The following is a 72089-nucleotide window of genomic DNA, read 5'->3' as shown; positions in this document are numbered from 1 at the left end:
CGTGGGTGGCAAATAAAGGGCTCGGCAGCAGCATTGCATGAAAGTGTGCCAAAGCAAAAGGGTCAGCAAGTGACCATGAGCACGGTTAAAAAGGCTATCGGGACAAGAAGTCACCAGCATTGTCACCTGAAGGAATTGATCCCACCCACCTTCACCAGATAACCCAGGCATTGCAGACGCAGTGAGATGAAGAGGTGGGGAGTCACAAGGTTTAACAATAAATATCCTTACACAAGGACGTAAAAAGGGCAATTGCCCAAACAAGGTCTTTATGACGCCCTTTGGCAGTGACACTTGTAAACTCATACTTGTATAGCGCACTAGTCACCCGCAAGGGTCTCAAGGCGCTTGTACGAATACCGCTGTGGAACCCATCCTGGCTTTCCCTGTGAGGTGTCCACTCCTGGGCACCCCCAAGGTGGAGGCCAGGCATCCTTAGCGTTGTGGGGGCCGTTGTGGAGATTAAGCAAGCTATTGCCCAGAGTTGCAGAGTGGGACTCCATGATTGGAATAGGCACGAGGCGAGAATTGTCACGTCCGTGGAATTTTGAGCCCAAGACCCGCCGAGGCGTGGAATTGAGCCCTGGTCCCAGGCCAGACCTCTGCATCAGGGTCTGCCGCTCTAACCATTGAGCCACACTTCTCCACTTGAAACAATTGCCCGAACAAGGTCCTACGGATACATCAAGGCAGGGACACTTGAAGGCGTACAAAAAGGGTAAGAAATAGTCAGCACTGGGCGGACACGACACTCGCAGGCCAGGCATGGGTGTAGGGCCATGAACGCCAGATATTCGGTAGCAAGTGAAGCCGTGACCTGCTGCACCAAGTAAGCGACAGAAGTAGAGCTGTCACGACAGTTGGGAAAGTGATTTATGAAAATCATTAAAGAGGCATTAAGACTGCAAGGATGATGCATTGAAGGCAGGATAAAGCAAGTTATGGTTATTAATATGCAATAATGAGATGTACACTGTATAACCGGTTAGAAGCAGAATGCGATACATAGTAGTGCTAGATAAGCAGGAACTGAGCATGTTAATGACTAATGCCATCATGAAGAATATGTACCAACGTATGATGTGAATAAAACTGAGGCCGTTCTTAGGCCATGAAAAGTCTTGGTGTCCATAATTGATGGGAAAGTAAGGACTGGCGAGAGGGTCCGTGAGATGCTTGCACAGCTGGTCGAGGGGGGGGAACAACCTTTACAACGCAACTTTTACAACGCACTACACTTACAACACATTTTTTACAACGCAAAATCCATTACAACGCACTACACTTACAACGCATGACACTACAACGCATTTTTAAAAACTACCTTTACAACGCATTCCATTACAACGCCTACCATTACAACGCATAATATTACACTAGACTATCCAACACTTACCCTACTGTTGCACCCCCTGGAGTTAGAATAGTAATTTTTACCCCTATACTATCCAACACTTACCCTACTGTTGCACTCCCTGGAGTTAGAATAGTAATTTTTACCCCTATACTATCCAACACTTACCCTACTGTTGCACCCCCTGGAGTTAGAATAGTAATTTTTACCCCTATACTATCCAACACTTACCCTACTGTTGCACCCCCTGGAGTTAGAATAGTAATTTTTACCCCTATACTATCCAACACTTACCCTACTGTTGCACCCCCTGGAGTTAGAATAGTAATTTTTACCCCTATACTATCCAACACTTACCCTACTGTTGCACCCCCTGGAGTTAGAATAGTAATTTTTACCCCTATACTATCCAACACTTACCCTACTGTTGCACCCCCTGGAGTTAGAATAGTAATTTTTACCCCTATACTATCCAACACTTACCCTACTGTTGCACCCCCTGGAGTTAGAATAGTAATTTTTACCCCTATACTATCCAACACTTACCCTACTGTTGCACCCCCTGGAGTTAGAATAGCAATTTTTACCCCTATACTATCCAACACTTACTCTACTGTTGCACCCCCTGGAGATAGAATAGCAATTTTTACCCCTATACTATCCAACACTTTCCCTACTGTTGCACCCCCTGGAGTTAGAATAGCAATTTTTACCCCTATACTATCCAACACTTACCCTACTGTTGCACCCCCTGGAGTTAGAATAGTAATTTTTACCCCTATACTATCCAACACTTACCCTACTGTTGCACCCCCTGGAGTTAGAAAAGTAATTTTTACCCCTATACTATCTAATACTTACCTTAAATGCAATTTACTATTATGCGTTGTAATGGTATGCGTTGTAAAGGTAGTTTTTAAAAATGCGTTGTAGTGTCATGCGTTGTAAGTGTAGTGCGTTGTAATGGATTTTGTGTTGTAAAAAATGCGTTGTAAGTGCATGCATTGTAAAAGTGTGCGTTGTAACGACATACATCCGTCGAGGGGTGATGGGCGGGGGGGGTTAGTATTCTCCCAGTTCTGCCTGCCTCTGTTATGAGTAGCACCATGATGCCTCTGGAGGTTGTAAGTGTAATCAATAAAAGCCACATCACATGACACACACAAAACCATTCTGCTCACAGTCGCTCATGTCGGAGATTTTCCTGCTGTAGTAACGTTCTGTGTAAAGAGCTCGCTTCATTGGAGCTAGCTGCACGCCAGTGCAGATACTTAAAATAGTACATTGGGCAGTATTATCGGGGCATAAAACCCAACTATCAAGAAGCAACCTGGTACAAGGAGGAATGATATGTAGGCTGAGTGATGTAGAACAGGATAGTAGATTTATTCATACGATTACTTCCTTGTTGGTTGGTTACAGGAAATAAGTTAGATCCATATTAGGCCCCACCAGGAGCAGCCTCATTGCTGCTCAGCCCATCCACTCCAACTGATTCTCTCTACAACTCAAACACTCCAAACATTCCGATGACATCACCATTGGCTGAGCAGCAAGGCAGAGGACATCAATAGGAAGGATGCATTAATCAAGTAATATATTACAACACATCTTCCCCCTTATAATGATTATATAAAAACGAATGTATGCAAGTTCATAGCACACACTACGACATGTTTAACAGATGTTGAATGTATGCAAGATGAAACACACACACTACACATGTCTACAAATTCATAAAAATCACATGCCCAATCCCACCTAGAAAAGATAAGTAAAGGACAAGAAAAACATTCAATTTTCTAAACAGTGAGTACACACCCACATTAACTCACACTCGGGTGAAGGTAACCCACAACCACCAAATGGTGGTAAACCAAAGAAGCTTTGCAAAAAGGAGTCTTTTCACATGAGTACCCACAACACACAGTCCAAGCACCTCACACGAGGCAACAACCATACACAAGGTATAACCAAAACCGGTAAGTCAGAGAAGCTACATAAGAAGGAGTTTTCTCACGTGCGCACCCACACGCACAGTCCAAGCACCTCACACGAGGCAAAAACAATTTACAGGATATAACCAAAACCGGTAAGTCAGAGAAGCTACACAAGAAGGAGTCTTCTTACGTGCGCACACACACGCACAGTCAAAGCACCTCACACGAGGCAACAACCATTCACATGATATAACCAAAACCGGTAAGTCAGAGAGGCTACACAAGAAGGAGTATTCTCACATGCGCACCCGCAACGCATAGTCCAAGCACCTCACACAAGGCTACAACCACTCACAGGGTATCATCAAAACCCATAAGTCAGAGAAGCCTCATAAGAAGGGGTCTTCTCACGTCCGCACCCACAAGGCACAGTCAAAGCACCTCACACGAGGCAAAACTTACTCAAAAGGCGAACACCAACATGACCAGGGACACTCCCTCTATTCCACACAGATTCAAAACAAGGACACAACACTCTCTCACCCCTCTTGTAGGAAATGGCATAGTAGGAAAACAGAGCAAACATAAGAACATGCAAAAATATCGAGCACATGCTCCCAAGAACACCCAAAATGTCCCCTATTGCCACCAGTGAGCGAAATCTCACTCGAGATGACCGTCGCGAACAGCTTGAGAAAGTCCTCACTGACGAAATTTCCCTCCACAGAACCAGAACCTTGCCTTGGATGGATAGCAACAGGGACCACAGGTTTATTGAAGAAAAGAATAGCGGTGCTCCTACTCACGAAGACCGCTCATTTTCGATGCAAGCTGCTTTTAACCACGTTGCTCATTTTCCAATAAGAGTTCATTACTTTATTTCTCTTCCTCATTACTAACAGCGTTATTGACCCGAAGTCACCATTCAGATTCCAGTTGTGGTTGGCAACGTGAAAGTAATGTAGGCAGGAACCTGGGTAATGCAGACCCGCCAACCCTAAAATGGCGGTACGCTGCATGAAGAGTGCCGCCTGGCTCACCGCCCGTTCTTACAACAGAGTGTCCTTTGTCAGCATAGGAGATTGGAAACCAAGATGTCACAGACGACACCGACAGGCAACTTCAACAATCGTGTCAGAATGGGTTGCGCGTGCAGGAGCTCGCTTCACGTAACTGCCGCCGGCAATTCAAAGGATGCGGTAGAAAGCACTATTTTCATATTACATATTTTCATATTGCTCCGCAAATGTCACAGACAATCACAAATAGCTGGGCAGATTTTGTCGGCACATACTTTGCATAACTGTGACAGATTTAGTCCGGGGCTCGATCTTTGCCCCCGATTAACAGCTTTAACGGTCCGGTCACACTGAGGTAGTTTAACACCAACACAGATAACACCGGGGCTCTTCATATGCCCCCCCGATCGCTGAATATCTCCAAGATAAGCTCAGACGCTGTGCTCGAGTCTCTGGCTCCCTTCTTCAGTTTTGCCATTGTAAACAATAAAGATTACTTCCAGTTCAAAAGATCTTGCTAGCGGTAGTGTGAAAGCCAAATTATCCTCAGATTCCGAGGTTGTAGGCTGTCCAGTTAGCAGGAAATTGATATCCAGGTCACAGACAATGCAGGTTACAGCCAGTTACTGCAGGCCAATACAGGGACAATGCAGCAGGAACTGGCAACTTGAGTTGTGGGCGACCGATGACAGGGTCACTAGTGGGGCTTGGGTGGGGGTGCCAGTTTGCTTGAGATACGTAGCTTTCACTCATAAAATAAATTATTTTACCTTAGAGTCCTTAAAGTCTCCACCTTAGTCCTTGCGTAGGTTCTTCCAGATCGTCGCCAGTGTTACAAGGAGGAATGATACATAGGCTGAGTGATGTAGAACAGGATAGTAGATTTATTCATAAGATTACTTCCTTGTTGGTTGGTTAAAGGAAACAAGTTAGATCCATATTAGGCCCCACCAGGAGCAGCCTCCTTGCTGCTCAGCCCATCCACTCCCAACTGACTCTCTCCACAACTCCAACACTCCAAACATTCTGATGACATCACCATTGGCTGAGCAGCAAGGCAGAGGACATCAATAGGAAGGATGCATTAATCAAGTAATATATTGCAACACAACCCTTCAATCGGAACACTGTAAGTAAGGAAAACATGAGGTGGCCTAAATGTTCAGTGTAGTACCATGGAGTAGTTGTTTCGCTTTACCTCATCTGCAACTCTTGCACACATCACAGTTTTGTTCCTTAACCTCTTCTGTGCCCATGACGAGATAGTCTCGTCATGGAGCACGGTCGCGCTGTGCCCATGACGAGACTATCTCGTCATGAAACCCGCCCACTAAGGAAACGCCCGGCACAGGAGGGGGAAAGGGCGTGGCACCGAAGGGGTTAACAACTGCTGACTGTAGCACAGTAACTGATCTTGGTTTTGGCTAGAGGGGACGAGGCAAAAGGATGGTCAGCTGGCTTGCATCACTCACAAGGCCCTTTACTCTAAGTCCCCTGCATTTCTCGCCCAGAAACTCGTGATATCCGGAGGAGCCATAAACTCCCAGTCCGCCAGAGACCTTTTGCTCCAATCCGCACGCTTCAGAAAAAAAACGTACAATCGGGCCTTCTCTGGGGCTGCCCCAAGGATATGGAACGCACTCCCGCCCATCATCAGAAGACTATCGTCTTTGGCACGCTTCAAAAAGGAGGCCAAAACTTTCCTAATGGGCAAATTCCTCTCCTAACGCTCATATTACAATCACCTCCGCGACCTGGTTCCACCTACCACTACAGCATTACCCGGCTCTTCCACGCATCCCACCCGGGATTTGAGACTGCTTTTTTTTTCTTGTTCAGTGTATCGACTTGATCTTATCCCAAATGCATCCGGGTACTGAGACTGCTTGTTTTCCCTCTATATAATGTTTCTACCTGTCTTTATCCCAATGGCTCCCTCCCCTCCTAAGTCTTTTGTATACCACCAGTCAATCCTGTAAAGCGCTCTGATACCTTCACGGGCCTGGTTCGCGCTCTATAAAACACTAAAATAAATACATAAATGGAGGACGTGTCATCCACTAGAAGACAGTGGAATTTACAAAGGGTGGGACTGATGTTCACGCCAAACACTCTAGGCTCAAAACGTGCAAAAAAAAGTGTTGATTTTTTTCACTAGACAAACTACAAGCTTTTTTTGGTAGAGCAGACAAAAAAGGTGCCGCAATAATCCAACCTGGTATCCATAATGTCTCTGATTATTGTTGCTCTCTTGTTATGGCGGGTAAGGCTTTTACCTAGACTGACCTTTGGTGGGCTCTATTTATAAACTGCAATTATCGACTTCAAAATAGCCCCTGGAGCTAAATTGCATAACTTTTCAAGTTGATGTCAGTACACTTTATAGTACCTAAGAGTGAACAGTTTACATATTTCTGTTGTTTGACTCAGTAATTACATCACCGTTCTCAAGACTTTTGGTTTCACAAAATTAATAATTTTCTTCTATTTTTAAGCCATATGTAATAGTTTATTAAGCCTCCAGAAACTGTATTTAATGAACATGGCATCTATGCATTTAAAACTGTCTTGGTTCTCCAGCAGGAGAAACAAATCTGTCTTCTTTATAGCAGAGAAAATAAATACAAACTCAGTTGAAATATCAAAGTAAAAAGTTAAAACCAACTTAATATTCTGCTGTATTACCAGAAATGATCAGAAGCCAGTATAATTTGTTTCTGATATCATCATGGCCCTCATACCCAATGTCAGCTGAATCTGCACCCAATTTGACTCATGTCTTATGGAGGTCACAGACTGGATGATTGGAAGCAGTCTGAAACTTAACGACAACAAGACAGAGGTACTGGTGGTAGGTTACATTAGCTCAAGGTGGTGGGAATTGTTCTGGCCACACCAGCTAGGCGAACTGCCAGAGCCAGCCAAAGCAGTAAAAAGTTTAGGTGTCTGGATAGACAACAAGCTCATGCTGGGGACTCAGGCCATAAAACTGGCCGGCTCCTGAGATCTCTCAGGAAAGTCTTACAGATGTTGCCAATTTCCACAAGGAGGATAGTGGCACACAGTCTAATAAATTCACGGCCAGACTATGGTAACTCCCTCTATTTTAGGGAGTCCTAAATACATGATAAAAAGGCTCCAAGTGGTGCACAACACCGCTGCTAGAATCCTGTTTAAAATACCCAAGCTCTATTCTGTAAGACCACCACTTTCTGCTCTTCACTGAGTGGCAGTCCAAAGGACTATTCTGTGTATCGGGCCATCCATGGAAAAAGTCCACACTCATCACCAGGAACATACTCACCCCGTACATTCCAGGGAGGACCATGCGATCTAGTAATTAGGGACTCCTGTCGGTCCCCAAGATCAGAAGAATGAGAAGCGGTGGCTGCTCTTTTCTGTACCTTTGTATCCAAGCTGTGCAATACGCTCCCAGCCTCCCTTACAGTCAGCAGTTGGAAATATGCTTCAGAAAATCTTTGAAAACACTTATTTTCTGAAGCCTGGATGCTAGTCAATTGGTACCGTTCTTCATGGTAGCTCAGTAATGTTAGTGCAACAGCCCAGGGAGGCTATGAGCTATATAAAAGCTACTGAAGTGAATCGATAAGTCCAACACCATCAAACAGTGTCTCACCAAACAACTACCTTTTGATAGCCCCCATACAAACAATTTTTTACCCTCTATGATGTATTGCAAGCTGCTCAAGTTTGGTGTTCTAAATTTAATACACTAGTGTAGCTGGTGTCCTAACCGTTACTGTCCATCAATTATATTCGGCATTGGATACATATGTTCCGCGCCCTACTGTTCTAACGACGCTAATCTTTCTTTTATGTCTGTTGTGTACGTTTGACCACTTCATTTAAGTGCCATCCCACAGTCTTTTTTCACTATGCCTTGTCTACTAGATTTAACCCTATAGTGTCTACACTTTGGGCACCATTAGGATGGCGGGTGGACTTTGTCCGCCCGCCATCCTATCGTAGATTGGGACCGCCCGCCATTGGTGCGGGGGTCCTGTTGGTGACATTAGGATGCGCTCGCCACACTGGCGGGCGCATCTTGCACTCTAGCTTTCAGCACCGCCCGCCGCAATGCCAAGAAGGCATGTCGTGCTGTTCCATGCACAACGTGGCAGGCACCGCGTGGTACGCCCCATGTGCACCTCCCACCCCCCAGAATCCCTGGGGTCCTGCTACGGGCCCCCAATGGCGAGAACCGCCTGCCTTTCCGTGGCGGCAACGGCATGTCCCCGCACATATGCTAATATGGATGGCGGTGTCTCCCAGACACCGCCACCATGTTAACAGCTTTTCCTACTGGGCAGATTGCCTACCGACGGAAAACCGGCGGACGGTCTTTCCGTCCGCCGGGGTCCCCCCCGCTATGATAATGTGGCAGGTGGAAATTGCTAGGCGGGCGGTGATTTTTGGCGGGCGGATCGCCACCGCCATACGGGCGGTGGTGATCCACCCGCTATCCTAATGACCCTCTTTGTGTCTAGAAGGTATACTTTCTGAGGACCCTTCTGACTAACAAGGTATTTTAAATTAAAAACAGATTGCATCATTTATCTTTTTCCACCACTATCACATTACATCATATCATTTTTATTAAAGACGTGTTTTTTACATCCAGTTTGCACTGTTTTACATACCCTGCTCCCCTTTTCTCTGATCATGTAAATATATGAATTCAATACTGCATTCCTAAGCTTAGTTAGTTATTTGATTTATTCAGAATATGACTCAAGTTAGACAAAACAAAGTATCTCAAACCTGAAAATTCAATTGATATTATTATTTCAGCTTTTTGTTTTAAATGTTGCTAGCCGTTTCATCCAGTAAACGTCTGTCGGAACATTTTTTGCACTGTCTTCAAATCGCTGCAAAGAGAAGTCTACCAGATGAGGCAGTTATGAACGCTACAACCTGAACAGTTTAAACTAGAAGTTTGACTGCATTTACAAGGCATATTTGTAATGTGACAGAATAAACAAGTGGATATTTAACTCATTTTAGAACTTTTTTATTTTTCTTTGATTTAACAACTGAACTTGTACTTATTTTCGCTGTTTTTGGGGGGGGGGGGGTACATGTCTCTTGACAAAGGTCTATGACTGTTAGAAATTCATAGAGTTTGTGTTATTTAGATGGATTTCATGTGAAGTTTATTAATGATTAAATACAACAGGAAGCAGTAAAGAATGCTTATCACTATATCAAAGTACAGAACTGTGCTACAGGTCAGATACATCGATCAGCTAAAGAAATTAAGGGCCAAAAATAACCGAGAATGCAGATAACAGAAATGAAAGTCCTTCGAGAGGAGTCAGTGAAATCTAAAAGTAAACCTCGTACAAGCAGACCAAGGGCCTGATTTAGAGTTTGGCGAACAGGTTACTCCATCATAAACATAACTAATATCCCGTCTGCCTAATTACATTGAATTAATCAGGATATATTGCACTTGTAATTAGGCGTCAGGATATCAGTCACATTTGTGGTGGAGTAACCTGTTCACCAAACTCTAAATCAGGCCCTGGTCAGTAAAGTAGGCCAAGTGGTCAGCTTACTTTAAGTCAAGTCATAGGTTTGACTGAATAAAGGGGTGTTAATAACTTTAACAGCCTTCTGAATCTTAGATGCAATCGAATAGTGTTCCATAGATGATACACCATTCCCACTGCCCTCCAACGAATAGCTTGCTTTCAGAAGCAATTGCATGTTGTCCTTTAGGTAGCTCCCAGGGACCCAAATGACCTGGTGTTTACCTTTTACAGACAGGACAGATGAGAGATTTGTAAAACTAAGAAGCAGGTAATGTATGTGGGGGTGTAAGGGGTTAAGGTTATGGATCAAAGAGTTCTTGGTGGAGGCCTACACTCCAGCTGTTGATGACTATATCTTAAATCATCTGAAGGTACTTTTTTGCCTTCGATTTAAATGGTTGCCTTGAAGAGAGATTGTGGTCCTCAGACAGAGTACATAATTGCACTTGCTGTCCTAGTAGAAACACTCTGAACATATTATCCACAGTATAATCTGCAGTCAGCTCATGAAAATCTTTGGCCTATCTCATGCTATTGCCATCATTGATTAGGTGAACGCTTATTATCTGTACTGACTTTCTCCTTGTGAAACGTGCATTATTGCCTAAGGAAGTGGCTTCAGTTCAGAAAGAGTTATACTGTCCATCTCTTTTTAATGCAGTTTTGTGTCTTACCGTACTGCATGACCATTTCAGCCCCATGAAATGCCTATGTGGACATACACTCGTTTCTGCTAATGATGATCATTATGACCATGAAAAAGGCTGCAGAGCATTATGATGGTGTGAGTGCTGGAGCAAGGAGGTAATTTTTTTATGTTGGGCTGGTAGTGGTGGTTGTGAGACTAAAGGGCACAGATATTTAGATGTTGGGTCCTGTATGTTGAGTTTGGGGTCAGGGTACAGTGCTAGTTATTGTTTGTACAGGATATATGATCATCAGTGGAATGAAGGTTGCTATAGGGTTGAGTTAATGAAGCGTGTGGGGTCATCACATTTATTTATTTTATTTATAAAGTTTTATATAGCGTGAAGATGATTCCGAAGGATATCAGAGCGCTTTACAATTGGAGGGAGAGGAAGGTAAAAGTTGCAGTACATGTGTCAAACAGGGCACATATCAAACTAGAACTCACAGCACAAGAACGGATACAAATGAAGGGGTCGACAAAGAGTAAGATAACAACTGGTACATAGCGAACTAGGAGGGGAACAAATGATTCGAGAAGGAAAAAAAAACCAAGAATAACATCCAGCGCAGGGCTTAAAGGTGTAAGTCCAATGCACTAGAGCAGACAATCCAGCAACCTATTAAGGTAGGAACTTGTTCATAAAGAATCTTTTTACTTCCACTTTGAAAGTAACCTTGGAGGAGATTCTCCGTGGTTTCTGGTGGGAGAGAGTTCCAGATCTTCAGAGCAGAGCCGGGGAAAGTTCGGTGACACGTTCTCCTTTTGCGAAAGATCTGAGGTTTCAGGAGGAGGGAGTTAGCACTCCTAGAGGGTCTACCCCCTCTGGATAGCTCCAGCTTTTGCACTAGGTAACTGGGGGTTTTGAAATGGAGGGCTTTGTGTGATAGGCAGGCAATCTTTAGCTGTATTCCTGCTTCGTAGGGTAGCCAGTTTAGTGCTTTTAAGACTGGGGAGATGAGCGCATTTCTTTTGGTACCCGTGACCAATCTGGCCGCCGCATTCAATGAGGCACTTAGTGGGGCCAAGGTATATTTGGGGAGACCACAGAGCGTAGCAATGCCATAGTCTAGCCTCGGCAAAACCAGCGCTTGGACTACTTGATTGAAGTCAGCTTGTGGGATCGAAGGTTTGAGATTCCTGAGTGTCCTCATCAGGTGGTTCGCTCCCTTGCAAACATTGCTAATATGAGTCTTCATTATCAAGTGCTTGTCCCGGGGGATTCCGAGAGACTTAGCTGAGTCAATAATGAGGGGGAAGCAGTTGAAGGCGGTGAGGTGGTTCATCCAGAGGTCTAACTTAGGAGTGTGATTCGAGGAGAAATGAGACGGAATTCTGTTTTGGAAGTGTTGAGCAGGAGGTGGTTCTCAGTTAACCAGTTTTGAGTATTCAATGGGGTAGTGTTGAGTGAGTGAGATGATGTTTACTTATGGCTGTCCATGCTAAGGGCATGGTAGAAACTGTAATTAAATATATTTGTGGAGACAACGGGTACTGCTGGTGAGGAATTAAATTAATGTTTGTAGGAAATGTGGTTTGAAATATATGAAAGCCAGTTATCAGATAGTTCAGGAGAATTCATCTTCTTTGACTGAATTTGTAAGAATAGGCTCATCAGGCCTGATAATACTGGCTTAGAAATAATACTGATAATGTGTTGAATGATACGTGCATCTAATAATTCTAAGGTTTTATTAAAACTGAGTCCACAGTAAACCACTGTGTTTTTTCTGAAATCAAGTCCATAATCTTTATTAGATTTCTTCTCTGTAAGAGGATTACAAATCTTAGGGCTTTGATTCCCCGCTTATTGGGGACTGATTAATATTTTGACCTGATAAGCTTATGTTATATGCAGCTTGCAGTGGTTACATTACTTTTAAAGAACTCTACAGAGACAGTTACTTTCAAACTTATCTTGCAGTTGTCGATAAAGAAAGGTTTGCATAGACAGCAGTTCCACACCTTGAAAGCCCCCTTTAAACTGGAGTTTCCACCCATTTTGAAATTACATGATATGTTGTAATTGTGCATGCAAAATTACCCCATGTGAAATTGCTGGTGTTTCCATGGAAGACTCAGCTGGGAAAAACCTGAAGGAATTATTATTATTATTTTTTAGAGTTTTATATGGCACAAACTCGACCCGAAGATATCAGATATCAGAGCGCTTTACATAAGCACCAGTTTCATTACAGATGGACACATTAATTTTGTTAGGCTCTATAAATGGCCCGAAATTCAGGAGCAACTTTTGCTTGTCGAAGAAGTTGCCATAGTGCCTTCCTTAGACGTCATGGGTCTCAATGTCGACTGCAACTGTATTCTTTACTGTGGTGTCTCCTTTTTGATCTTCCCCTGGAGAAGTCCTCTTGGGAGCACTGGTAGAGGAGGGTTACCATTCTCATTTCTCCTCAAACTTTCCGGTCATCTGTGCTGTTCCTCCTGGAACTCATGAGGCTGAATTTTCTTCTAGTCTGTAAAGATGTGCCTAGTAAAGGTCCACGCACTTCCATCTGTAAGGAATGTAAGTTTCTGGAAGGTAAAGTGTACACAGATCATGAGGATCTGATTTTGCCTTTCTTTCAGCTACATAGGGCACTTCACAAAAAGAGATTGCATTTTTGTGAAGGAATTATTATTTCCTCTGAGAAAGTGAACAAAAAAGAATCTAAGTTTCAAGGTATGTCAAGCAACGCAGCTTTACAGAAAGTTTGGAATGATTTCCAAAGGGAAAGAAGGCCAAAAATGCCGAGGTCAATGTTTCAGGACTCTGGTCCTCGTTATAATGTCGGACGGAAAGCCTCCAAAGCCATCCGACAGCTTGCCGGAGGCTTTCCGCCCGACATCATAGGTTTCCGTCTGACTACTGTATTCTGATACTGGCGGTCGGAGGGAAACCCGTGGGGGAATTCACAGAGCCCGTTAGGGTGGCGGGCAGAATTGTAATCCCAAAATGGTGGCGGGGCCAGCCTCGGCTCTGCAGTTGGGATTACTATGTCACTTTCCGCCTGCCCTTTCATGGCGGTCCGACCGCCAGAAAAGGCAGATAGAAAGTGACTTTGGGGGCCCAAAGTAGGGCACCCTTCCCTCCTGGCCCTCTTCTATTGGGACTGGGGGCACCTGTGGAGCACCCCTAACATTAATTTCTTTTCTATTGCAGCTTGTGCTGCTGTCCTTTTCTGCCCGCTGCACAAGCTGCAATCGAAAAATTGATGTTTCTGACCGCCCATAGGGTGGTCGCATCTTAATACTGCAGGTGGAACCCCCTGCTAATAGTCGGGCGGATTCCATCCTGCTACATCATCTGACCGTCAACGTAATAGGGCCCACTGTCACCTGGAGCAGATAAAAATTGCTGGGACAACAGCTACTGTGAGAGCATGTTCTCTCTAGGGGATTCCCCCATACCATATCCTGTTGTTGATGATGTTGTTGTTTTTATATGTCACTTTGAATATTGTAAAGCTTTCCGATACCCGCAATGTTCACATTATATAAAGCTTTATAAATAAATAAATCCTTTTACTTGAAGGGACAGTCCTCCACATTCCTGAAAAACTGAGCCAAAATATTCAATGTGTTCATTTTTCCATTCTTGTCCAATCTTAGTTGAGTTCAGAAAAAGGTTTTCAATTTTTTTTCTACTGCTAAGGTACTTACCTGCACTCCAGCACCAAATGCTCAAGTGCAAATTCACCAGCCTGACAGCGCAAAATTAATTTTGTAAAAGTTTGCAGTGCTTCCAAAGTTTAAAGAAGTGTATACCATTAATGCCTTTCTAAAACATAGACATTTGGGGTGTAAAATGGCTATCACAATACATAGGAAAAGGCTAGATAGAGATCTAGCGAGGAATAATGTCGGAACTGGTCCTGAGAGTTCAAGCAGTTCCCAGTGACACAAAGACAAAATCTAGAGCTCTAGAAAATTTGATAGAATGAGTGGCTTGGAGCTGAATACTTGCAGAACAAAATGATTAAACAGAGTGGAACCTTTGTGAACAATCGCCCTTCTGGATGTCTATGGTCGTAAATAAGCCATTTGACCAGCTTGACCATATTACGATCTCTGCCACCTGCCTACTGCCTTCCAAATGTCCTTTTCTTGGCTGCAGTGCTGCGCACAGTTGCTGATGGTGTCAGAACAAACATTGACTTTCAGATCCTTATAGCTGCCAAATGCACAGTGGCCCCAGGCCGGCAGTACACGATCGTGCCATAGTCATACCCTGTGGAGTTATTTATCTTAATGGAAATCCAAGAAAATTCACTGTCGCAGAGCGGCTGTTGAATTACTCATTTGCCTCAGGTTGGAGGCTTCACATGCTTCTTTCTCTCTCAATTTTGCAGCCAGGCTCTTCAACAGGAAATGCTCTTATTGTACTATATTTTTTATTTATAAAGAATATGCAGAACCAAAGGATTCATGACAATCAGAAAGAGACAACATACTTACGTTTGCACAAGGTGCATGAGGCTAAGGGCCTGATTACGAGTTTGGCGGTCCATAGGATGGCCACACTTGTGGTGAAGGTGCGGAGGCGGTCGAGGACCGCCACACCAGTGGTCTGACTGCCATATTACGAGTACGGTGGCTAAACCTCCAGACAACTGCCACAACCGACAGGGATCTGCGATCCCTGGCTGTGGCGGGGCGGTCTTGACGCTGCAATATGCTTGGTGGTGCCGCAACGGCACCACCAAGCATATAAGAAGTTTCTTCAACGCCAGCAGTCTCATGGCGGTTCTCACGCCATGAAAGTGCTGACGGTGAGACAACAAGTTACCTCAGGACCAAGGGGGGCCTGAAGGGGGGGCACATGTTGTGCCCTCCTGTGTGCAATCACCCCCTTCCTGCACGGCATGGACTTTACAGTCCAAGGTGTGCAGGAACGGGCTTTGGTATTCCTGTTACGGTGACTTTAGGCACTATCATGGGATCACCAAAGGACCACCCGCCAGACCAGGAGATTACTAGTAATCTTGCAGGTGGGCAGCAATTGACTTTGGCGGTCCTGGCTGGCGTGGCAGCCCACTCCAGGACCGGCAAAGTCATAATTAGGCCCCAAGTACTTCTTCGTTTACATCCAAGCTCTTATTCTGAAAAAATCAAGAGCTTCTATGGTCTAACATTCTGCTGTTAATCGAAGCATCACATCACATCCCTTCCTTTATCTGCAGACACATTATTTTATGTTATCTGGTACTTACATACTGTGAATTATGCAGCCAAGGGTCACTTCACTATATGGGACACTGCACTCCTTAAAATCATCTATCACGCTATTGATGGGTTCTCTTATGGGACCTGGTCTTAACAGCCTTTCTACAAGTACAGGAATGTCTAATGCCGTGAATTGGGGGATGCATGACTTTCCACAAAAGCACACATTGTGCAGCCAAAGTTGTACCCTACAGGGAGGCTTTTTAAAATATTAGTCGCCTGGTATATAGGTCTTAGCTCACTCCTAGGATAGTATCTTTTAAAGATCTTCTTGACATAATATAATCTTCTTTTCCAAGCACCGACATAAGTCAAACACATAATCTTGAGCTCATTGCGTTGCTCCTATGGAACCTAAAGCAGGAGCTATTTGTAAGGAGTGATAGGGGTAAGGCAAGATAGAATTAATGGCAGAACCACAGCTTTTTTCTATTCGCAGAAAGGAGGGGGATCATTATTTTCAAACTCCTAATTAGAGTAAAACAGGTGCCTGTAGGCTTATTGATATGGTGAGTGAAGGACTACTTTGAATCAGTAGTTATCCCTGCCCTGGATTTCTAACTGCTTCCATTGGGGTGGGAACACATCCTAGTTCTGGAGCCAACGAAGAGAAAAAACAAATAGTATTATTATTATTAATATTTATAGAGCGCCTGGCTACCCTTAGGCATCCCCCCGCTATCAGTGACAAGCAGAGCCCAAAGAGGATGAACTGATTAAGGCAGACTCTGAAAGAGCCAAGTCTGCAGCTGCCTCCGAAAGGAAAGATGGTGAATAGTTGCACGTAGCTGATGGGAAGAGTATTCCATAGTTTGGCAGTGTTGTGAGAAAACGTGCGACCGCCTGATCGTACTGTATTAATTTTTGATATCACTACCAGAAACTGGCTGGCAGACCGGAGGCATCTTGTTGGGTGGTAGAAGGCCATAAGAGAGTGATTTATCTTGGGACCTGTCCCCCAAAGTGTTTTATGCACTATGCACAGAGCTTTGAACTTAATCCGTTCGTTTGTTGGCAGACAGTGATGTTTTTTTAGGGCCGGCTTAACTGTTTGCCGATAGGGGGTGTGATACAATTCTGTACCACCTGTAGTTTCCCTATAGTGGCCTTTGTGGCGCCCAGGTAAAGGGAGTTCCCATATTCTAATCGCGAGAGCACCAATGCCTGTACAATTACTCCTTGTGCCGGAACTGGGAGCAGTGGGAGGATTTTGCGCAGCATTCTAATAATGCCACAACAGGATGCGGCTTACTTGATTGCTTGGCTATTAAAATTAGGAGATTTATCTAGCCAAATGCCCAAACTTTTGATCTGACCTTTGGGGGTTGGTGGTAGACCAAGACATTTAGGCCAGCTTAGTCCCACTGATTCCATTGAAGTGCAGGGGTGATTATCTAAAATCATTAACTCAATCTTGTCTCCGTTGAGCTTGAGACAAGAATGGTCCATCCACGTGGCCACCGTTTCCATACAGGATTCAAGATTAATTGGTGTATTCTTTGGATGTTTTAATGCTACTACCAATTGTGTATCGTTGGCATATGTAATGATTTGAAACCCATAAGGTAGGACTAATTCGGCCAGGGGTTTGAGATAAATATTAAAAAGGGTGGGGCTCAATGAGCCCTGGGGGACTCCACACGCGAGTGGCAGACATTGGTGTAATTCCCCTCGAACACCTGAAATACTCTGTCTTTCAGGAAGGATTTAATCCATGTCAAGGCCTTGCCTGAGACTCCCACCATTCTGAGCCTGTCAAATAAGATGTTATAATTGACCGTATCAAATGCGGAGCACAGGTCAAGTAAGATGACTGCCACTGTCCCTCCCTGATCAAGGATTTTCCTGGATTCCTCCACTACTGCTAACAAGGCTGTCTCTGTACCATGATTAGGTCGGAAGCCTGGCTGGCTGGTATGCTCTAGGTGTTCTGAGAGGAGTTTATTTACATTTTTCTCCAGTATTTTGCTGGTCCCGGGAAGCAGGGAGACCGGGCGATAGTTATTCAATACCTCTGGGTCAAGGTTGGGCTTATTCTAGAGAGCTCTTATCATAGCATGTTTCCATGCCCGAGGTACCTGGCCACTGGATGGCGAAGAATTTAATACCTCCAGCAGAACCCGGAGAATAGTTTCTTCTACTTTGCGAAGTTTATGAAGGTCTCAAGGGGAACCCGTTTTGACCTGCGCAAAGAGCTGTGATAATGTGGCCAAGTCCAAAGTTGGAAGATCTTCCAGATAGGGAATAATGCCACTCAGGGGATCTATTTCCTGGTCCCGCTTGTCTGTGCTTATACTTTGAGGGAACAAGTTGTAAATATCTAAAAAAATATATTAAAAATCTCTGCGAGTTCATTGCATCTTGCCTGTGCGGAATCTGAGGGAAGGTCTGGCGCCGGGCACCTAGTACGTTTTTTTGTGATTTGAAATATTTCCCTGGGTGCATTCGCTGCTGCTGTTATTTTCGCCTCAAAAAATTGGGCTTGAGTTCTTTTTATTTCCGATTGATACAATTTAATAGCCTCTCTGTATATCTGTTTTTTTTCGGCCTTATAATCTTTCCTCCAGACTCTCTCTAATTTCTTGAATTTTTGTTTAAGTTCTCTCAATTTAGGTAAATACCATGGTGTCTGTTTTTCCTTCTGCTTTTCCTGGATCCATTTATATGGGATTGTAGCATCCAAAGAGGATCTAATCCAACGATTGTAGTTATCTGATGCTATAGTGGTATTAGTCTCTTCCACTTGTTTGGCGTTTACCAGAGCCTCGGACCAGGCCTCTGGCAAAGGTTTTGACCAGGGACGCGCCCAGTTCTTGCAGGTTTGTGTCCCTGCTGTCTGATATGGGGTATTCCAAATCATTGGTATTAAAAAGTGATCTGACCATGGTATCGGGATGGGGCTTCCTGTGCAGAGCTGTATGTCATTTGAAAACACTGGGTCAAGAATGTGACCTTTTTCGTGTGTAGGACTAGACACTTTTTGTAGTAGCTGAATAGCCAATAGGTTATATGTGAGATCTGCTGCCTATGCCTTAACAGGGTTTTCTAAATGTAGATTCAGATCTCCTAATATGGTCAGATTAGGAGACGTGCTTGCTAGTCTAGTGGCAGCATCTGTTAATGATTTTATAAATTGTCCATAAGAGCCAGGGGGATGGTAGAACAAGATCCCTGTGAGGGTGAGGGTTGGCGCGAAGGAGAATTGAAAATTTGCAGTCTGATATAATACCCGTCTCTATACGCCCCCTCAAGTGGTCTTTTAGAATGGTGGCAATACCTCCTCCTTTTTTCAGCTCCCTATCTCGTCTCAAGATGTGGTAGCCCGGAATTAACGCTTGTATCACGTCCGGTTCTGAATCTTTGTGAAGCCAGGTTTCTTTAAAAATAGAACTTCCGGCTGTTCCTCCCTCAATAAAATATTGATTTCCCCCACGTTTCGGGAGGGACCTACAGTTGAGGAGAAACATTTTGTGTTCACAGTGCCATTCTGTTGTGGAATGTATTAGTGTGATATTCGCAGGGTCAAAGGAACAGAGGGCATAGGGTGTAGGGCCATTTGTGAAGCTGATGGAATGTGTACATCTATCTCTGACTGGGATTCATAGTCTATATAATTGAGCGGCCGAGTACCTTTTGTTATCTACAGCCCGTTGGCCAGGAGTTCTGGGCCCCGGTCCCGCCTGGGCGCGGACGGGCGTAGACGGGCTTGCCTTTGGCACGTCCGTGCTTCCATGCGATTTAAGTAGCTACGGCTACTTCTGCCTGCCTGAGCCCCACCTCCTCTAAACGCCTCCCTCCACACAAACGGAGCTTCCGTGGTTGACCGGGGATTTGGCGCCAGGTGGAGACTTAAAGGTACAGTGCGCTATTGCCAAAATAAAATCACAGTTAAAATCCAAGTTTTAAAAAATTGCCCCCAAGTTAAAAAACCCCAAAGAGCAGAGTGCTATAGTTCACATTTTTCTCTGAGACTCACTTATCGCTGAGTAGTCGACAGGATCAAAAGCATGTTCTTGTTTGAGTTCACCTTCAGAATCTTAGAGGTTATCTAAAATGGTACTGCTGATAAGCAGCTCCTAACACGATGATGCAAAGCTGCAATGTGCACTGTGAGCCGAATCAATGATTGAGTATCTTCAGTGTAGGAGACAAGTGATAGGCAAAGAGCTAGAATGGACTGCCCTGGGATGCGGCCCGAGTAATTACCAGTGGCTGAGATTGATTCAAGCATCCCACCCATCACTGTGTTGTTTACTTCTAAAAGATGGAATTAGGGCAGCCAACAGAGCAACATAGTTAAACAGTGTCGACCTCAATGGAGAGCCTTGTGACACTTGGATGGTCAGTGACAGGAAGGGGGATTAAAAAGAACCAAACCTAGTCCACAGCTTTTGATTTTATACCCGTAACTAACTGAAAGACACAAAAAAGAACATTGTGTTCTAACTGTGGTCAAAGGCCACTGAGAGGTCAACTTGGATCATGGTTTTAGTACCACCTCGATCCTTGATAATGTTAGCCTTGTTTATGTTAACTGTTGCTACTAAAATGGTTTCATCATTTTGAGAGGGATAAACCTAGACTGAGCTAGATCTAATGAAGTTGAAGTCTTCAGAACAGAAAAGGTAATAGAGAAATAGACCCACTGATGGAAAAAATATGAGTTTCAGCCTTAGGTTTTGTGTTTTTTAATAGGGGCAAAACAGTACTTTTCTTGAAGCCAGAAAGAACTATAGCAATAGATGAGTAAAGTACCTGTCTCCACAGCTTTCCTTAGTTGGCTCAGGGACAGGCAAACCAAATTTAATTAAAAAAATACTATATGTAACTTCCTCTAAAGGAAGAATCCTAAAAGCAGATTAAAAATCCTTAACTTTTGTTCTGATTCCACTAAATAGCTCCGTCAAAGGGGCCTGCAGTGATCACAGCAAGTACAATATGAATAGTTGAATTTGTTTCCATAAAGAAAGCTTAGCTGACAAAGGAATGCTGTTTATACCTTTACTCTGAAGTTTTCATAAGATATAACAGTGTCTGCTCATCAGATTCAATATTATTACGCATACATAAAATGATTAGGAGTCGTTTCCAACACAAGGTTCTCTGAGAAATTATAACTGCTGCGATCAGCCACCCACACCACTGATGCAGGATTGTTAACTCAGCAACACTCAGGATCAGCAAATTATTTTGTAATTTCAAAGACAGCTTTGGAAACATTGTTAGAATTGCAGATGCATGTTTGAAAATATTTATATAGAGCTTCAAAGACAGCTATTTTTTTGTAAACAATGTAACATAACTTTTGTGCGATTTCTCATAATGTCTAGGCTATTGGCATTCAGTAGTTTCCTTTACGTTTAAGTACTTGGCGTCTGAGGGGAGTAATGAGTCGGCTGAGCTCGAAGATGGCCTCATTTTAGAGCGGTTTCTTCTGCCGCTGCCATAATCCTGCATTTACCTGCAATCTGGTAGCCATCGATCACCCCTAAAACCATAGACCACCAAATCTACATTGTTGTCTGCCTGAAATGTTATGATCCGTACTGGCCTGGGAGGTAGTGTGTGTTTCAGTGCACGCCTCCCCCCCATGCCCCTCCCCCCTAGTAGCGAGTGGGCTAGTGCGAACACTCCTCATTACTGAGGTGCGTTCTCTTGTGTCTGGTGGTGCTCACTGGTGAGTCGTGGGGTGGCCGAGACCATTGGCTGCTCCTTGCATGCTGCCGGTGGATCCTGGGCCCTGTCAGCTCAGGGTCAGGGGCGGTGAGCAAAGCAGCTGCTCACAAGCAGGCTTGATATTTTGCTCAGCATGGTGTGACTCTCAGTGAGTTGACATTTCTGGAGGGCTAGAAGGCTCCTTTGAGAGACCCGTCTGGCTGGTAGTCAAGCTGTGTGGTGACAATATGCCCCAAATTGACTGCACCCTTTTGCTGAGGGTGACTGCATGGCTATGGTGGACCTAGGACTTAATGTTTCTGCGCTGACTACTACTGAGGTACTCCTGGGGACAAGTGGTGACTATTCTCCTGAATAACAGACATGGAGTGGATATTTGAAATTGGTGGTAAACTGCGAATGTTTTGAGACCGCATTAGAAGTTGCAAACCATTCCTACATACCAGGTCGTCTCGCTATTAGGAAGGGAGGCCCTTGGTACACCAGTTTCTATTAGAAACTTGCAAACCCTATTTTGTGAATTGGTAATAGGTTACCGACTCGCAAAATAGGGTTGGTACATTAAAAAAATTATTTTACCGATATCAAATGGGCCGTTTGCGATTAGTAAAATGCAACGTACACCTGGCCCTGCATCTTTAGTAAATCAGGCCTTTAGTGCTAGAAATTTATCAGGAAGGCCTGCCCTTCTATGGAGGGGTTCAGGGAGGTAGAAAGTCAAAGCCTCTGCCCTTGAAGAAGCTAGGCTCCTAATACCAAAGCCCACCATTTAAAAGCAAAGTGGGAACTGATGATGACACTTTTCTTTCTAGTAGAAAGTGCTCGAATTCCAGCGTGGGATGATAAGCTATTTCAGTTAGAAATACAGAGGAGACACAAAAAAGGTAGGGGGGACATGCCGCTTTGGCTGAGACAATGTGGGCAGGAAGGTATTTTCTTTCATATCCTATGGATATGCTTGTCAATACAACTCTTCTGGGTGAGTGTGATACAGGTTATGACCAGTGTCCTGGGCCAGGTAGTTCCCTTGGATGCTAAACTGCTCATTTTAAATGTTTCGGCAGAAGCGGTTTGGCCAAGATATCTCAAGATCTGGCTGACAACTGCTGCAATTGTGGCCAAGCACACCTGGGGTGCAGGATCCCCTTCCTGACTGGAGAAGTGGAAGTCTGAGCTGGACGGGTGTCAGAGGGCTGAACGAGTGGTCTATCAAAGTAGAGGCTGCCCTAAGAAATGGGACAAAATGTTAGTCTATTGGTGCGCCTATCAAGGCGAATGATCGCAGTCCAGATCTATATGGGTAGTCTACAACTGTCAGTTGCATCAAGGTAGTGCTTAATCAACTGTTTGCCACATCAACAACTCCATTGTTGTTTTTTTTTATTTTTTTTTATTTTTTTTTTTGAAACCGTTTATTACAGGACTCAAAAAAATTGTACAAGTATGGGCCTACAACCTTCCGGCCGGCCGCTAGCAATATAAGGAGCATACGGTATACATTTGTAAAACACATGGTGCCGCTGCCGAGCATTTACAGGAGATAACATCGTTGCGTGTCACATTATGCAGACCCCATCCTACGGTTCCATTTTAAATTTAAACTACAGCAAACTCAAACAAACCCACAAGGCAATCCTCAATCGAAATAGCAACACGTGCTCCCCTAGAGGGGGAATCTAGCCATCTATAGGAGTCTCAAGAGGGGGGGGAGAGATCAGAACTAGGATTGGGGGCACCCGATGCCCAGGTACCGGGGGGATGAGTTGGCTAAGGGGACGGGGCCGGCGATGGATCAGGCAGTAGGGGTGGAGCACAGATTCCCCCGCGGTAGGCGTTCCAGGGGCCCCACACTTTCACCCATGTCGCAGGCTTACCTCTCGCCACATACACCACCTTTTCCCGAAACATGCACCAGTCCATATGCTCCTTCCAGGCCGAGACTGTCGGGGTGCTCTGGGATCCCCACAGCTGGGCAATATCACGCTTGGCAACCATATATCCCAGAGTCACCCACCACGTCTGCGGCACCGAGTAGTCGGTAGGCTCCCACACATTCAACAGGCATCTCCTCGCTTCGGGCAACAGCGCCACATGCGTGACCACTCGCAGCACCTCATGCACACCTCACCAGAATCCCTCCACCTGCGGGCACTCCCAAAGGATATGCAAAAAGGTCCCCAGTGCACCACACCCACGCTTACACAAACCGTCCTCAGCATAGCCCATACGCAGGAGCTTTGGCCCCGTCATATAGACCCTGTGGAGTATCTTGAGCTGGACGAAACGAAGGCGAGCCGGTATGGCCACCTCTTTCGGGGAGGCCACCGCGGAGATCCAGTCCTCGTCGTCCAGCTCCAGCCCATCGGCTACCCAAGCCTCACGAAGGGCAGTCAGCAAGTCTGAGCGATCGTTGATTAGTTTTTTATAGATCAGTGAGATCGTGCTGTCAGGGACGTGTCCGTCCAGCACTCTATCCTCCAGGGGGGAGCACTCCGGGATGGAGGCGACGTCCGGAAAGACGGAGCCCAGCGCATGCCGGACCTGCAAGTACCGAAAGTACTCGCTGCCCTGCAACTGAAATTCCGTCTGCAGCATCTCGAACGTTTTAAATCCTCCCCTCGTCCAGAGATCCCCCACTCTGCTGATGCCTATTAAATCCCATTTGTCAAAGCCCTTCGAGGTCCACAAGGAGCCCAACCGCTCAGATGCGTATAGTGGTGACGCCCGGGTCAAACGGTCCTTCCACCCCATTGCAGCATTAGCCGTGTGCCACACTTGCACCATGACACGCGTGGGGCCCGTCAGGCGAGCGTCGGGCGCGCTAGAGTAGAGCGCTCGATTATAGTCACCACCTGGAAGTAGCATCCTATCCATTTCAAACGCAGGGTTTAAGGCTGGCCCATATAGGCCCTGATTAATTGCGGCTAGCTGGGAGGCCCAATAATACCGTTTAATATCTGGGAGGGCAATCCCCCCATCATACCAGGGGAGCGTCAGCTTAGACAGGGCAATACGTGGCCTCCCGTCCCAGAACAGGCGGCGCTGCAAACTCTCCACTTCTCGGAAGTAGCGCGCCGGGACAAGGTCCATCGTGTTCTGTAACGCGTATAGGAAACGCGGCAACGACATCATTTTAAACAATGCCGCCCGGCCGAGCGGCGAAAGCGGCAAACGCCGCCACCTCTTTCAGACGCTGGAGGGGGGGAAGCAAGTTCCGATCATACCGAGCCTCCGGGTCCAGAGTAATGAAGACACCCAGGTACCTAAATCCCTGCGGGGCGACCTGGATCGGACAGCCCCGCGGGAGGATAGGAGCCTCCCCAGAGAGAACGTACACACACGATTTAGCCCAGTTGATGACCAGACCGGAGTTACGACCGAATGAATGCAGAACATCAACTAGTACTATGAGTGATTTACGTGGGGAAGCTAGGTACAAGAGGATGTCATCAGCGTATAAGGATACACGGTCCTCATACTCGGGGGTCCAGCGGAGACCACGGATGGAAGGCTCCCACCGCAGCCACTCCGCCAGGGGCTCCAAGGCAAGTGCAAAAAGGAGCGGCGATAAGGGGCAGCCCTGTCGAGTGCCTCGGCCCAGCTCAAACGGAGCCGATACTCTTCCGTTCACCACCACCTGCGCCAATGGGCCCGAATACAGCAATTTGACCCAACTGATGAACCCTGGGCCAAATCCAAACTTCGCAAGCATCGCCCAGATATATGGCCATTCAAGCGTGTCAAACGCCATGGTGGCGTCTAAGGACGCCAAAATGGCCGGCTCCCGTATAAACGGGGCACGTGCGAGCACACCGTGCAAACGCCGCAGATTAAGGGCCGTGTTGCGATGAGGAATAAAGCCAGACTGGTCCTGATGAACCAAATCGCCCACCACGCCGACCAGCCGATTGGCCAGTACCTTAGCGAGAATCTTGGGCTCCGCATTCAGCAGCGAGATGGGCCGATAGGATGTAACCCGGTTCCGAGGTCTCCCCTCCTTGTGGATGACCACGATTGTAGCCAGACGCTGGTCCGGCGGGAGGGAGCCCACCGAGTGTGCCGCCAGGAACATAGCCCGGAGGTGGGGTGCCAGCGTATCCGGTCGTAACTTGTACAACTCGATAGGGAGACCATTCGGACCCATGGCCTTGCCGGAAGCGACCGAGCGTATGGCGAGGGCGATCTCGTCGGAGGTGGGAGCGGCGTCCAACGACACCCTGTCCTCCCCAGAAAGGGAGGGCAGCGCGATATCACTGAGCAGGGCGAGGGAATCCTCTTCCGAGCAGGAAGACACCGGGGAATACACCCCATGGAAATAATCCGCAAAGCAGGAGACAATTTCTTCTGGCTCGGTCACACACACACCATCCGTTTTCTCAATCTGCGGGACCACACGATTCGCTCTCTCTTTTTTGTCCAACCACGCTATAAGCTTACCAGCCTTATCACCCACATCATACAAACGCCCCTGTTGCTCTCTACTGAGGCCCCTGGCCGCCTCCGTGACGAGGGCCCTGTAGGCCGCCTGCTTGAGTTGGAGGACATGTAATGCAGCATCCGTCACCCCACCTTCTAGATTCCCCTCCAACTCGGCTATTTCAGCCTCCATCCGGGTCACCTCCTCCCGCTCGCGCCTCCGGGCATGGGAAATGAGGGATAGGGCCTCTCCTCGGAGTACTGTCTTGAAGGCCTCCCATAGCGGTATGGCCGAAGGCACAGACCCCACATTCTCATCAAAATATCGCTGAAGGGATTTAATCAATGCAGCGCGAATGGAGGGGTCGCGCAGGTACCAAGGATTGATTGGGACCACCCTACCCTCACCCCTCGGAAAGACATCAAAGTGCAGTAGGAGCGGGGAGTGGTCCGAAATACCCCGTGGCAAATGGCGTACCTCTCCCACCCTCCCAACATAGGCCGCCGGGACAAGGACATAGTCTAGTCGTGAGAGGCTACCATGGGCTCTCGAGTGGAAAGTATACTGTAACTGCGCGGGGTGTTTTAAACGCCAGCAGTCCACTAATCCAAATGTATCTAAGAGGCCGGGGAGCCACGCCTGTGCCCGGGGGAGGTCCCTAGGGGGGTGACGATCCAAAGATCCAGATACCACCGCATTGAAATCCCCCCCCACAACCAAAAGCCCCCCCGGAAGGCCAAGGAGAAGGCGCCCAAGGTCCGCAAAGGTGGTCGACTGCAGCCCCGGTGGGATGTATATTGACACAAAGACAACCACTTTGCCCTCCAGTCTTCCCACCAAGACCGTATAGCGTCCCCTATCATCGTGGAGCACCTCATCAATCTCCAACGGGAGCGAGTTCTTCACCATGATGCCCACACCCCGTGAGCCGGACGTAAAGCCCGAGTGAGCCACTAGGCGATATCCACGCCGATTCATGGCGCAGAAGGAGTTACCAATGAGGTGCGTCTCCTGCAGGAAGACTACATGAGGCGAGATTCGCTTCAAAAATTGCAGGACCACACCCCGTTTGATCCTGTCCCCCAGTCCATTCACATTCCAGGATAACAAAGTTAGTTCCCTACCCCCCATCATATACAAGAGCCATCATTCGTACCCCGGAGAGCACCTTAAAACCAACACAATAATACGTTTGCCTTGTGGTAAGAACGAACAACACCCCATCCCAACCCACCCACCCCAACAGAACTCCCCCCTCCCTGCACCCCTGCATGAGCCCAAACAGCCCCCCCAACGTGCAGTGTGCCTGTCGCCCCATATATAGTTAGACTAACTAAGCCCCCTAGAGGAGGAGGGAGAACCCCCAAGAGACCCAACACAACCTCCATAGGAGGGGAACTTACAAAAAACTGACGCAGAATTAAAAGTGGCATCATTTTCGTCCAGAGTGAGGCCCATTATGAGACCCTCAGTCCTGATCCAGCGTGCCGTCACCCCCCGCCGCCCCCCCCGCCCCCCCGATCACGATCCCCGGGCAGAGTATCCAGCCAGTCCCCGGCCGCCTCGGGACGATCAAAGAAATGCGTGCGACCATCCACCTCCACACGCAACTTGGCCGGGAAAAGCATGGCATACTTGAGGTTTAGGTCCCGAAGACGGCGTTTGACTCCTAGGAAGCTCACTCTCTGCTTCCGGACCGCTGGAGTGAAATCAGGATAGAAATTAACCTCCATATTGTCTAACTTGACCGGTCCATGCAGTCTGGAGGTTTGCAGGATAGCGTCTCTATCCCGAAAATTGAAAATCCGGGCGATGAGAGGTCTCGGAGGGGCTCCGACATTAGGCCGACCCCCGGGAACCCTGTGAGCCCTCTCCACAGCGAAGAACTTGCTCAGCCCCCGTGGCTGGAGATGGGTAGCAATCAGGTCCTCCACAAAAAGATCCGCCGCCGCCTCCTCGCGTCCCTCGGGCACCCCGATAATGCGGATGTTGTTCCTCCGTGCCCGACTCTCGGAGTCCTCCAGGCGCCGATCCATTAGCGCCGTCGCCCGACTAAGCCGGCGCACCTCCGTTTGCAAGGCCGCCACATCTGTCGTTAGGCCCGATGCGGTGTGGGCCAAAGAATCTACTCGGTCATTGGTTTTGGAAAGATCGGCCCTCACCAGGCCAACATCCACAAGGACCGAGTCAATCTTCTGCGCCAGTGTATCAAACCGCTGGCCCACCGAGGCCTTCATCTCGGCAATGGCGCCCATAACATCTCGCAGAGTCAAATCTGCGGGCAGGTCTGGGGTATCAGGAGGACTCTCAGGGGGCTTGCGCGGTCCATCGGGCGATCCCTTCTGGAGGGTATAGCGGTCCATACTGTTGGCCTGATGGACGGCACCGCGCCGGGTCGATCTGGTCTTTACCCGGTCTCCATCTTGTTTCGTGGCCATGGCCGCCAGTCTCCCAGTCGCACCAGCCACGCCGTGTAGGGCAGGAAAGCAGACACAGGCTCCGGGGGGGCCCCCTCGGGGCAGCGGGGTGGACACAGCCGGCAGGCAGGCAGGGTCTCCCAGCAAGGCCACACCACACCAACACCAAGGGCTCCGCGACCCAACCTTGCAGAGACAACAAGGTGGTGCGAAAGCGAAAGTGAAAGTGCGGGGCACGCGAGTCGCCAGGCCCTGCCTGCCGCTGTTGTTCACTTTGTCCCTGGATCACCCCACTGCGCAAATCCGGGGTCCGGCGAGGGGAAGGCCGCACACTTCAATCGGTGCTCACTCCGGTGTCCGAGGTCCGATTCGGAAGCGGGAAACGGGTGCCACCTCAGCTCAGGTTCACCAACCTAGTCCCCTCATCCAGGGCAGGATAATGTCAGGATATTCGTAGGAGGTCGCGGAGGTCCTCGGGAGCCTCGCACCTACGGGGCCATCTTGGTTGCGTGCTAGGCTCCTCCCCAAACAACTCCATTGTTGTCTGTTCTCTTCCAATGGATAATGAGAACTGTTTAAATGCTGCACCTAATGTACTGTGAGCCTACGTTTTCCTTTGTTCTCAATTAAAAGATTCCTTTAAAAAACAGAAATACTGGGGGAGAATGATAAAGGCTAAATTGCATTTAGTATGAAGAAATATAATGGTTTTACACCCCTTGGTAATAGATCCTTGCATTGGGTTTCACACGTAATCAAAGCACTGGGGCATTTGGCATCACTTGAAGGAAGCCGTTCTACAAAGCATACAGGTAGTCTGGCATCTCGTCTACGCGTTTACTTCAGAACACGCTGGTTCTATCCTCGTTTCCACAGACCGGCACTATCTGCTTAGAAAATTCGGCTTTCTCCCGTTTCCCTTTCGCCTACGCGTTTACTTCAGAACACGTTGGTTCTATCCTCGTTTCCACAGACCGGCACGATTTACTTAGAAAATTCGGCACCCATGTCACTTTCCTGGTGTTTTTCTCTGTTGCACGCCTTCTCAGCTACCGTAAAATAGACTGTCACCATTAATATTTTAGTTCAGCTTCAGTCGTTTTTACACTTTTATACTTTCGGCACCTTTGTACCCTGGGTTACTTCCCCATCTCATTAAGCAGGCTATTAACCACTGGAACTTTTGCACCTTATTTAATTGATTTGTTTCACGTTTCCTCACTGAATATGGGTCCCCTCACAACACTTCAGATTGTACTTTAGACAGTTTGGTGCTCTCAGCTCTTGACATACATGCATATTATGATTTTTTTAATAGAAACGCACGCCCCCTGAAGAAGGGTAGGACCGGAAATGTATCGGGGATAACACGTTTCTGTGACCAGATAATTTTGAAAATAAGGAAAACATGTACTAAACATCTACAGTATCAAACTATGTTTCATGTTGATACACGAGATAACATCTGATAATCCTTGGACTATGAGTGAATAAAACTCAGTTCTGGAAACCTCTCGCACCATTGTCGAAAAAATGTATTTTCTACATTTAAAAAGCGCATTCCGTTGCGCATAGGAGTGCACATCAGAGCTGCCTCTTCCTGAGTGAAGAGCTTTTCAGTTCCTAATGACATGGAATTGAGACAGCCCGCAGAGAAAGGAAACTCAGAGGCAGGGCCATTTCTACCATTAGGCAAGACTAGGCGGCCGCCTAGGGCGGCAAAGGGGGTGGGGGGGGGGGGGGGGATTTAATTTGAAATCAAACCGCAAAAAAATGGAGCAAATTAGGGGAGAGGGGGCAGGGCGGCATTTTTCAATTCTCGCCTAGGGTGGCAAAACACCTAGAAACGGCCCTGCTCAGAGGAAAGGAAAGGGACACAGCAATAGTTAAATGGGAATGATAATGACTGCGGAGGGCTAATCGTGGAAGCAAAGAATAAGGACGAGCATTAACCTCGATGCCCAATGGATGACCTTGCAACCAGCTGTAGGCAGTGTATGGCTTTCAAGGTATATACCCTGAGACAAGTTAACACTGTATACACTCTGTTGAATAATGTTTGATGTTTATATTTACCAACTTTTCAACCTAACCTGACTCAAATGGGACATCGATGCAAATGAATTGAACAATGATCCCAGAACTTGGGATGAAGTGGACTTGCGATTTGAAATACGACCCACTCAGCCTTGTCATAAAAAGCGAACACTGCAGCTTTGCAATTTTTCCAGCTTTTCTTCTTCCTATTTACTTGGTGCAACAATTGATTGTTTTCTTGTGTTGCACTATTGGCACTGCTTTACAATGCAAAATTACTAATATTAAACTAAATGAAAACCTACCTGTGCAAGTATGCAAAATACAAAATGCTCATGTGGCTTTTAGGTGGGCACAAGACAATAGAAGCACCCTCCTTCATGATCAGGTCTGTGATTCACAGTATACAAATTATGAATATTATCTATAGTTTTGCTAGCAGAAGATCAGAGACAGGCTTTTCACTTTATTGCAAGGGACGTGATCGCATGATTGCCCAAAACAGTTTGTGGTGCCTCTTAATGCAGTAACAAATGAAGCTGGGTATTGGATTTGGATTTGCTGAAGATCCTATAGCAGGTCAGTCTGTAATGATGACCACAACCTGTGATACTTAAGATTTCAAGGCAAGACTCAAAACACGCGAGGACATAAACATCTAGTAATTAACACTGGATACTTTGTACTTGATGCCGACATCATTAGTCAAACAACTTGCTATTGAGACCAACCACGAAGTCCCTTATTTTGGGTTACTCTGAAACATTGTCAATGTGTAATCTATCCTTCCTCAGCAACTTCAGAACTTGGACAAGGTGAGTAGACTTGGGATTCACCATACATGGTGCCCCTGTTGGAAAGATATCTGCATCCATGTCAATGGACATTTGCCTTCAGTGCCCCACAGTGGAGGTCAAGGGGGGCAAGTGTGCCAACATGGACCAATAGCACACTGTTGGCAGCATCTGCTGGCTCTATGTAACACTCAGCAGAGATGTGTGCTGTGGGTAGGAAGTTGCCAGGGGAACCAAGTTTTGTTTAAAAAAATATATATATAGAATTTCCAAACAACCGCAAACTGGTGAATCAATAATGAATCACAAAAATAAAAAAAACATATTTTTAAGAAAATGTTTACGACTTTCATTGAAAACATGTTCCGGACCTGGTATCAAATCCCAGGGCCAGTGAGAAAAGAAAAAAAAGTCTCACAATGCCTAAACATTTGAAATTGCAAGAATAAATTAATTTAAAAAAATAAGGACTGGAAGAGTGTTTCCCAGTTAAAAAAGAATTATGGTCGACAGTCGGCTGTCTTCTAGGTCTACTGTAACTCATACAGGAACAGAAAGGAAGTGAGGAAAAATAACCAAGTTGAGACTGGGCAAAGGATAACTGGGTAAAGAAGAGATCTGTGTAAAGTGGAGAATGAAAATTTGCATAGCTCTAGTGAAGATAAGTTTCAATTCTATTAAGGACATGGGGGCGAGGATTATGCCTATTCCTTCTTCGCTTTTAATAACATTTTAAACACAGCAGCCATCAAGATAAACTACATTTCCTATGAACACCATGGAAAACTACATCAAAAATAGATCTGTCCTTTGACCATGTCCAGGCATTCATAATATCTCTTGGCACTTCCTGTTCCTCCTCTTTCTTCGCGCGAGTCACGCCATTCTTTTACCACTCATGCGTCTTGTTTTGACCCATCGTTTCCTGAAAAGACATTTTGCATCAATAATCGGAAAGACAAAATATCCAGCTTGTAATACAGCAGAGATAACCAAAGGGACAGAACCTTGTTAAACAATGAAACATCGCAAACCATATCATAGTACATGTAATCAAACGAACACAGACTACTTACTCCCTTACGGGCGAGTCCGCATCCCTCCTGGTTGCTGGGTGGGATAATCCTCTCCTCTGTGTCCTTAATAGAATTGAAACTTACCTTCACTTGAGCTAGGCAAAATGTTATTCTATGTCAGGACCGGAGGCGAGGATTATGCTCCTTCAAAGCTTATTCACCACCACTTGGGCCACATTCAGCACCAGTGTGAAATAAAACCTCTTAAAAGTGGAGTCCTAAGACCAGTCTGCTGCTCACATGAGGGCTTCCAAACGCGCACCCAAAGTGAAGCCATAGCTCCTCATGCTGAATGTGCCTCGAATGCCTTGGAGTCGATGCCCGCCTCTTGCATTAACCACCTAATTCCGTGGGCTTGGGTGAAGAGACAGCCTTGAATGGTTTTCTGAGTGCTATCAGGAGTTGCCGTTCGCCTGGCGGGCGGACTTCCTCTGTTGCCTCCTCATAGGCCTTAAGGCATCCCACCATACTGAGTTTAGGGGAATCAGCAAAGGCTAGATAGGAAATTGTGCGGGTATTTGACTTGGTACATCTACTTACTGTGACTGTTACCCCATCAGGGGAAAAAACTATAGCCCTTATTTTTAATATTCAAAAAGGACAAGGGAACCCAAAAGGTAATCGAGGGCCTTGGGTAGTAGTCAATTACAAAAAACAGTGGTCCTCAAATGATTTGAATAGGGATGAAAATAAATATAGTCCAGAATCGGTACTATATTAAGGATGTCCAGCCGGACAACCAATTTAATTCTTCAATAAAACAATGCAGATATGCAACAACAAAATACTTGTGGGACACAGTCCTGTATCCGCTAAGAACAATGACATTTACAAAACACACAAAGACATTTCAGGCAAGACAAAGGAGCTTATTTACATTATCGAATGTTTTAAGCTTTTTCAAAACAGCAATTGCACTTTTTTACGCAATGGATTGATGTGCATGCTGTTTTAACTAAGGTCGACGACGTTTCGATCCTGTTAAGAGGATACTAGGATCATCATCAGGACAGTGATATGTACAGGCCTGATTGTTAAAGAAATTGCCTGTGGGAGAAACAAGGGGTGATGTAAAGAAAAAGATAAGCGGTGATTGGAAAAAGGAGAGAGAGAAGATAATTAGAGCTGTAAAATGGCAGCTGCGATATAGGTACAATAGTGGTGCCAGGATAACACGCTGGTGTAGGAACATGCATCTGATTGCGGTGAGGGTTGGTCAGAATGAGACTAGGGGAAAGTGAAACGCAAGTGAAGCGGGTGACATGCGTATTAAAAACGAATGACGAATGATTTGGAGTGAGAGTTATAAGTGCCGGAAAGGATCAGGCATTAGAAGGTGCCTACGGAATAGTCCTTATGTGCTGACAACAAGCCTCGACAGGGACGAACAATACAACGGGGACCGCATACCGTAGTAAGGAGTCCGTATGCACAGCGTGTGCAACTCCTCGGAGGTGTAAACCGCGCTACAAGCGTCAAGGGTGAGATCCGGCGGTGAAAACAGGATTACGGGTATGAACGTGAGAATACTAAAACATGAAAAGACCGCGTTAGGCAGGAAAGCCGTGAGCATAGTGGATAAAAACGGGGCAGTGAGGGAGGCAGGGTACCTGGAATTGAAGGAACCGGGAGTAAAGACCACTTATTGACAATCCAACGAAGTTAGTGGCTCAGGTCCGTGACAACGTGACAATGCACTATAAGGGAAGGAAGCTACGAATTAGAAGACAAAACACCTATGGGAGGAGCAGTGACGGAAAGTGAAATGAGCGCTTACCGGAATAAGACCAGGTCCTCTGATACAGTTAGCCGAGTGACAAAGTTGCAGTGAGGACGTGCAGGTATAAATGCTATGGAAGCGTGTGGGGCACTAGAACGTGTGAACGCGCCGCCATGTTGGAAGAACCACAATAGAAAGGGAAAATAGACTAAGAATTGTTCAGAAAAAGTGGAAAACAAGGATTTCAAAACAACACGCTGTAGTTTGTGTGGGAGACAGATTCTTTCTCAGGAATGAACAATAGTATACTTGAAAGACAGTTTTAAAGGTTCTATAAGCAACGAATGCCTAATATTTCGAAATGGCAAAAAGGGAAAACAAGGTAATCAACCTAAGACAAATTTAAATGTAAGCAGTAGAATGTAGAAACAGCAAAGTGGTACAAAGTAAATAAATCGGTCATGATCAGAGATACAAGGAGGGCATTGTAAAATGGCAAAAGGTGGTTTAAGCAAGGGGTGTTACCCGTGAGCTAGAGAATTGAGGGTCATGGAAATGTACAAAATTGTGACAAGGGTAATTAAAGCAATTTTGTAAAACAGGAATTAACAACAACCACAGAGGAAGTACAGAAACCTGTAAGAAAAAATTCAAAAAATCAAAGAGTTACAGTGTATTCAAATGAGGTTGGTCCAGTCCTCATTGCGATTCTGGCCTTGCCTGATGCTGTTGGTACGAATAATCATTCTCAATTCTCCCTTGACGCTTGTAGCGCGGTTTACACCTCCGAGGCGTTGCACACGCTGTGCATACGGACTCCTTACTACGGTAAGCGGTCCCCGTTGTATTGTTCGTCCCTGTCGAGGCTTGTTGTCAGCACATAAGGACTATTCCGTAGGCACCTTCTAATGCCTGATCCTTTCCGGCGCTTATACCTCGCGCTCCTAATCATTCGTCATTCGTTTTTAATACGCATGTCACCCGCTTCACTTGCGTTTCACTTTCCCCTAGTCTCATTCTAACCAACCCTCACCGCAATCAGACGCATGTTCCTACACCAGCGTGTTAGCCTGGCACCACTATTGTACCTATATCGCAGCTGCCATTTTACAGCTCTAATTATCTTCTCTCTCTCTCTCTCCTTTTTCCAATCAGCGCTTATCTTTTTCTTTACATCACCCCTTGTTTCTCCCACAGGCAATTTCTTTAACAATCAGGCCTGTACATATCACTGTCCTGATGATGATCCTAGTATCCTCTTAAAAGGATCGAAACGTCGTCGACCTTAGTTAAAACAGCATGCACATCAATCCATTGCGTAAAAAAGTGCAATTGCTGTTTTGAAAAAGCTTAAAACATTCGATAATGTAAATAAGCTCATTTGTCTTGCCTGAAATGCCTTATATCTAAGGCACATATGTCTGAGACCCTCCTACAAGAGATGAGGCACATAGGAACGATTCAGTTGCCACGATAAGAAAAGGTTCAAGACCAAATTGACATCCCAAAGAGTAGAATACCATGGTTCTGGAGGGAGAGACAAACCGATCCCTCTTAGTAACCTGCAGACAATAAGATGTCTGCCCACCGGTGCCCCTTCCACCGGGGAATGCCCCACCGAGATGGCGAACCGGACAGCATTTATTGACCGATACGCCAACCCCTCTTCTGCCAAACTTACCAGGAAATTGAGGATGTGAATTATATCTGATCCCACGGGATCCACTTCCCTACGCAAACACCAGCATACCCATCTCGTCCATGAGGACCTATAACGCTTGGACGTGCTGTTGGCCCAGGCCCTGGGCAACAGGAACTCAGCGTGACTCGAAAGGCCTTGGAGTCTCCACCTCTGCCTGTAATCAGCCATGCCATGAGGAGTAACAAGCACTCTTCCACCAAGTGGTGGGCCTCGTTGTCCAGATTCGTTAGAATGCGGGGAAAGTGGGTGAGTCGGGTTGGAGAAGCCCAAGAAAGTTCCATAAGAACCAGAAACCACACTTGCGACCTCCAGCGCGTTGTTATCAGCACCATCCTTTGCCCTCTCTCTGTGGAGCAAGGTCGCAGTCCGCGTGATCATCGAGAACGGGGGAAAGGCGTAACGGTTCTCTTGGCTCCAGTCCTGGTGAACCGCGTCCGTTGCCTCCGCCAGCGGGTCGAGCCTCCAACTGAAGAACCGCAGCAGTGGGTGGTGGAGGCAACACGCAAACAGGTAGATGGATAAAGGGCCCCACCTGTCGGCCAGCAGGCGAAAGACTTGCGGATCCAGCTTCCAGACACTGGCATCCCGTAGGTGACCATAGTGCCTGTCTTCCACCTGATTGTCCTGGCCGGGGAGGTATTCTGCTGTCACTGAAACCTGGTTGCCCAGGCAGAAATTCCAGAATTCTTTGGCCATGTTCACCAGGGCCCGGGATCTGGTACACCCCCAGGTGATTGATATATCTCACCACCGAGACATTGTCCATCTTTAGCAGCACAGAGGACTGGATCCGGTCTTTGGTCGAGCATCAGACCGCGAACGAACCTGCCAAGAGCTCCAGACAATTTATGTGTAGGTGCTGCTTTCGAGGAGACCAATTTCCGCCGGTGGAGAAATCCCCACACCGAGTGCCCCAGCCTGACTTGCTGGCATCTGACTCTATCACCAAGTCGGGATCGGAACTGAAGATAGCCCTTCCGTTCCAGGCCTCCATGTGAGGAAGCCACCACTCTAGCTCTTCCTTTCCTCGTCTGTCAAAGGAACCCTTTGTGAGTACATGAGGCCTCTCCTCAAATGGTACGCTTTCAGGCACTGCAGGGCCCAATAATGCAGCGGGCCAGGAAAGATCGCTTGAATCGAGGCAGAGAGTAGATCCACAAGGCGTGCGATCTGCCTCAGCGAGGTACGCTGTTTGGCGAATCTCGTGACGTATCTTTGTGATCTTCCGAGAGGGAAGGCTCAAGGAGGAAGACGAAACCCAGAAAGACTGCTTTTTGAGTCTGGATGAGGAGAGATTTTTGTTCATTGATCACGAAACCTAAGCCCTGCAAAAGGTCTAATGCTGTCTGAAGATGCGCCCTCAGCCTTGAGGGTCACTGCCCCAGGATGAGCATGTCATCCAGATAAATGATAAGCCGGATCCCCTAGGCATGCAAATACTCCACCGCAGGTTTGAGGACCTTGGTGAAGCACCAAGGTGCGGATGAGAGGCCGCAGGGCAGAGTTAGAAACTCATATGCCTGGTTGCACCAGAGAAATTGGAGGAAGCGACGGTGGGGGGGGGGGGGGGTGATTCAGAACCATCAGGTACGCATCTTTCAGGTCCAGGCGCACCATCCAATCGGATGGCAGCAGCAGGTCCCTGAGAAGATGGATAACCTCCATCTTGAAGTGTCGATACACTAGCCACTTGTTGAAATCCTCGAGGTTGATCACTGGCCTCCGGCCCCCATCAGCTTTGTCGACCAAGAAAAGGTTGCGGAGGAAGCCCCCAGGGTGAACCACCGTGCGGCAGATTGCCCCTTTTTGCAGCAGGGCAGAGACCTCTTCGTCTATCATTGCTAAATCGACGACAGATGGGGCGGGGGCCGGTGAATTGACGGGGGGAGACGTAGAACTCTATTTGGAACCCTTGTACCGTCTGAAGAACCCATGCGTCTGCTGTATTGGTCTCCTAAGCCGGGAGGACCAAAGCCAGCCGCCCCCCCACTCTCAGCTGCGCCGAGGGGAAAACACTCACAGTTTGAATTGCCGTTGTTGCCGCCCTTGTATCTTCCGTGGCCTTTGAAGCATTGCCCTCTTGTCAGGTAGAAGTTGTTGAAGCGCGGGTTAGCCTGATACTGCCTGCGTCCGGAGCCTTGCCCCCGTGCCTGGAGTGTTGGGAGGAAAACCGGCCGGTCGAGCGGCTCCTGCAATGACCGGCCCCTGGAAAACCCGAGGGTGGAAGACCCTCTTGATATTCATCTGGGCCTTATTCAACTACGTAAATGTTGCCACAAACTTTCCCAACTGTTTACCAAATGGTTCACCAAACAAACCACCCTGTGCCACTGCCCTCGCCTCCGAGGAGGCCAGATCCCCAATTTGGGGTCAACCTTGATCAACAAAGAATGGCAAAGTTCTGTTGATAGGGCACAGTTCACATTCCCCATAAAACAAATGGCACACTGCGCCCAAGCAGAGAGGATGTATGGGGCAATGAGAGAACCAGACACTTGGGCCTCCTCGGTCATGTCCAAAATCTTGGTCATGGGGCCAATAGCATCCAAGAGCTTGTCCTGGCAAGACAACCAGGACTGGTCAATTCCCTTCTTAGGGTCCTTGACGAACCTCGCCAGGAAAGTGGGCATCTTTGTATCGATATCCGGTGTGAACGCCACCTTCCCTTCTAAGGTGGGGTGTGGGCATTCTACTGCGGGCTTCTTTCCCCGTACCTGGCTACTTTATCAGCTGGCGTCCACTAAGCTGACCTCGGATGTACAATGTCATCCGGGTCTAGCATATCCGACATGCCCTCCTTGGGAGACTCCTGAGGACCTGCCAGCCACCAAGATCTAGAGAAACCTGCTTCCTCTTCAGACTCTTCCAGGGAGTCCTCATCCTGGGACTGAGGTGAATCGGGTTGGGGGGAACTGTCTCGGGAATGGGAAGACCCTTTGGGGGTTCTGCAGGAGAACGTTTTGCAAGGAAAAGCTGCTTAAGACGTGCAAAGGCGTCTTTATCCAACCCCTCCTCACACTTCCTCTTGGGTGGTGGGTAGCCCTCACTCATGTCCTGTTGAGGGGCTTTATCCTGGGGAGTGGTAGGTGTTGCGCCGGAAACTGACTGCGCCCTCTTTGTGCACTCATGCGCTATCTTATCAGCCAATCTCTGCCGCATGGGGGCCAGCAGGTCGTTCACCGCCTGGTATATAGAGGTATCAATGGCCTCATAAAAGTTATCATCCCATTGGACGTAGGCTAAGGAGTACTCCTCCTCATAATATTCATGCTTCATAATGAGGGTATAGGAGGGTAGCTCCTAACTGGAATAAGGGGGGCTGAGGCGTATAAAAGGAGCAACAAATACTAGGTGAGCGAGTGTGGGCTGAGGGGTTATCCCAGACAAATGTGGGTGGCCAGGCGGCACACAATTAATGAGGCGCGAGCCTCTGGACACCTAGCACCCTTTATAATTAACAGTGTCTTGCTGCCCGGGAAGAGGTGTCCCCACTTAAGCCACTCTTAGCCAAACTTACATTTTACTGGCCCACCAGGTGTCAAATGGCACACTGCGCCCAAGCAGAGAGGATGTATGGGGCAATGAGAGAACCAGACACTTGGGCCTCCTCGGTCATGTCCAAAATCTTGGTCATGGGGCCAATAGCATCCAAGAGCTTGTCCTGGCAAGACAACCAGGACTGGTCAATTCCCTTCTTAGGGTCCTTGACGAACCTCGCCAGGAAAGTGGGCATCTTTGTATCGATATCCGGTGTGAACGCCACCTTCCCTTCTAAGGTGGGGTGTGGGCATTCTACTGCGGGCTTCTTTCCCCGTACCTGGCTACTTTATCAGCTGGCGTCCACTAAGCTGACCTCGGATGTACAATGTCATCCGGGTCTAGCATATCCGACATGCCCTCCTTGGGAGACTCCTGAGGACCTGCCAGCCACCAAGATCTAGAGAAACCTGCTTCCTCTTCAGACTCTTCCAGGGAGTCCTCATCCTGGGACTGAGGTGAATCGGGTTGGGGGGAACTGTCTCGGGAATGGGAAGACCCTTTGGGGGTTCTGCAGGAGAACGTTTTGCAAGGAAAAGCTGCTTAAGACGTGCAAAGGCGTCTTTATCCAACCCCTCCTCACACTTCCTCTTGGGTGGTGGGTAGCCCTCACTCATGTCCTGTTGAGGGGCTTTATCCTGGGGAGTGGTAGGTGTTGCGCCGGAAACTGACTGCGCCCTCTTTGTGCACTCATGCGCTATCTTATCAGCCAATCTCTGCCGCATGGGGGCCAGCAGGTCGTTCACCGCCTGGTATATAGAGGTATCAATGGCCTCATAAAAGTTATCATCCCATTGGACGTAGGCTAAGGAGTACTCCTCCTCATAATATTCATGCTTCATAATGAGGGTATAGGAGGGTAGCTCCTAACTGGAATAAGGGGGGCTGAGGCGTATAAAAGGAGCAACAAATACTAGGTGAGCGAGTGTGGGCTGAGGGGTTATCCCAGACAAATGTGGGTGGCCAGGCGGCACACAATTAATGAGGCGCGAGCCTCTGGACACCTAGCACCCTTTATAATTAACAGTGTCTTGCTGCCCGGGAAGAGGTGTCCCCACTTAAGCCACTCTTAGCCAAACTTACATTTTACTGGCCCACCAGGTGTCACAAAAAGGTGCACCGCATCACTACCGGCCCCAACGGGCTTAAAAAATGAAGTGCGAAGCGAACTGAGGTGCATACAGACCAAGTTTGAACTGGGTGATTCCAGGCAGTCAGGGAGGCGCGAGCAGCATCAGGCAGTGTGGAGCGCGTTTGAAATCCCCAGACGGGAAGCGTGCTCCACGGGCCAGCACGTCACAGCCACCCCGCAGCGCCCTCTATCGGGCGGAGGACCGCACCGCTGTCACGCTGGGGAGTCTCGTCGCGTAAGGAGCGTAAATGCGGTCCCGAGACTAACAGGGAATCTGTAAAAGAAAACCACAGTCACGCTTCTGCCCACAACGCGTCGCGCTTCCCTGCTAACAACTACTTCAAGCTTGACAAATATAAGTAAAGTAAAATTCAACTCAACTGGCTGTCGAGCAGCAAAGAAAGAGGAGGAACAGGAAGTGCCAAGGGATATTATGGATGCGTTAACATGGACATGGACAAAGGACTAATCAATTTCTTGTTGTAGTTTTCCCTGGTGTTCATGGGAAATGTAGTTTATCTTTATGGCTGCTGTGTTTAAAATGTTATTAAAAGCACAGAAGGAAAGACAGCTATTTCTGGGTCTTACTCTAGCTAAGTGTGACATTGCTAAGGCTTGGAAAGCGGCTTCTCCGCCATCTGTAGGGGCCTGGAAATGGGGCCTTGACTTTTCCATGGGGCTAGAAATACCAATTTTTAAGGCTCAGGGATGTCCCCAGAAACACCGGAAGATATGGAAGCGGTGGGCTGATTATTGGGGTCTGTATCTTGAACCTATTCCCCCTGCATTACGTAATGAAGATCTGCTGTAAAGATCAAATGTTGGGTACTCATATCGAGGACAATTATATCTGTACTCAAATATTACGATTGAAGACTTTGTACGATAATATATATATGGACTTTGTGACACTGATGTTTCTAGTTTATGTTTTTATGCGTTAAATTCAGTTTTTTGCATACTCCTTTTTACGACAATTGTATATCGAAAAAGATGACATCTTTACCATTGCCATGATACGGATATAATGTGCTGCCCTTGTGTCGCCTGGGCCTTTCATGTCTGCAAACAATAAAATCTGTTGTGAAAAAAGAAGAAGCAAAGAAGGAATAAGCATAATCCTCACATCCGGTCCTGACATAGAATTGGATAACTGGTTAAAGAGGAGAACTTGGTAAAGAGGAGTAACTAGAGAGAAGAGGCATAAGGTTGGAAGTAATGGTGTGAAGATGTGCAAAAAGTAGAGAAACACGAAGGAGTGGTCCGAGGTGGTGAGAGACAGAGGAGTAGAGAAAATATGAGGGGAGATTAGGGCAAGGCAATCCCCCCGCCCCCCCAGCTCAAGGGTGGATTGGTACACAGGAGAAAAAAATACATGTAGGAGATGAAATCCATTCAACAGATTGGATCTGATGTGGTGAATGTGATCAATTATGGCAAAAGATTGGTGGGAAACCTTTCTCCAAAATATGTTTTAACAAGTCTGTTTTCGTCTACATCACAACTAAAGATACCACTTTGTACTTCTCATCTCCACTTGTGCAGCTCCGCAATGGGAGCAGCGTCCTGAAATGAAGCTAATGTCTTCCTTTTGTTAGGGATACTCCAAGTTTAGAGGAAATGATTACACCCTCCTAAAGTCAAGATGAAAAAGAACAACTTTAACAAACGTGGTCCCAGCTGGACTGGGGGAACTGGTAGCACACAGCAAAGCATAAAGCAAGTCCAGGTTAGTTCAAGGCAGCCATTCGGGGTATTACTCACCGACTCACTAGCCATAGGAGGCCACTGCTTACACAGTTCAGGAGAGCGGAATACAGATCCCGCTTTCAATCAGAGGAGAATTTTATGGATTTTAGGTGGTCTATTTTTTCAGGCAAAGAAACAGTTTTGCAGCCTTTGTCACGAGAACACTGCCTAGGTAGTAAGGAATGTGGTTTTCAAATATGCAATACTGCTTATAAAGGTATAGCCCTCCTGACAGAGGGGAAGAAAGCCAAGCTTACAAGAAGGTCCTCTAGTGCCGAACTTCAATCTCACCTACATGCATTCACGATCTCATATCTCAAGCATGGATAACAACCATATTACCATACACTGAAGCTAGGAAATTGGACAGTCCAGTTATGGAACATCGAAGCCCTTGATACAGCTAAAATCAATATTCCCAAATACTTGACAGTGTTCCACCAACAAAGCATTTTGTTGCATAACCACATGAAGGGGGTTAATCCCTGGTGGGCAAAACATGGGACCACTTTTGATGTCACCTCTTAGACTATGTCTTTGCTGGTGAGCACTTGTATTACTTTAGGGTTCAGAGACCACAAGGCAAATATTATAGCAGGGAATTTTGCAGCAAAATTGTAAAGTAACACAGGGTGAGTGGGCAGTGATCTGTGAGATGGAAAATGATGCAATATTGAATGAAGTTGTCTGATTAATACAGAAGGGTGGAAGGAGACGGAGTGCTGAACCTTTTTCCCCCTGGGACCATATTTCAAAATTGTGGATGAATTGCCTTTATGTACAGGACCTGAGAGCTTGGCACATGGCCGGGGCCTCGGGCTGAGTCCCTCCACACATTGGCCCGGCTGGGGAGGTTACCCAGAAACGCCAGTACTGAAACCAGCACCTCCCACTCCTGCGTAGCTCCCTGATTATCCCAGCACACTACCTAGCGGCCTGAATGGGCAGTCACTGACGTCAAGCAGTGGGTCCCCACATGAAGAGCCCCGTTGGATGCCATAGCTTTGCGGCCAGTTCCGGGAATACTGCCTCCTGTAGGGCCAGGGTCTCCTGGGGCCTCAGTCACTACCACCAGTACTCCTTGTTGGTGGTGAAGTCTCCAGGGCGGGGGAGCGCCATCTTCAGAGGCCCTTACTAAGAGGACAGCACCACCCCAACAGCGCTGAGAAGACAAGACCCAGAAGCAGGCCGCTGACATCTATCACGCTCTCACCACGTTGCCGACAATGAGGTGAGTGTGGGGGGCTTGAACAGGGGGACATGCAGCTGTGGCCCTGCTGTGTGATATTGCTCTTCAGCGCTTCTCCACGGTCTCCCTCATCAGCAGGCCTCTGTCCCTTGTCCCTCACCCGGACAGTGGACCCAGCGTGCGCAGAAGTCATGTCTGTCCCCAAAGGCAAGAAAGACAGGTCCTTAAAGAGATGTTGCTCAAACCCACTCAACAGCCCGAAAGCCGGATGGGCCCGCGCCGTGCGGATGAAGCTGAGGGGAGCGAAGGCCTGGAGGCCCCAGTCAGTCGATTGTTTTTGGAGTCCCTCCTTTCTTCCTTCCGAGATGACATAGCTATGATGGAGCACGAACTCCAGGCAGACTAACGAGATGTACGTCGCGATGTGGACTCTCTGGGAGAGCGAGGTCATACACAGGAGGAGAATTAAACTGGATGGGATGAGGAAACTGAGAACCTCCAACAAGAAGTCCTCTGGCTGCAAGAGCAGAACCTGGACCTGCAGGCCCATACCAAGGACCTGGAAAACACCAAGAGCCTTTTTGTACACTGTCTGTGCACCCTCACCCCTAGCTGATGGTGTTGATATATTTTTGTGGGCTTTTACTGTTGGGAGCGGGGAGCCAGGGGCCATGAGTACCTCTCTCTCTCTTTACTAAGAGCAGAATGCTATGGACATTGACTTCAATTTCTTGCATCACCTTAGGTTTTCGTTCTTTATGGGGTTTTGTTTTTTTCCATGTTGGGGTCTCCTCCCCCCTGTTGCGTCTCTCTCGTTATCCACTCAGGCATGTTATTGGCATCTTATTTGGGACACCTCGTAATTAAGACAGCTATGGCTCGAAAGGCCTTTAGACATCCACAGTGCACGACCCCCCCTTTTTCACGTAGATGAGTATCAAGATCCTAACGTTAAACATAAAAGGGCTTAACAACCCAGTTAAACATCGAGCTATCTTGTCTTATCTGGAAGTTCTGGGGCCCATCTTTATTTACTGCAGGAGACCCATCTGTTCCCCAGCGACACCCATAGAATGCGCTCTAGGGCTATCCCCTAACAGTACTTCTCTTCCCTCCCTACTAAGAAGGCTGTGGTAGCCATCCTGGTTGCACGTACGTTCCCAGGGAAGGTGGGAGCCAAGGTATCAGAGATTAAAAGGAGGCTTCTGGCATATTCTCTGGCCATAGGGGGATACACATTAACATTGCCCATTATATATGCCCCTAACGAGGGACAAGAGATCTTTTTGCACAAGGCAGTAGGTGATTTAACCTCCACACCCGATCGACAAATCCTTATCGGGGGCGACCTGAACATCGTGTTCGTCAGTCAACTTGACCGCTCCGCACAGAGACAGGGACAGACGGGGGCGCTTTCTGATACACACCGCCAATGGCTGCACGACTTGGGGCTGGTGGAGCTGTGGTGGCATCTTCATCCTCACACACTTTTTATTCTCATGCCCGGGGGACCTATTCAAGGCTGGACTACTTCCTGACGACCCGTTCTCTCCTCCCGATAGCGCAGGACTCAGTAATTGAACCCCAAGCACTCTCAGATCATGCAGCCCTGACTACACCTCTAGACCGTCATACTCCTGGAGACTTAGGGATACACTCCTCCACTGCCCCGAAGTTGCCACATGCCTCACAAAAACACTGGAAGACTTCTTAGCTATAAACGACACAGGACACTTCAATCGTCTCCATTTGGGAACCCCTTAAGTTAGTAGCCCGGGGCGACCTCATTGCTACGTCAGCTGCGCATAATAGGGCACTCAGAGAGAAGAGAGATGAACTTTCTACACAAGTACTTGAATTAGAAGGGGTCCATAAGAGGACGTGGGCTCCACGCATATGGAGGAAACTAAAAGAAGGCAGGGCGCAGCTGGCCAGCCTTGATCTTGACAGGGTAGAGTATGCTGCACTTCGTTTGAATCATATGTTTTATACCGGGGGATCAAATGCGGCCGCCTATTGGCCCATAAATTCCGCGTGCAGAAACAGGTGGCGACAGTCCCACTCATTTTGACTGACGAGGGCACCGAGAGCACACAGGGTGAGGATATAGCAAAAGCATTCCGAGAGTTTTACGCAAATCTGTATACTGCACAGTCCTTGTCCAACCAGAACCCCTCCAGGTATTGTCAAGGTATCACACACTCCAAGCTGACAGCCGACCAGGAAGCGGCCCTAGATAGTCCCATTAGAATTTAAGAAGTTATCTCAGCTATAGCTCGACTTAAACTTCTTAAAACCCCCGGCCCCACGGATTTACAGCTCTTTTCTAAATAACGTTTTGTACACTCGTAGCCCCGATATTGACACGACTCTTTAATGCCATTGACGACACCACGAAGCTGCCATCTACAATGCTCTTGGCGTCAGTGGCAGTTTTGCCCAAACCCAGCAAAGACAGTTAGTATTGCGCCTCTTATAGGTTGATATCTCTTTTAAACATTGATTTCAAGATCTTCACAGGAATCCTTGTGGCTAGGCTACGGCCCATGATGCCAGGATTGATAGACCCGTATCAGGCCAGATTTGTTGCAACTAGGCAGTGCAGCGATAATACCAGAAGGCTACGGCATCGCTTGGATAAGTCCCACCGACAGTCGGAGGAGCGCGTCGTCTTATATATCGACACCGAGAATCACGTTCAATAGGGTCAATTGGCCGTCTTGGATTCTGTTCTGGAGAGGTTCGTGTTTGCGTGTTGTTTTTGTCAATGGGTTTTTAGTGGCTACAGACGCCCCTCAGCTACTGTCAGGGTAAATGGGTTTACCTCGGACCCCTTTAATATCACCATGGGCACTCGTCATGGCTGCCCGCTCTCCCCCCTCTTGTTTGCTCTTTACATGGAGCCGCTAGCCCAACGGGTTCAGGAGAATCAGCAGATTAGGGGGATCCTTTTTGGGGGAGAGCGTCATACCATCAGCCTTTATGCCGACAATGTCGTCGCCATGCTGGAGTCCCCTCACACCTCAGCATTGAGCTTCTCATTGAGGCAGACCACCATCGCGACTGTGGCCCAAGCATGCCCTATTCAGCGGGATCAAAAGGTTATGCCATACCTGGGCATCATGATGTTTTTATCCACCGCTGAGACGAAATCTCTGAACTACTCTCGGCTGCTGCGTCAGACTAGGCAGGAGCTCAAACGATGGTGGCCGTTTAACCTTCATGGCTGGGTAGAGTCGCATCCCTCAAGATGGGCATGCTCCCCAAAGTCCTGTACCTCTTTCAAACCCTTCCAGTAGAACCTCCCTCAGGTGTTTTAAAGCAGCTACAATTCGAATTTACCGCCTTTGTCTGGACGGACAAGAGGCCACGAATAAACAGAGACCTGAGTTTTAGATCTCACGAGTAGGGGGGCTGGGGATATCCGATCTTGACCGCTATTATAAAGCGACGCAGCTGCGGACCCTATTAGAATGGGCCCAACCGGAATCTGAGAAGTGCTGGCTCATTATGGAGGTACGCTAGCAAAAAATGCTCTCTGGAAGATCCCCTCCCTTCGCAAGGACTGTAAGCCCTCTGGGTTGTATGGCTCTCCGGTGGCTCGTGCCACTTTGAAAGCCTGGGACGCTACAGCCATCCGCAACGTTTTAACAACTTTACCTTCGCCCCTCACTCCTATTACGGAAAACCCGGAATTCTCCCTGGGGCTTGACTGGGAAGTATTCAGTCATTGGGACACGGCAGGGCACAGGTCTATAGGGCATTTATTTATATGGAGGTTCCCCGTTCCTTCGAGGATTTTAAGTCTGATTTCAACATACCCGAACTAGAACACTACCATTACTTGCAAATACGACACAGGTTCATTCAACCCCAAATCCGTCCGGGAGTGGAGAGGATCCTCACATGGTACGAGCGCTGGCTGCTCTCGAAGCAATCCACAAAGCGACTCATCACAGAACTGTACCAAATTTTGCGTCCCCCAGAACAGTTGGTTAAGTCAGCGGGCCAAAAACAGTGGGAGGTCGAGCTCGGTCGGACCCTGACCCGTAAAGAATGGACAGACATTTATTATAGAGCCCGTCACTCAGCACATAATATATCTTGCATCGAGACGGCCACTAAGATTATGACATATTGGTATCTTACACCCTCTCGACTCCACAAGAGCGACCCTGATCATTTCCTACTTGCTGGAGGGCGTCTGATGCTGAAGGCACACTCTTCCACCTTCTGTGGGATTGCCCTACCCTCACTTCTTACTGGACCCAAGTGCTTGACGAGATTGATAGTAACTTTGACACTACGCTACTAAGCTTCCCTGTATATGTGATTCTGGGAATGTCGGATAGGCTTACCTTCCCCCTCAAGTCTCGTAAGGGTAAGCAACTGGGTATAGCCCTAGGGGCTGCACTACAAAATATACTATCACACTGGGGCACAGACAGAACACCAACTGTGCAGGGATGGTTGCATCGATTGTGGTATGTTCTTGGCATGGAACGCATCGCCTTCTCGCTTCAAGGTGATGGAGCTTCTTTTGCTGATGTGTGGCGACCTCTTGCCACCTTGCTGTGCACTGAATTCCACGAGCTGTCCTGCTAGATATTTATGACTGCTGCGCCTTCCTGAGTTGAGACAAAGTGTGAACTAACCGTTACTGTATTGTGCAATGGAGTGTTAGATCTGCTCTTTGCTTTACTGTCTAGCCATATTGAACGGGGTAGGAGACGGGAGGGGGGAGGAGAGGTTGGGGAAAGGGAGGGGGCTGGAAGTATATTTTGATGTTATTTTGATGCTCTGCTTAGCAGTATGAAAATTGCGGGCCTATGACATGGGCCTTATCTCTCACTGCATCTTATTTATTGATAAATCAATTAAAAGATTTCAAACTAAAATATCAACAAAAGACAATCTCAATATACCATAAACATTCTGTGATAAAAAAAGAACTTGTACGTACTGTCCACTCCTATGGATGAACTATTAGTATATACAATGTCCCACTGTTGATTTGTGAAGAAAAATTATACACACAATCAATATATAGTATAAAAAAACTGAACAAAAAAAATATATTGATTGTGTGTATAATTTTTCTTTACAATGGCCCCTGAAGAAGGGATGAATACAATCTTAAAATGCATTGGGCTGGGCTGGGTAATCTAGTCATAACATGTAATAGAGATGGGTTTCAGATTTATCAGTGTATTTGAGTTCTTTTCATGTCACATGGAATCACACTCATTCATTTGTATTCACTTTTTGTGCTTTGATGGAATATTGATCTGATTCTGAAATTCTTCAGTTCATTATACATTTTTTGTATGAATCAATGGAATGACTCGTTCTCCTCGTTGTTTAAATAATGCAGTGAAGTGTTGAACTCCCTCCCCATCCACCTTCGGCTAACCCAGGACCACCTCTCCTTCAGGAAGCAATTCAAGACCTGGCTTTTCGAGCAGTAACGGACCCCTCTCCCCCAGCGCCTTGATACCCTTCCGGGTGAGTAGCGCGCTATACAAATGTCATGATTGATTGATTGAAACTATAGCTCACGTTGTGCATACAGTATACTGGTGAACACTCACCAGAACTGTCATTTCTAACTTACCTTTAAAGCATATTTGGTTGTGTGAACCTTATTAAAATGGTCTCCTTCCCAAAATCACGTTTCTTTTCAATTCTATTCCTTTAACCTTTCAGAAGAAGGATATAGCCAAGCTCCAAGGAAAAATAGGTAGTTTCATTTGGGACTCAAAGGGACCTAGGATAGCCTGGAAAAAGTTGAGGAGGAGGTTAGGGGCAGGAGGCTTTGCCCTACCAGATCTGCTTGTTTATTGTCACGCCTTTCACTTCAAGAACTTTCATATGCTTGCGAACAAGACAGATAGGTCACCTATGGGTTTACTTCGCGTGGCATTGTTAACTGATGTTTTCCAAGGCGAGTGTCACTTCCTGTCATATACGGAGACCCGAATTTGTTTCAAAAGGCGAGGTTGAAGATTCTGAAGTCCGCCTTAATAACTTGGATGTATTTACGACAAAGGCTGTGAGTCCCATATAATTCATCACAAGCTCCAATTTGGGAATCCCCGGGTACCCTCGACTGTTTGATGGACCAACTTAGTCAGCCCTTAAAATCTGGGGGGGCTATGTTACTGGGCAGATCTTAAGACAGGATCAAGCTTAGTGAGTTGATAAGCGTTAAGCAATTGAACCAAGGGGCAATTGACAAGATTAAAATATTATCAACTACGTTCTTGGTGGGCAACACAAGAGTGGGGTGGAGAGAATGATGATCTGAGGCTCGATCAGATGATGAGAATGGACCAATGGAAAAGGGAAGTCTCTTTTTGGTACTGGGCCTTTGTGGAGGCAGATGATAAGATCGACTGTGAAATCTCCAATCTGTGGGTAGAAGAGCTCAGGGAAGGAAACCGAAAGCAAACTTGGTTTGATTCCTTTTCCATCTTACAAGCAATAGTGAAACCTGCTTCGCTTAAACGTAATCACCTGTTTACTACTCAGAGTATATTGGACTCCCGCCAGGTTAGCAAGGGTTACAGGCAACACATACATCTGTCCAAGGTGTTTGCTTATGTCGGCAGATTACCTGCATCTGTTTACGCAGTGTCCGAAGATTGCTTTCTATTGGGCTCCGGTATGTAATTTTCCTTTGGGAAGTAACTGGCAAACAGGTCAAGGTAAGCTCTCGCCTCATATTTTTGGGACTTAATAAAGACGATGCACAAGCACACACAGTTAGTACTATATTTATCTTCTATGTGGTTTTGTTGGCGAGGCGGGAGATATGTAGGCTTTGGAAATCTGAAAGTCCCCCATCTTTTGCTCAGTGCCTCAAGAGTATCATCTGTACAAGTCAGTTGGATATGGCCTGTGACCCCAGAAGTCTGGACAAGGTCTGGACATTGTTGGTGGATTGGGGAGAGAAGTCGAGCAGGTCCAATGATTAAGCCAAACATGCTGTCGGTCCTGGTCTGTGCCCCGGTCCCCTTCGTGAAGGAGTTGGAAGTGGAAACAGCAGTATCCTTGTGTGGAAATGCTCTTTTTTCCTCTGGACATCTGAGGGAAAATAGCAATACCAGCAAGAGAGTTGGAAGAATGAGGACCAAAAAATAAATAAATAACTAAGAGTTTTCTTGCAATGTATCAAAAAACACAGCTTGTAATCTTAGACGACGTTATGTGAAAGTACGTAGAAAATCTAACAGAGGACATAGAATAAAATTAGTCAGTGAATAGTCAGCAAATTCTGAGTAAGAATCAAGTGAAACAGAGGTAATGAAGGACTGTGTTCTAGGAGTCAAGAGAGATATTGTTATCTCTATGGATTCTAGGAACAAATCTGCATTTGAAATTAAACTTGGTGGTATGCAGATTATTATTGTGGCATATTCATGGATCTACGTGCACAATTATAAGGAAGAATGTTGGGGGAATAAATGTAGTAGAGAGCAAACTTTTCTGCGGGAACCATGTTTGTTTCAGAGGAAAGTCCTTACGCATTAGGTTGGATTGATCAAAGGGCATTAGACATCCTTTTAAATCCCAATAGCCTTCAACATGTGCTGGTGGTTGGGGAGAGTTTCACCAGGAATAAAAATGTTAAAGGACTTTTCTGATTTCGTTTCAGAAAACAAATAGGGTGATTGGTTTGCTTTGGTCTTAAAATAGTTTTATAAGAAGAAGCCATCCCGAAAGTCCATAAACTAAGAAGGGAACCAAGAAACTGCAAGACTTATGAAAGCAAGAATTATTGAGCCATTAGAGCAGCCAAATGGATTGCTCCTTTGGATGTGGTGAGGCGCGTAAATGTCAAGGTTCGTTTGTGCATAGACTTAGTAGACTGGAATGAAATCTCTGTAGCTAAAAGATTCACCTTGTTAAAAATAAATTAAATATGGGCCATGATCAAAGGAATACAATGGTCCAGTTCTGTTGATTGTCATTTGCATATCATATCGTCATGCGTAGTTGCATTCTGATTGTAAAAGTTTGATTACATTCATAACACCTATGGGGTTTTATCGTTATCTCCATATGCTGCTCAGGTTAGCTTCAGCAGCTGTGATATTTTATTAGTTGATGTGTATTTTATCCAAGGGATTTGACTGCAAAATGTTTTTTCCAAGATTACATTTTAGTGATTGGAGCAAATGATTAAGCACATGATGAGCATGTGAGGAAGGTTTCAACAACATTGGGTGAATGGTTTGACAGCAGAGTATACTAAATGTAAGTTTTCATAATCTGTATTATTGCAGACTTCAAGCCTTTAAGAGAGCGTTAAGCCTGAGGAACAGTTTTTGACAGCAATTAGAGATGCCCTAGCTCCTTCAAGGAAGGATGAATTAAGGTTCTTCCTGGGTTTAGGTAAATTTTCTGCAAATTTTGCATACAACTTTTTCTGAAGAAACTTTGAGGTAAAGGAAATGATTGAAGAATATGGTCTGATTACTGCCAACAAGACTTTGAACAAATTACATCTAATATATGTTCTGCATTGTACGGATTTGGTCCCTAAGCTGTATGCATTTTGACCATGAAGGATTTTGCAGAGGACTTTGAGTGATCTTATCACAACAACATCGTGAAGAGTAGGAATTTACTGTAGCTATGAAACATTTATAGATAGGACCATACTACTAAGACCTTTTATTTTCGTTTAAGAATTGGTTTACTCCACTTAAATTCACTAACTGGCAAATGGATGAAGAGAGAAGGAGAGGAAGGGTATTGCCCCTTCTACCTTGCAGTCAGGGAAACTGTGACCCACATTTCATTCTTTTATGGCCAAAATATATTTTACCACGCACTAAATGGATTATTCCAATCTGTCGACATTTAGGCGTTGGTCACTGCCCAGAGGCTTTGCATATTCTCAGTCATGAGACACATGAAGCAATTGCATTAGCGACTTCAAGATTTTTAAACTGGGCATGGTCTCTGAGGTCCAGAAGTCTCAAACCGCCCCCCCCCCCCCCACCCCTTAACATACGCTCATAGTAGGCATGCAATACAATTGTGATCAGGTCCGGCCCAAGGCATGGGCGGTGCGGGCAGCTGCCCAGGGCCTCGCACTCAGCTATAAAACAGGGGGCCCCGCTTCACTGTAAAAGGCCAAACTTTCACAGTTCGACCACCTGCTCCTCCAGGCCCCCCTGCCCCACACAATCACACTACCAATGCAGATGTTTTTACCTTGCTTGTCAGGGCATGGTCGCTTTCCTGGGGGTACAGGGGTGTGGGGAAGGGACAGAGTGGGGAAGGCATAGCAGCCGGTAGCAATTATGTTGTCTCACAGTGTCAGGGGTGGAGCAGCACCTCTGTTAAGTACCGACCATTCTCTTTCTGCATTTTGTTTCTAGGCAACAGAGGCCCCTTGGTTTCCAGGACCAGCTGGGCACAGGTAAGGAGAGGTGGGTGAGGGGAGAAGGGAGCAGCCAGATCAACTGTTTTTTGTTAACTTTTGCATCACACATTTTTTTTATGGAAATGTCCATTTAAAATGTATGTAGAACTACCATGGTAGAGCAGTGTTTTACGAAATGCCTGGTTACTGCTTCGAGGCCCAGGAGAGGGGGGTCCCCTTTCCCAGGGCCTCTAAGCACTAGAGCAAGCTGCAAGGTCCAGGTGTGGGGGACTCCTTCCCTGGGTCTTGTAGCCATTACTCCCTCTTTCCTTTCCTTTATTTGTTCCTGTAATGAAGGATGCACGATCATAAATGATTAAGATATCCTTTATTGTAGTCGAAGAGCTGAACCAGCATGCAAACAGCTCCAACATCAAGCGTAACTGAAATTCCTCCAAAAGATACATTCCATAGAATGACTCCACTACATTCTATCAGTGACATACATAAACTTCCACATTACATCTTAAAGACTGTTGAACCATTCAAAACACTAAGAATGAAAACACTACACATCCCCCTTTCTCCTGAACAATAAACAATTGAAGAACAAAACAATAAAAAGAAATAATAAAAAAAAACATTCTAATAGTCTTATGCTTTAAAACAATTCCTAAATACTATGCATTCACTTATTGCTAACAATATAATCTTTCAACCATGAAGGCACCATCTTCCTCCTTAATGAATGACGAAGAGAATCTGACTCCTCATTCAAAGAGGAGGAAGAAGGATTAGAAAACGAATTTCCTAAGGTACCAGAAGAGTCTGTTGAAGACATAGTAACATAACCATCAGCATCAGTATTTGACATTCTAATGCCTAAGTCATTATCCTGAGTGCTTGTAGGAAGAACATTCTTAGCAACATCCTCATCAAAATCCTCTGGCATCCAATTATAATGAGCAAGATCATATTTGCATTTAGCAACTCTCTCTAAATTCCAAACTCTACCATCACTGACCCTCACTGAGTTAAGTAAAACTTCACTTACTTTAATAGGTTCTGAGAATTGAGAATCACCTTTCTGAACTTTGTTAGGTTTTTTAATACGTACCCAGTCCCCAATATTTACCCCAACTTCTTTAGTACCATGCTTCTTGTCATAGTATGCTTTACTTTTTTCATGTGAAAGTTCCATACGCGTACAAACTTCATCTCTAGACCAAGGTTGTACTTCTTGAGAAAACAACCACGTGGGAACGGATTTTGAGCGGGGATTTCTACCTTTCATAAGTATAAAAGGAGAAATTCCTGTAGATTCATTTACCGTAATGCGATACGTCCACACAGTCTTCCCTACTTGGGTTGGCCAATCAAGATTGCTATTTAATGATAATTGAATGGTGTTCTTCAAAACTCGATTAAACCTCTCCACCATTCCATTACCACTTGGGTTGTAAAGTGAAGTGGTTCTATGTGTAATTCCCAATTTTTTTAAATACGTTTTGGCTTTTAAGGATAGGAATTGTACCCCATTATCCGTGAGTATGCATGAAGGAATGCCCTCTGTGACAAATTTTCATCTAAAAACTGCAAAACTGAGTCAGTGTCTGCTCTTTTAACAATTTTCACCACCGGCCATCTAGAAAATAGATCAATGAGGACAATTATATAGCAATGAGTGCCATCCCTTTCACTAATAGGTCCCATAATGTCAACTGCAACACATTCCCAAGAGTTTTTTGGAATGAAACCTCTCGTCATAGGAGGACGGAATGTTTGCAAGGTTTTATCAGAAGATGAACATGGAATGCAGTTTCTTACGACTTTCTCAATTTGTGAATCAAAACTTGGCCACCAAAACAACCTTTTTACCAAAGATTTAGTTCTAACAATTCCAGGATGGCCCTCATGACAAATATCAACAATTCCTACTCGTAAGTTATCTGGAGGAATTATTCTCTCCCCCCTTAAAAGAGTATTATGAGCAATAGACAATTCAGATCTAACTTCCCAATATGGTCTGTAATTTGTGTTCAAAAATTCTTTTTTCCTGGGCCAGCCCTTAATGATAAAGGAAATAACAGCTTGAAGAGTATTGTCTTTCAAGTATTCATTATCCCATTCCTCTTTACTAAACACAGAAAATCCCTGATCGTGTACAAATGCAATTTGTAATTCATTCCATTCATTATTCTCACATTGTTCCAACATCAAAGGCATTCTTGATAAAAAATCTGCAATTACATTGTTTTTACCTGGGACATAAATTATTTTATATATAAAATTTTGCATCCTCATCAAAATCCTAGCTAACCTTGCTGAAGCGGTAACTGCACCTTCAGTTGTAAGAATTTTCACCAACGGTTTGTGATCACAACGAAGAGTGCATGGTTTTCCCCAAACAAAGGACATAAAATGTTCCAAAGCCCATGCACAAGCTAGTGCTTCCCTCCCTATAATCGGGTACTTCTCCTCACATGGAGACAAAGACCTGGAAGCGTAAGCTATGATGTTGTCTCGGCCCTTACAGTTAATTTGTGACAACACTGCACCAAGGCCTTTGTTGCTAGAGTCAGTTGTAATAACACTATTTAGCAAAGCATCAAAGCTACGAAGTGCTGTTGCTTTGGCAATGGCTTCTTTAATGACCTTAAAGTCCATGTCACAAGCCTGTGACCACACGAATGTACAATTTTTTTTTAAAACTTGCTGAATATTATACGTTTTAGTAGCAAAATTTGGTACATATTTCAAACAAAATTCCGCCATGGCCAAAAAAGATCTAACATCATCTTTACTAGATGGTACTGGAGCCTCAGAAATAGCAGAAACTAAAGGCGGCTTCGGTTTAACACCAAGTTCGTCAATAACATGACCTAAATAAGTTACACTTTTTTGTGCAAATTTGCATTTAGAATGCTCCACTGTAAGACCCTTGCTTTGCAAAATGCTTAGAACTTTTTTAAGTCTAGATAGATGTTCTTCTTCATCACTGCCAAAAACAAGGATGTCATCTTGGAAAAACATAACGCTTTGCTCTTCCTTAAAAAGATGAAACATCAAGCGTTGAAAAACGGCAGCAGCCGAAGCTAAACCGAAGGGCATGCGTTTAAATTGAAAACAACCAAAGGGGGTGATGAAAGATGTAAATTTCATTGATTCAGGGCACAAAGGGATTTGATGATACGCAGACGACAGATCTATGGTGGAAAACCATTTAGCATTGTTCAAATTTTAAACCATCTCGTTAATATTTGGTAATGGAAACTTATCAACAACAATATTGTTGTTCAGGTATCTTAAATCTACGCATAGCCGAATTTTACCATTACTGCGTCTTGCTATGATGATCGGAGAAACCCAATCAGACGCTTCTATAGGTTCAATAATATTGTTTGACACCAGTTTATCCAGTTCTTTACTAACCTCATCCCTTACTAATAAAGGAATGTTCCTGCATTTGTGTATTTTAGGAGATGCATCTTGTTTAAGAATGATTTTGTGTTCAAACCCTTTAAGAGTACCTAGAATATTGCTGAAAACATTTGGAAATTCTTTTAAAATTCCTTTACCAATTACATTACAGTCATCCACCACCAACACCTGTTCTTTACTGTTGGGGTCCAAAATAATATGCAACTGTTTTTGGTCAAACCAGCCTAAAACCGGTGGTCCTTTTTTTGCAATATATAATTTCCTTCTACACTCTCTTCCTTTGAATTTAAAAACAAACCAGCGATAACCCAGAAGATCTATGGTTTCTCCACCATAGCCTTCCGGATGGATGTCGGGTTCTAATAATTGTTTACCTACTTTTTGTATGAAGGAAGATCTCCACATTTCCTCATTAATAATGGTGTAAGGTGAGCCTGAATCTGCATAAATTCTGACTTCCACACCACCAATATCCATTGAGCAGATTGGTTTGTTAACCATATTTTCATCAGTAATGTTTAGTACTAATTTATCATGTAAGTTCATTACTAAACCATCGTCATCCCCTACATCATCATTTTCATTAGTACCTTGGATATTTTCATCCATGCTATTCACAAATCTAACACTGTTCTTACGCCTCCTACAAGCTTTGGCAAAATGACCTTTAAGTCCACAGTTGGTACTTTTGAACCTAAGTGCCGGGCAACTTTTGTTGTCAGCTAAGTGCTCCACACTATTACATCTGTACATCCTCGTCGCCAGTGTAATGAAGGATGCACGATCATAAATGATTAAGATATCCTTTATTGAGAGGAGGAGCCTAGCGCGCAACCAAGATGGGCGCGTAGGCACAGGGCTCCCGAGGGCCTCCACAACCTCCCACGTCTATCCTGAATTTATCCTGATTCTATCGACGGGCTTCTACGGGCGAATCTACGTGGAGGTGATACCTGCTGTCCAAATTCAAATCGGACATCGGGAGCCGGAATAGTATCGATTCCAAGTTGGCGGCCCACTCCGGACCTTGCCCCGGACTCGAGTTGGCATGGTGCCCGGGCAGAAAGTGAACAACAACGGCATGCAGGACTTGGGCCGGTGTGCACTCCCTACTTTCACTTTCGGTTTCGGGTCTCCTCGCTGAAACTGAGGGGCCTTGGATTATCAGCACACATTTATAGTGGGACGATTGGGTAACCTGCCTGCTCTTGGACACTAGCTGGGACTACCCCTTGGGGTCTCCGAGGCTTCCTAGATTGGTTCTCCGGTGATCGCTCATCGTGTTGGTGGCCGACACCCTTGACGACCATCAGACAATGGCGGCTAGATTGGACGGAGATAAGCAAAAATCCAAGACGACTAGGCGGGGAGCTCATACCCAAGCTAACAACATGGACCGCTATACCCAGTCGAGAGGTTCCCCTGTTGGCCCGCATAAGTCGCCAGAGAGACCCAAGGATGGCCCGGGATCGTCAACGGAGTTAACATTGCAGGACGTCATGGGTGCCATCGAGGAGATGAAAGCGGCGGTCGGCCAGCGATTCGATACATTGGCCCATACATTGGACACAGTTTTGATCGATGTTAAACTAGTCAGAGCGGACCTTTCACAAACGAATGAAAAGGTCAAATCCTTGGGTCTGACGACGTCGAGTCTGGTAACGGACGTGTCTGACCTGCAAGCCGAGGTCCGTAATCTGCGGACGTCCACTGCTTTGTCTGTCCATCGACTGGAGGATTTTGAAAGTAGGGCTCGGCGGAATAATGTGCGCATAATCGGGGTGCCGGAGAAATCGGAGGTCCCTGCAGCTGACCTCTTTGTGGAAGACCTTGTGATCAACCATCTCGCACCCAAAGGCTTGAGTAAATTCTTTGCGGTTGAGCGGGCCCATAGAGTTCCGGGTGGTAAGCCCAAACCGGGCGCTCCCCCAAGGCCCATCATCGCCAGAATTTTTCATTTCAGGGACAGGGATGCTATACTGCAGGCCTCGAGGGTGAGTGGGCCGACGAAGTTCGAGAACACTCATATAAGTTTCTACCCGGACTTCACACAATTGGTCCAAAAGCAGCGATAGGAGTTCATGGGTGTCAAACGGCGACTGAGAGACATGGACCTGAAATATGCGATGCTCTTTCCGGCCAGGTTGTGGGTTGAGTTTGAGGATCGGACGCACTTCTTTGATCGGCCGGAGGAGGTTGGAGATTGGCTTGATACCCTGCCTCAGCAACGACGTCGAGAGGGACAGACCGAAGGGAACGGAGTGGGCTCGGCTGAACAGGAGTAGACTTTTGGTTCCCGGTGACTGACTATTGTGATGGCACTTCCATATTTTGGTTTGGTGTTTCTATTCAGCGCCTTATCCTTCAATGCCCGGGGGTTGTGGGGTGCTCAGTGAGGCTCTTTCCTCCTCTGGGTTTTCTTTTTGTAGCGTAGTTAATGTTAGGGCGACAGGCACACTGCAAGTTGGGGGGGCTACATGGGCTCACGCAGGGGTGCAGGGTGGGGGGAGTTGTAACGGGAAGGTTGGTGGGGAGGGGGGGAGTTGGGGAATGTTTGTTTGTTTCACAAGGCAATGTGAGGTTAGCTGCTGATTTGTCCTGGTTGTGTTCTCCGGGATGTGGGCATCATGCACGGGAGTGGGGTGGGGGGTAAGGGATTGAGAATACTTTCGTGGAATGTGAACGGACTGGGGGATAGGATCAAGCGCGGGGTGGTGTTGCAGTTTTTGAAACGGATCTCGCCCGACATTGTTTTCCTGCAGGAGACACATCTGATTGGGAACTCCTTCCATGCCCTGAATAGGCGGGGCTATCGCCTTGCTGTTCACTCTGGTTTCACTTCTGGCTCTAGGGGAGTGGGTATCTTGGTCAGGGCCTCTCTCCTGTTGGAGGTGGACGAGGTGCTCCACGATGATAGAGGGCGATATGCAGCATTGGTGGGGAGATGGGAGGGTAGAACTGTATCGCTCGTTGCTGTTTATGTGCCACCGGGATTGCAGACGGCTACATTTGCGGATTTGGGGCATTTGGTCCTGGGACTCCCTGGGGGGGTTCTGGTGTTAGGGGGTGATTTTAACGCTGTTGTATCCGGTATGGAGGACCGTCACCCCCCCAGGGATCTCCCTAGAGCCCAGGCCTGGCTGGGTGGCTTTCTAGATACTTTAGGACTTGTAGATTGCTGGAGACTGATGCACCCGGGACAGGCACAATACACCTTCCACTCGGGGGCCCACGGGAGTCTCTCGAGACTTGATTATATACTTATGCCAGCGTTCCAGGCTGGAATGATCGGGGAGGTGCGTCATTTGGCCCGAGGTATTTCTGACCATTCCCCTCTATTGTTGCAGATGGAGGTTGTTCCTGGGGCAGAGGGAAGAGTAGCGCCAATTAACCCCTGGTATTTACGTAACCCTAATGTTCGCGCTGAACTGGTTAAGTCCATTGATCACTACTTCAATGATAATGTAGGGTCAGTGTCGTCTGCTGTCTCCCTATGGGAAGGTTATAAAACGGTGATCCGGGGGCATGCCTTGTCTCTTATTTCCCATGCTAGGAGGTGCGGGAGGGAAGAGGTGGTCCGCCTGGAAACTGACATAGCTGAGATGGAGGGGGATTTGGAGCGGGGTGTCACGGATGAGAAATTGCACGTTCTCAGTCTTAAACAGTCAGATTATAGAGCGCTGGTCACGGATGCTGCTAAAAGGATGAGTAGAGAGCAACAAGGACGACTGTATGATGTGGGAGATAAGGCCGGAAAGTTGATTGCTTGGTTGGACAGGAAGGAGAGAGCGAGTAGATTGGTGCCGGTTGTGGAGAGAGTGGATGGCGTGTGTGTGACTGACCCGGTAAAAATTGTTGACTGCTTCGCGGATTACTTCCGTGGGGTATACTCCCCGGTCTCTGGGTGCTCGTAGGAGGACTCTCATCTGTTACTTAGAGATATTGCATTGCCGTCCCTCTCGGAGGCTGATAGCATATTGATGGAGGCGAAGTTGTCGCCGGATGAGATTGCTCTGGCCATTCGCTCGATCGCTTCTGGTAAGGCCATGGGTCCCAATGGTCTCCCCATTGAACTATATAAGTTGCGTCCAGATAAGATAGCACCATATCTCCGTGACATGTTCCTCGCTGCACGGGCGGCGGGCTCCCTCCCCCTTGACCAACGTCTCGCTACCATAGTTGTGATGCATAAAGAAGGGAAGCCGCGAGACTGCTGTGCCTCCTACAGGCCTATCTCGTGTTGAACGCGGAACCCAAAATTCTGGCTAAGGTATTGGCCAATCGTCTGGTTCGGGTCGTGGGCGACTTGATTCATCAGGACCAGTCCGGTTTTATACCTCATCGTAATACCGCCCTGAACCTGAGGCGGTTGCATGGCGTGCTTGCTAGAGCGGAGTTTATGCGTGAGCCGGCCATCTTGGCGTCTTTGGACGCTACCATGGCGTTCGATACTTTAGAGTGGCCGTATATTGGGGCTGCGTTAGCTAAATTCGGGTTTGGCCCTGAATTCATTGGGTGGGTAAAATTGCTATACGCTGACCCATTGGCGCAGGTTGTGGTGAATGGTAGTGCGTCGGCGACAGGTACGCGACAGGGCTGTCCGTTGTCGCCCCTTCTCTTCGCACTTTCTTTGGAACCTCTCGCTGCCTGGTTGCGTTGGGAGCCGTCTTTGCGGGGCATTAGATGGACGCCGGAATTTGAGGACCGTGTCTCCCTTTATGCGGATGACATTCTTCTGTATCTCACCTCTTCTCGACAGTCGCTAATTGTATTGGTGGACGTATTGAATTCCTTCGGTCGTAATTCTGGCCTGGTTATCAACTGGGCCAAGTCATGTGTTTACGTCCTCTCGGGCGAAGCCCCCCTCCTGCCGCGGGGGTGCCCTATTCAGATTGCTACATTGGGGTTCAAATATTTGGGAATCTTCATATCACTGGATTCCGCGGTCCGCTATGAGCGAAACCTTCTCCCTCCACTCCAGCGATTGAAGGCCGACGTCGCGAGGTGGCGACGGCTTCCGCAATCGCCGCTTGGACGGGCGGCATTGTTTAAAATGATGTCGCTGCCTCGCTTTTTGTATGCTTTACAAAATACGCTAGATGTCGTGCCGGCCCGTTACTTCCGTGAGGTGGAGGGTCTTCAGCGCCAACTGTTTTGGGACGGGCGACCGAGGATCGCTCTCGCCAAGTTGACACTCCCTTGGTATGATGGGGGTGTTGCCCTCCCCGATATTAAAAGATACTATTGGGTGTCTCAATTGGCGGCGGTGAACCACAGGATATACGGTCCTGCTTTGAATCCGGCCTTCGAGATGGATAGGTTATTACTTCCGGGCGGGGATTACAATAGGGCACTGTATTCGGCGACTCCGGATGCACGGTTGACAGGACCAACGCAAGTTGCGGTACGCGTGTGGCATGCGGCGAATGCTGCGATGGGGTGGAGGGATCGCTTGACTCGAGCGACGCCGTTGTATGCCTCCCAGCGCTTGGGTTGTCTGTGGAAAACGAAAGGCTTTGAGAAATGGGATATGATTGGTATAAGTAAGGTGGGTGACCTCTGGGCGAAAGAGTCCTTTAAAACGTTTGAAATGCTCAAAACTGAATACAAATTAAATGATAGGGAGTACTTCCGATATGCACAGGTCCACCATGCGCTGTGTTCGGTTTTTCTGGATGTTGCTGCTATCCCAGAATATTCCCCGTTGGAAGATAGGGTGTTAGACGGCTATGTGCCCGACAGCACTATTTCCCTGATCTATAAAAAACTTATTAATGATCGTACGGACTTGCTGACCCATCTGCAGGAGGCGTGGACGGCCGACGGATTGGAACTGGACGATGAGGATTGGGTATCGGCGGTGGCCTCCCCGAAAGAGGTGGCGATCCCGGCCCGCCTTAGATTTGTGCAGCTGAAGATACTCCATAGAGTGTATGTCACAGGGCCTGGTTTGATACGTATGGGTTATTCGAGGGATGGACTGTGTAAGCGTGGCTGTGGCTTGTTGGGTACCTTTCTTCATATCCTATGGGAATGTTCGGAGGTCGTACGATTTTGGAACGGGGTACATACTGTAATGGAGGAAGTCACGCATGTCGCTTTGTTACCAGAAGCCAGGAGGTGTTTGCTGAATGTCTGGGAACCAAATGACTATAATGCGGCGCAGACGCAGTGGGTGACTTTGGGGTACATGGTGGCTAAGCGCAATATCGCACAGTTGTGGGGTTCCCCGAGGCCGCCTACGATTTCGGTATGGAAGGAGAATATGGATTGGTGTATGTTCAGGGAGAAGACGGTGTATGTGGCGAGAGGCAAGCCAGGGAGGTGGACTAAGGTGTGGGGTCCATGGAATTCCTATCGTGGGAATATCTGCGCTCCGCCTCTGCCGCGAGAGGTCGACGTCGCTTTGTCCCCCTAGCCGCACATTCTACGTAATTGTGCATGCTTTGTCCTCTTCTCCGCCGTCCCCCACTACCACCTCCAGTCAAGAGTTATTCCAGATAATGTGGATCTTCCCCCGTCCTGGGGAGCGCACGCTGCTATTTCGGACTCTCATTGCCTTGTTTGTGTGTTATTGTTGGGGTTTTTTTTTTCCTTTTTTTTTTTTTTAGAAAATATGAAACCGTCCATTTTGATCGCCCTTGGACTATGGCTGCGGCCTGTTATATGTGCTTTCGAACTTTAGGGAGCTTTTGCTTCTGGCTCATTTGAATGTGTGGAGTTGCCTTGCTGGCTCCCGAGCTTTCTAGCGGCCGGCCCTTGTGGTTGTAGGCCCTTGTTTGTATCTTTTTAATGTATAATAAAGGTTTCTTCTTAAAAAAAAAAAAAAAAGATATCCTTTATTGTAGTCGAAGAGCTGAACCAGCATGCAAACAGCTCCAACATCAAGCGTAACTGAAATTCCTCCAAAAGATACATTCCATAGAATGACTCCATTACATTCTATCAGTGACATACATAAACTTCCACATTACATCTTAAAGAATGTTGAACCATTCAAAACACTAAGAATGAAAACACAACAGTTCCCCTGTCAAATATATCCAAAAAAAAGAAAAACACTTTTGCTGGAAAGGTCGTCTTTTTGGACATTTTTCACTTCCAAAGTGCAGCCTCCGGACGGCAAGAAATAAAAGGTTGAAAATGTGAAAAATAACTAAAGCAAGACAGAGTGGGTTGAAAAGGGGCCACACCCAAAACACATTAGCGCACTTTACAAAGTTTGCCAGTGAAGCACTACTTTTGTTTTCTTTGTCTTTCTCTGTACAGCATTGTTTTCCCCGGGTGGGGAAGTGCACCATTCCAGGATGTACTGCAATACCTGCTTGATGGGTGGACTGGAAAACAAAATGCATACCACTGCTCTGTATTCACGAACGTGGTCTTTTGAAACCTTACTGCTTACGTTTTTGTAAGGATATAAGCAATGGACATTGAAACTGGTCCTTTCCGGCCCTGTAGTCATGTCCTTAACTCTTCATGCAAAAGCGGTCATGGATTTCTGAATAATAAGTGCAAACGCGTTAAGATAACAAATTTGTTCCTACTTACATTTCACATGTTTTATTTAATCTTGCATTCCCTATGACTGTTTGCTTTTTCCAGGATGTTGTCACTTTTTTTTTTTTAGGTAGCATATTACTCTTGTCTTGTGCGTAATTTGGATTGAGTCGCATCCAGGTGTTTATAGCAGGGCACAATTGGATTGTAGTTGAACGCAGTGCAACTTTCTCTCAGTGGGGCAGTATGGTGTCCAGTGGGGAGAGGATGTGGCACTATGGTCAGAGCTGCCGAATTTGGAACTGAGGAATCAGGTTCAGCCTTCATGGCCAGTCCACCAGACCACTCTCCTGAGGGAGCACATTCCTGTGCTAGACCTTAGACGGCCCCACAAGGACTTAGAAGCCCTGATGTCTTAGCACCAGCAGGTGGAACCTAATGGTGGCAAGTGTGGGTTAACCCAGTCCACCACAACCCCTATTGAAGCTCACCTCAAGCTACGAAGCAGCATGCCCTAGAGCAACAGTGACTCTGTAACTGAGGGCAAGGACCCTTGGGCAGGGAGGCTCTACGGTGGTGCGACCAGTGAGATTGCGCTGAGCGCTGACTTCGGGAGGGGGCTTCATGTTTGCAAGTATATTATGTTTTTAAAAGCACTTGCTGCCTCCTTCCTGGCCTCCCTCAATTTTCGGCAACTCTAGTGATTAATGTTCTTCCTAGAGAGAGATGAAGTTTTGTCAAGTGGAAGTTTTGAGTCGTGGAGTGGCAGAGGGTTAATGTGCCTGCTGCAAAGAACATGTGACATGCAAATCAAAAAGTGCACATAGGGTAAATAGGTCATTGGGTTACTGCTTTTGTCAGTCAGATCCTTTTGTTACTTGCCGTTTAGTAGTCAAAATCCTAACATAGAACAATGAGCTATTAACTGTCATCTAAGAGCTGCATGCGAACTGCAAGGTATAAATTAGAGCGTTATGGTTATTTTCCCCAATCTGTGATAATCCTAATGTTGCAAAAAGTGGTAATTTTGATAGAAATCAATTCTGATTTTTAAAGAGAACCCCCAACCATGGTATTACGTTCTAAATTCAGAGTTTGTGTTTCTCCAGATCAATCACTATTAAACTGCACTTCCTACTAGTATGCTTGTCATGTGACTCCTACGCCTTGTAGTCCTTTGTCTGATGTAACATTTCCTATACAGTGATTTACACACGCATGATTGATTGTCTCTGTGTAATGTGTGTGATATAAACTTCTCTGACACCTTACACTGGTATCAGTGGCGCTGTAAATCAAATCAAATGCATCTGAGCGAGAATGTGGTTATGGAGACCTGAGGGGCATTGTTAAAAGGTGGTAGTGAGGGAATCTGTGGCAGAGGGAGTCATTGGGGGGCACCAACAAACATTGTGCACCAGGCGCCACCAGGGCTAAAGCCGGCTACTTCCACTTCCTACAGTTCTAACACCAAATCAAAAACGTTGATTTGAAAGCCCCTTGAATCTGCAGCATACCTTCAAGTCAATGTATGATTTAGCAGTGGTCTAGGTTGTTCTAAGTCTTTTTAAATTTGTGTACAATCTTTATTTGTTTAAAATGTTGTCTTGTAATTTAGTTTTATATGTGTTGTGTTTTTTCACTTAACATAATTCTGGCGAGTAAAGAGCCCACACACAAAACAGATTGTCCTACGACTCTTAGCATGGGCGTGTGGGATACTGGTGGGAGGATTTACGTTAAAACAAATTACTAAGTATTACTGTCATCCTAAGGTGGCACAATAATGGCACAGAAAGATAAGGGAGCCTTTTGATATTTGCGATTATATCTATGGTGTGAGAGGTTTTTTCCTGTGTAATTTCATATTTTGAATGATCCCGCCCCTCATTACCTCAACAGGATCTCTCCCCTTCATACAACAGAACTGGAATTTGTATCATGCACTCATCTTGAATCAATCAGTTAACATGGAGTAAACAATATCGATCTTTGTGAGACCTGCACCTAGCTTTTCCTTCCAATGTGACAAATATAATCCATTTAATACAGTTTTAAATTATATGGACTTATTTCATTTGTATATTTATCTTTTTGTCCATGTTACTGACATCCACGTTAGATCTCTTCAGTGATGCCAAATAAGATAAATAGTCCTGCAATGTCACTTTCTGTGATGTCACTTCTTGTGATGTTACATGCAAATTAGAGGGGCCTCACATCTTCCCTTTCACCCGGGGCCCCAGAAGTTCAAGGACCGCCCCTGATTTTGATGTATAATTTCTTTAAACATTTGTCCTGCTAGATGTCTTCACTTATCAACTCTGTGCTGCGATCTGGGCGACACACCTCGTTTCCTGATGCACCGCCCACATACCAAGTGCTTTAATGGGCTTTGACTACTCCTTCTCCCCCACGGGCTTATTACGCTGCTATATGAACTGAATGCGACCAAGATATAATCCCTCCTCTCATGTATGAACAGTGGAGATACTACTGGGCCCATTCACTTGCACTCCACCCTAATTATAGACTCGGTCTCATCAATTGTAAATATATACATCGCCTTTATCCCACTCCTTAAAGGTTGTTCAAAATGGGCCTGCGTGCAGACTCTTATTGCGTGCGCTGTTCTCCTCCCACAGCTGGGTTCCTCCATCTTGCCTGGAACTGTTCAGCAATCACGGAATAATGGACTGACATCCTTATCTCGATTGCAGAGATCATTGGAACACCTCCGGGAGCCCACTCCCAGAGTAGCGCTACTGGGCTTCGTCAGCGATGTGCCCACGACCGCACATAACTGACAGCAACCCTTCTCCTGCTCCTCAAGTGTATTGTTGCGATGCAATGGGCCAAGCGCAGGCTGCCACTTATGGCGGATTGGTTGAAAGATGCTGCGTATTGCCACGAAGAACTTACTGCCCTCTGGGATCTTCTGCTGGGAAGAGATGTGGCGGTGTGGCGCCGCAGCCAGGGTGACTGACTCCGGAATCTGAGGATCACGATTCGAACGCCGGCTGCAGATTAGCCCAGCACCTTGTGACTCTGGGCAAAAGCTTGCCTAATCTTCCAGACGCCCCCCAGTGCCTAGAGACCCTTACGGGTGATTGTTTGCGCTTTACAAATGTGGATTATTATTATTGTTGTTTCTCCTTCTCGCCCTTCTGCTCAGCTAAGTGAACATTCCGCTTGTGAAGTACTCAACTATGCGAATTTCATATATGAGATATTTCATTTCCTTTGCTTGCTGAAATCCATGTACTTTGTTCTTCCTGCAAAATTGGCAAATACAAATAAAAAACATTTGTCCTGCTAACACAGAAAAAAGGAAACGAGCAGTGGGCCAACAATCACCACCCCCGCCCCTTGCCCTAATCCAAGTGAATACAAGTAATCCAATGCATAGCAGTGCTGCCCAAGGTGTGGCCCACTGGTTAAAACATGGCCATAATACATATAGAGGTGCAACACATTTAAAGAGTCCCATTCAAATTCCAAAATGTTCTAGTTCTTCGTTTTATTTGTGTTTTTCTCGTTAAAAACAAAAATCAAAAGATGCAGCAAAGACAGCCAACACATTTTGTCCACTTAAGTGGACTTCTTTATACAAATACAAAGAGTGCATGCAACTATATATGCATTTATAGTGTATTCAAAACCTAAACCCACAAATACCATAAGTACATAAAAAGCTACATTCCCTAGCACAAATAGGACAACTCATTCTCAAAAAACCACAACATAAACACCATGAATGATAGGAACCCTTCGGGGTTCGCACAATAAAAACAAATATGTACACTTTAATAATGTATTTTACAATGATGTATCTGAATATACCGATCAAAGGAGCGGACCTTATTGTTACATGTGCGGCCAGTCATCGTGATCGAATCAGGAAGGACACTATCAAAATGACTACATGCTTACAAAGTAAAGTTAAGTAACCTGTGATACCATTGATGCAACAGGGACCACAAAGGGATCACCAAATATAATTGCTCCTGTTATTGGCATAAATACTCATAATAACAATAACAATCTACTCATGAGATATCATTAAAAGTTCATCACATAATACTATTAATGCTATTGGTATATATATTCATAATAACAATCACCATCTGCTCATCATAACGTATCGTTATGTGTTCATCGCCTCGTGCTAAAATGCTTAGTCCAGACAAAAAGTGAGCTAGAAAATGAATAAATAAGGAATGATAGAGAGAGGGAGAGAGTAATACAGTATATTCCACATCAACAACCGTTATGGTCCACGTAATCCAAATTCCGCCACAAACTGTATTTAGGTTCTGATGGTCAAGTCTTGACAGGCCAGTAGGCTGTTCAGCATCCATATATCTTCGTGTAAAGTCTCTTGGACGCATGAGTAGGAACAATATCCCATTCATAATTTGGAATCTCGTAAACTGTTGGGCCAGTCAGCCATATGGTTGACACCTTGCAATACAATGTAAAATTCATTGTGAAGACCAATAACGAACATATCAAAAAGATTGTAAAAATGGGGAAATGGGAAAAGCGCATTGGCAAATACATAAGCATCCCCTATCTGTGTCTTTGCTGTAATGCCACCAATGCCATTGGTAACATGGACGAGGGTAGACAAAGCAAAATGTAAGTTAATGGGTTCCCTTCACATATCAAGTCATACCCCGCCCCCAGGGGGCTTCATGTTCCCTTAAGCCTGTACTCATACATATAAATCAGATCAAGGCAAAGGTATGTCTATTCCTAAATGTTCAAATCATGCTAAAGAAATCTGTGGGCCACAACCGTGTGGATTAATACCACAACAGTCGGGTTGGACAGCCCAAGAATAATAAATAAACTTGTGGGAACGTGACTCAAAATGATAACATCGCCCATAGAAAGAGAAACCCATCAAAGTTCATTATGGTCAATGAAGTCGACCTCTATTCAATCTAGATTACAATTGAGGTCGGTAATACGTAAATATTGGCTGAAGCTCAAATATTGGCTGAAGCTCAAGGGACACCCTCGATAGTTTATCACGAGTGGAACCATGAATTGCATTATGTTTGAAGAAATGGGTCACATTTGAAATAAAGGCGGTACGCAGCTTTTGATCATATCGAACTCGCACCATACAAGCAGCCAGCACGGAGTGAGCAGAGACCAGTGTAACATAGTAAATCGGCATTCTATTAACACTGTTATCAAAAACCCCAGTTACTATATATTAAAAAGTGGGGGAGGGATATGAGATAGGGGGCAAGTGTGTTCAGGTCACAGACCTAATCCCTCGAGCATACTCAGTTTTCACATACCTTGATAAGCACCAGTCGCTGCACCTTCACTTTCCTCACATCACGAAAATTGCCGTATAGGAACAACCCACCCCTCGCCTTCATTCCCATTTTATATGCACCCCATTCACACTCATGAATTCCACCTGTCCTCAAACCACCACGAATGAAAGACCCAACACTTGCTGCCCCACTAGCCACATCCAAAACAAGGTAGACACTGTAAATTGGCCAACTGAATTAAGGGGTGGAGGCTTCAATGGCCGAACTACAGCCTGAACACAGTAGACTGACTTACAGAGCAGAGGACCTATCGGAAAGGGTGCGCATCCGGTGAGCAGAGGATGCGGAAGGTCAAAACTGCTGCAACAACATCAGAGTGTTGGGCCTCCCTAAAGGAGTAGAAGGGACCGACATGGTGTCCTACTTGGACAGTTTGCTCTGGATGGAAGTAGCACTGAACCACCTTACCCCTTTTATTTTTATTAAATAAATCTTTTTATTGCAATTAAAATGAAGAAAAACAACATCACATAGTGCAGAATCAAGACACCACCAATTGTCATTGTTCTTTCCACAATTCCCAACAGCCCCCATCCCACCACCCACCACGCAGGCACGTTACTAAACAGTAGCAGTGTTTGTGTGTTCTTGGCTATGAGCATCAGCTCTCACAATTCCATAGTAAGTGCACAATCCATCTCAATGATAGTTCCATTTCTCCCAAATTTTGGTCCATTTACCCAGACAACCACTGCTCTCATAGACCGCCCTCTCCGCAAGCATGCACCAGTCCATATGTGTTATAAATGGGGATCTCTAGTTGGCAGTGGTAGGTACCTTTGTCCAAATAGGGACCCTTGCTTCTAGTCAGGGTAAGGGGGATACACACTTTAGATAACCCCTGCTCACCCCCTGGGTAGCTTGGCATGAGCATTTGTACTCAAAACACACAGTAATACAGTGATAACAGCACAAATGGACACCACACCAGTTTAGAAAAATAAAGTATCTTTATCTAAACTCAACAAGACCAAAACGACAAAAATCCAACATAAAGGTAATACGACTTCAAATCAGTTATTGCAAAAATAAAGCAGATAGAAAACAAAATGCTCCACCTGGGGCTATTGCGACGCTGTGACAGCAATAAATCCAAAGTACGGCGCCAACCTCAAGGAGCGCGGTGTAGGGCACGTAGTCATACAGACCCCCCAAACAAACAGTGCCTTGGAAACGAAGTCCATGACGATGCACGGCGTCGTGGAGGTGAGACATCGGTGCCGAGGTCGAGGCCGGCTTCCTGCCTACCAAGCGGGAGGCGAGGCGTCGTATCCGCGAGGAGGCGACGTGTCGAGTCCAGGACAGGGGAAGACGGTTGTGTCGGTGGTGAGGCCTTGGTTCCAGTGACGATGCGAAGCCGGCGAGTTTGTGAAGTCACCCTTGGTGTTTATCGGAGCCGCAATAACAGGATGCAGGCACTGGCGATGACGGAGTCGGTGCGAGTGCTGGCATCGGGCATGGCTGATAATTGCAGGTGTCGAAGGGCGTAGGAGCTGTGGTGCAGGCCAGGAGGTGTGTCGTTCACTTCACGAGCGGTGCTCCAGGCCTCAGTGCAGGTCACGGAGTCGCTGACTGTGTCAGAAACAGGTTTTCTTGCTTCTTTTAGGTTTCTTCCAGCTCCCAACAGTAAGAACAACCTCCAGAGGGCCAAAACTGGAATAGGCACCTCCTGCTAGGTCAGCAAGAGGGTTCAGGGGAGCTGGGGGTGAAGTCTTTGCATCTATGCGACATCAGAACAGGAGGCCAGCACACACAGGTCCTTGGAGATCTTCTTCAAGCAGGTTCAAAGCAAAGTTCCAGTCTTTGCCCTCTACTTGGCATAAACAGCAACTGCAGGCCAACCCCACACAGCAAAGGGGGCATTACACCTCCTCACAGCTTTTCTCCTTGGCAAAGGTTCCTCTTGAGTCCAGAAGTAATCTAAAGTTCAGGGATTTTAGGTCTAATACTTATACCTCAAAATGTCTTTGTTCTCTTTGTGCAAGGATCTCTGAGCACAGTCCAAACCAGTTCTCTCCTCACTGGTGCAGTATGACCACAGGGGGTAGAGACAGCATTGTGCAAGGGAGACAGGCCCTATTCAGGTGCAAGGAAAATCTCCTCCCACCACTCTAAATGCAGACCAGGCCTATTTAGGTGCTAGTGAAAACTCGTCCCACTACTCTGAATGAAGGGCAGGTCTATTCAGCCCAGCCCTGACTCATTCAGGGAAAGTAGGACACACAGCAACCTAACCTCTCCCTCCCCACCCCCGGTGGCTGTCTGAGAGAATGCACATCCCCAGCCCTTGTGCCTCCAAAACTAGACAGTCAATACACAAACAGGCAGAGGCACACAGAATGGTTAAAAAGAAAATGCCTACTTTCTAAAAGTGGCATTTTCAAACACACAATTTAAAAACCATTTTCACTAAAAGATGGGTCTTTAAATTCTGAGTTCAGAGAGCCTAAACTTATTTTTCCATCTTGTCCCAATGGGAAGTTATATTTATAAGATGTTATAATCTTTCAATAGTTAAAAACGAAATTGGCAGTATTTCACTATCAGGACATATCACACACACACCAGTACATGTCCTACCTTTCACATACACCACCCTGCCCAGTGAGGTACTTTGGGCCTACCATAGGGGTGCCTTACATATAGAAAAAGGGAACGTTAGGGCCTGGCAAGTGGGTGCACTTGCCAAGTCGACATGGCAGTTAACAACTGCGCACAGACACTGCAGTGACAGGCCTGAGATACCCTTTCAGGGCTACTCATGTGGGTGGCACAATCAGTGCTGCAGGCCCACTAGTAGCATTTGATTTACAGGCCCTGGCACACTCAGTGCACTTTACTAGGGATTTACCAGTAAATCGAATATGCCAATCATGGAAACACCAATCCATAATAACAATTTACACATAAAGCATATGCACTTAAGCACTGCTCAGCAGTGGTATGCTCAGCAGTAGTAAAGTGCCCAGAGCCCTATAGCCAACAAACACACATCAGGAAAAAATAGGAGTAAGAAGCAAAAAGTTTGGCGATAACCCTACAAAAAGGGCCAAGTCCAACACAATGCAACTTCAAATCACTCAGTTGCAACTGCTGTTCTGCTCTCCAAACACGAACAATGCTGTGTTTAGCCAACTTTAACCCCAAAGTCATCCAGATCTGGTCCATGCGTGCGAGGTCAGTTTCT

Source organism: Triturus cristatus, chromosome 3_2, assembly GCF_964204655.1.
Source record: "Triturus cristatus chromosome 3_2, aTriCri1.1, whole genome shotgun sequence".
NCBI lineage: Eukaryota > Metazoa > Chordata > Amphibia > Caudata > Salamandridae > Triturus > Triturus cristatus.
This window is presented reverse-complemented; position numbering follows the sequence as displayed.